This window comes from Myxine glutinosa, chromosome 4, assembly GCF_964187855.1.
Source record: "Myxine glutinosa chromosome 4, kmMyxGlut1.1, whole genome shotgun sequence".
In the NCBI taxonomy this organism is placed as follows: Eukaryota; Metazoa; Chordata; class Myxini; order Myxiniformes; family Myxinidae; genus Myxine; species Myxine glutinosa.
This window is the reverse complement of record NC_136264.1, coordinates 140057057-140129145: the sequence shown is the minus strand read 5'-3', so window position 1 is coordinate 140129145 and position 72089 is coordinate 140057057.

Genomic DNA, 72089 nt, shown 5'->3' with positions numbered 1-72089 from the left:
CTAAACCGTCACCCCAAACTAGCTTTACTCGGGGGGCAGGGTGACTGTGATACGCTGCCAGGAGTAAAAAGAACACCTGGCAAAGGGCGGATGAGCTCCCTTTGGGAGCCATCGGCCATCAACCACGGAGATGGTGTCCCCGAAAAAAACCACCCAATTGCAGTGGGAAAATTTATTTTGGTTCAACGTGGGTGAAACATCCTCAAAACATCCTTATCCTCTTTTTGGTTACCCGCGTTGTTGCTTATCTTCTTGGCAAACAGGTCGTGCGCACAGCACCGCACTTCAACACATTTAAAGCACCCTTGGAGACAATTCATCACATAAATTATAAAACGCATCAATATACGGAATGGAAAGAATAAAATAAACAAAAGCAACAATTCACGCGAGATGAAGCGGGATTCCAGTGACCCGTTACTGCGAGAGAGACGATTACCCCGTTTTTGGCAGCATGGACACGGAGAGAGTGAAATTTCCTCCATATTGAATCTGTGGAGAAAATCATTCCCTTCAGATTTCACAATTCATTCCCTCCCACATTTCACTCACCTTACCGTTTCATTCCTTACATATTTCAATCCCACCTACAGTATTTCAAACACGGAGGTATATAATAAACTGGAGAGCCAATGACGGCTGTCGGCTGAAGCTAGCGGAAGTTGCTTGGCGGCCATATTGGGAAGCCGATTGTGTCTGAACGCTCGAGAGATGAATACGATCCAGTCATCAAAGCTTTCGCACTCACTCTTCAATTTTATTCTGCTAAAGGATACGACTATGTTCGAGAGACATTCGACTTGGCACTGCCAAGTCCATCCACAATCCGGAAATGGTACAGCGCAATTGATGGTTCACCTGGTTTTAGTGCAGTTGTATTCCAAGCACTAGAGAGCCGGTTTAAAGCAGAGAAGGAGACTGGCAAGAGAACACTGTGTAGCCTGATGTTAGACGAGATGGCCATCATGAAGGCAATTGACTTTTTAGGGTACAAGGTATTGGGGTACGTCGACATCGGAAACGGAGTCCAAGATGACAGTGCTCCCCAGGCCAGCAACGCACTGGTTTTCATGCTGGTTGCACTGAATGACAGTTGGAAAGTGCCTGTAGCATACTTTATGATAAATGGATTGTCGGGGAAGGAACAGGCGAATTTGGTGACACAATGTCTACTAAAATTGCATGATATCGGTGCAGAGGTGGTTTCCTTAACTTGCGATGGACCGTCCGCTCATTTGACAATGTTACGTGAGCTAGGTGCCGACATCACGCCGCAGAATGTGAAACCAACATTTCCCCACCCAGCAAATCCCGAAAAGAAAATTTGTGTTGTACTCGATGCATGTCACATGCTTAAACTTGCAAGAAACTGTCTTGGATCCATGAAAATGATGGAGGATGGCAACAAAAAAGTCATCGCGTGGAAATACATCCAGGCACTCTTTGATCTGCAGAAGAGGGAAGGCTTGCGTCTGGGAAATAAGCTCTCCCGGAAACACATCGAGTGGAAGAGCAATGTCATGAAGGTGGACACAGCTGCTCAGACATTGAGCACTAGTGTGGCAGATGCAATTCGGTTTTGCAGGGACACTTTGCAACTATCAGAATTTCAGGGCAGTGAGGCTACCTGCCAATACATTGAAGCATTGGACAAACTGTTTGACATTCTAAATTCTCGCAATCCATTGGCACGAAACTACAAGGCACCACTCATGACATCACGAGAAGGACTTTTCCTGCCATTCCTGGATACTGCCTACAGTTACTTGTCCAACATCAAAAACATGAATGGTCAAGTTATGACCAATACGCGTTTGAAAACCCCCTTCATTGGTTTCATGATCTGCATAGAGAGTGTCAAAATTTTGTATTTCACATATGTCAAACCTGCCTCATCTCCCCTGCGATACCTGCTCACGTACAAAATGAGCCAAGACCACATTGAACTTTTCTTTGGAGCGGTCCGCATTGCATGTGGAAGTGGGAATAACCCAACGGCCCGGCAGTTTGTTGCCGCATATAAGCGCCTCTTGATGCGACATGACATCAAGTCTGCAAGTGGGAACTGTTCTGCACAGGACTCAACCAGAATCCTGAATGCGGCTTCCTTCAAGTGCGTTGCAAAGCAGGCTGTGCCTGACGAGAGTCACGACATGTTGGTGGCCAGACGATACGACCTGGAGTTGAGATCGCCGGCAAAAGAGGACCACGACTATGCGGATATTCCAAATTTTGAGCAACTTTCCATCTTTACAGAGTCATGTGTTGGCTATATTGCCGGCTATGTGGTGAGGATGGTGAGGAAGACTCTGAAGTGTAGCCAATGTCTTTCTGCATTGACCAGTAACAATGAAGAATGGCAAACCACACCAATGTACAGCCTGATTGTTACCAAGAACAGGGGTGGCCTCATAGTTCCCTCGCACAGTGTTGTTCGTGTCTGTGAGGCGACTGAAGCTGTGTCAAGAGGCTCCTGGCTGTAAGCAATGGCAAAATGCCTCGTGAAAGTGGGATAAGAGTGGCAATTTCCACTTCTGTCCTTTCTGAGGTCGGTCGGTCTACATTTGCTTCCTTGGATCGGCACATGTTTGACTGTGAGGCAGACAGCAACCATGTGTTTGCTTTAATACATTCTGTATCACAATCATACAGCAAGATACGTTTCCATCATGTTGTGAGAACACTCGATGATGACATGAAGGAAGAGCGCATCAGGAAAAAATATTGCAAACTGGTCCTGTTTGCTCACCAGTGAGGCAACACCAGAGCAAGCTGAAATATAAGAGCGACCTCATCTCTACATGGTGTGGGTGTGTTTTGTGGGTTAACTGTGAATTGTGTGGGTTAACTACATGACAGCGTTTCATGTCATTTATGTGACTGACTCACTGTTGATGTGTTGCTGACCCATGTCAGTGTAGAATAAACTCTGGTTATCATTATATCTGCGTGGTTTCTAACATCTCGGTAATAGAAACATACACATCTTAGTTACAATATAATGACTGAATTAAGTAACATCATATAACATGACAACAAATCAGATCTTTATATTGAGGAATATTATAGAACAAGCCAAAGAATGGCAAACGACGATGTACCTCAATTTTATAGATTTCTAGAAAGCTTTCGACTCCTTGCCCAGAGAAAGTCTGGGTCATCTATCTATAATTCCAGTAATCTCTGTACGTCTGTACGTTTGTACGTCTGTACGTTTGTTTGTCTGTGACCGCTGTTTCTCGACAACCACGGGTCCGATATACTTTTAACTTGCCAGGTATATTGCTGGGGACCCGAGGATGTGCCTTTTCAAGGTTTCATATTAATCGGACAATTACTTACCGAGCTATGTCCAAAAAACGATTCAACCAATCAGAGAGCAGCGAACGATCGCGTGTGCCGAACGTGGAGGACACACTCTGCCTCGGATGGCACATTTGAGAGCGTATTCATTTATTTCACGTTTGCAAACTATGTTGGCGTTAAACTATGTTTTAAAACTAATAAAAACGAATTTGCGATTCATTCGCTTTCCTGCGCGTTTGTGCACGCGATGGCGATTTCTTTACCAAACTCCGGAAGCCGTTCGCTTTGGACCAAACCATTGCATGTAAATAGAGGGGGGGGATTGTCACCGTACTCGCAAGCCGTTCGCTTTGGACCAAACCATTTCATGTAAATAGAGGGGGGGGGATATAATTTTAGATATAGATATAGTACGGGCAATGCCCTAGTCTATCTATAATTCCAGTAATCTCTGTGTGTTTGTTTGTTTGTACGTTTGTACGTTTGTCTGTGACCGCTGTTTCTCGACAACCACGGGTCCGATATACTTTAAACTTGCCAGGTATATTGCTGGGGACCCGAGGATGTGCCTTTTCAAGGTTTCATATTAATCGGACAATTACTTACCGAGCTATGTCCAAAAAACGATTCAACCAATCAGAGAGCAGCGAGCTATCGCGTGTGCCGAACGTGGCGGACACACTCTGCCTCGGATGGCACATTTGAGAGCGTATTCATTTATTTCACGTTTGCAAACTATGTTGGCGCTATGTTGGCGTTAAACTATGTTTTAAAACTAATAAAAACCCCGGGGGGATTGTCACTGTACTCGCAAGCCGTTCGCCGTTCGCTTTGGCGTTGCGAATGGACCAAAACATTTCATGCACCAAACCATTTCATGTAAAGCGTTCGCCGTTCGCTTTGGCGTTGCGAATGGACCAAAACATTTCATGGACCAAACCATTTCATGTAAATAGAGGGGGGGATATAATTTTAGATATAGATATAGTACGGGCATGCCCTAGTAATGAAGAAATACAGCATACCTGGAAAATTAGTGAACCTTGTAAAAGCCCTTTACCAAGACTTTCAATGTGCGGTCGTCGACCAAGGTGAAACAACAGAATGGTTCAAGGTGAAGACGGGAGTTAAACAGGGGTGTAACATGTCAGGATTCTTATTCCTACTAGTGGGTGATTGGGTCATGAGAAGAACGATAAAGAACACCGAGCGGTAATTTTGGGCACTTTTTTTTCAAACAAGCTCTAAACCATTGGATTCCCCAGGAAAAATGCGTCTAGAACCAACTTCAAACTTAATGAACACCATTTCCTTAAAGAACGGGATTCTGAGCCCGAATATCAGTTCAAATATTAGTATTCTATATTAATTAAATAGTCGGCGGTCCTAAAATTCGCTCCAGCTGCATCATCAGTGCGCCACGCCTTTGCTTTGACAGGCTTACGATCGGCTTCCCAATATGGCCGCCAGACTATTTCCGGTGGCTTCACGGCGGCTAATGCTGCGAGGTGGCCAATTGGCTCTCCATATTATATACCTCCGTGATTTCAAATGAGGAGAAAACCTCGCAGACCCCTCCCAATTCATTCCCTCCAGATTTCACAATTCATTCCCTCCCATGATTTCAATCACTTTTTCGCTTCATTCCTTACAGATTTCATTCCCACCTACAGTATTTCAAATGAGGAGAAAACCGCGCAGACCCCTCCCAATTCATTCCCTCCAGATTTCAATCACCTTCACATTGTATTCAATCCTTCCTTAATTCCTCCTATTTCATCCAATGGAGATAACGATGCGGAGTTCCTTCCAGATTTTATTCCCCAGAATAATTTCACCCCTCATATTTCATCTTCTGTGGAGAAAGCCGCGCAGTTCCCTCCCGATTTGATTACATTTGTAACATCTGCAATGCCTATGCCATCCGGAATTTATAACAACAACCGGATTTACTCCGAAAATACGTCACTTCCGGGTCGATGGCGGGTTTTGGGAATGTTTTTCCCTAAAAGTCTATTTCAATTGATCTAAATCGGCGTCCTCTTGAAGAACCAATACAACAATCACCTCCAAATTAGATTCCTCATTTCATTCTGCACTATTTAATCGAGAAAGCGACGCAGTTCCTTCTTCATTTCGTTCCCGACATATTTCGTTTCCTCTTTTCGTTTTGCATTTCCTTTAGATTAAGAGATGCGTCGTTATTAAGATCAGGGTCGGGTGTGTTCAGTTACCAAATGTCTTGTCGAGGGCTTGTCAAGTGGCTTAAGCACTAAAGCAAGCACTCCATTCGAAACCGTTGCTAAGGAACAGCTGGCTTGGCAAGCGCTTGCCCGTTGCTTAGTAACGGAACATCAACAAACCAGACAAACGGATCGTTCCCAAGAAAAATGAGCCGCGAGCTAATACTCTTTGACGTGGGGATAGAGAGCAGTCCTGACGTGGAACTCTGACACATGACGTCCATTTCCATCAAGTGACAACAAAATCCTTCACGTGATCTACTCTGGTGGTTTGGACATTCGTTGCGAACGACGCACTGGTGTTACAGAAGACTCAACATCCACTGTAAGTGTTACATTTCCTTACAATCGTTATTGGCTGTACGCTGTACCAGACCAACAGACTCTGTCCTCCTCGTGTCTTGTCAATCAGATTCCCGAGTCCGCATTTGATCAACATGAAATCGAAGTGTTTGGCCTGACTCATTTAGAATATGATATGATGTTGGATCTGTTTGTTTCGAAACAACTCCTGATATCCATGGTATCCCTTACCCCATGTTATTGGCATATTTGACATATCCATTCATGGTCCTCAAATTTCCTTGATGTTTCACCTCGATGTCTCTGCTTGTCCTGATACTTTCCCACCTGCACACATAACCTGGGTTTGATCAAAACAAGATGCAATGTTGCATTTCTTTGAAATAACAACTGTGCCTGAGAAACTCCGGTGACTGCATGAGGTGTGGCGTTATATCTTAGCTGGAACTGAGTGACATTGTTGGACAACTCATCATTGTCCGCTGCCATCTTTTACATGGAATATTTAAATGTTTCTACCAAACGTTCTGCTAACCTGTTACTGACTGGATGTACTTGATCTGACGTGGAGTGATCGATCTCCACCAAGGTTTGGCAAGCAATTCCCAAGGATGTAACATAGCAATAGGAGGATTCTTCACATTCATCTGACAAGCATTACACAGATGTACAACACTCTCGATGTCCTTACACAAATTCGGCCACCACAAATAACTATGTGCTAACCCTTCCATGCTCACTCCAGGATGAGCCTCATGTAATTCCTCCAAGAACCGAGCCCGGCCTGGGATGGGAACAATCACCCTATACAATACACTCCCCATTCATGTCGATGCTTAGTTCTGTTTGTCTTCGGAAAATGGTAACAGCTCCTCGGACAGTGATTTATCTGGCCAAATCGTCTTTAAATAATGACACTGTTGCAAGAAATCAAGATCTACGACATTGTCCCAATCGTAGGTTTAATTCAGTTTCGATCTCTGGCAACACCTTTAAGAAATCATCAAGCTTTGTATCAGTATTCTGGAATCATGGAAGTTGCAATCAATTAGCAATTAGTGCAAGCAAGCCTGGAACATCTAGATATACGCACCATTCGAGTATACACTATCACACCGAATAAATGTCACAGGAATGTATCGGAGCGATGTTCGTCCACGTTCTTATAGAAGCCTCTCAGTGGTTGGAGACAGCATAACACCTGGGTTCAACTTAGACACAATTTCATTACATTCTCCCCGCCGTTAAAACTACACTTCCGCTAGCAGCACATAGTAGCAGAGTAATATCAGTGAGCAGCAGTTGCCAGTCCATGTCAGTCAGTCCCAACCATAGCGGTCGGGGCGGCGAATCTCTCTCACATGTTACCTCTGGCAGTCCCTTAAGACCTGGCAAAGGGCGGGTGTGACCTGACTCATGAAAGAAAAGCACGAAGGAAAATAAAGCATCCACAACAATGCCCACCAAAGGGAAAAGTTGACGGGCCCCAACCCCGCCCGTCAAAGTGATGGACATCCATTGTGATTTCCATCTCCACTTCACCAACGAAGGAAATTGTTGAGGATGTTTCACCCACCCTGAACCAAAATAAATTTTCCCACTGCAATTGGGTGTTTTTTTTCAGAGACACCATCTCCGTGGTAGATGGTCGATGGCTCCCAAAGGGAGCTCATCCGCCCTTTGCCAGGTGTTATTTTTACTCCTGGCAGTGTGTCACAGTCACCCTGCTCCCCCCGAGTAAAGCTCGTTTGGGGTGACGGTTTAGTCGCCAATAACCCAACCATGTGGCAGGTAGCAGTGGGTTACATGTTACCTCTGGCAGTCCCTTAAGAGCTGGCAAAGGGCAGGTGTGACCTGACTCATGAATGAAAAGCACGAAGGAAAATAAAGCATCCACAACAATTCCCACCAAAGGGAAAAGTTGACGGGCCCCAACCTCGCCCGTCAAAGTGATGGACATCCATTGCGATTTCCATCTCCACTTCACCGATGAAGGAAATTTTTGAGGATGTTTCATTGTTTCACCCACGTTGAACCAAAATAAATTTTCTCACTGCAATTGGGTGTTTTATTTCGGAGACACCATCTCCGTGGTAGATGTCCGATGGCTCCCAAAGGGAGCTCATCCGCCCTTTGCCAGGTGTTCTTTTTATTCCTGGCAGGGTATCACAGTCACCCTGCCCCCCGAGTAAAGCTAGTTTGGGGTGACGGTTTAGTCGCCAACAACCCAACCATGTGGCAGGCCGCAGTGGGTCACATGTTACCTCTGGCAGTCCCTTTAGAGCTGGCAAAGGGCGGGTGTGACCTGACTAATGAATGAAAAACAAGAAGGAAAATAAAGCATCCACAACAATTCCCACCAAAGGGAAAGTTGACGGGCCCCAACCCTGCCCGTCAAAGTGATGGTCATCCATTGTGATTTCCGTCTCCACTTCACCGATGAAGGAAATTGTTGAGGATATTTCACCCACCTTGAACCAAAATAAATTTTACCACTGCAATTGGGTGTTTTTTTTCAGAGACACCATCTCCGTGGTAGATGGCCGATGGCTCCCAAAGGGAGCTCATTCGCCCTTTGCAAGGTGTTCTTTTTACTCCTGGCAGGGTATCACAGTCACCCTGCCCCGCGAGTAAAGCTAGTTTGGGGTGACGGTTTATTCGCCAACAACCCAACCATGTGGCAGGTAGCAGTGGGTTACATGTTGCCACTGGCAGTCCCTTCATACCTGGCAAAGGGTGGATGTGACCTGACTCATGAATGAAAAGCACGAAGGAAAATAAAGCATCCACAACAATGCCCACCAAAGGGAAAAGTTGACGGGCCCCAACCCCGCCCGTCAAAGTGATGGACATCCATTGTGATTCAATCTTCACTTCAACGACGAAGGAAATTGTTGAGGATGTTTCACCCACCTTGAACCAAAATTAATTTTCCCACTGCAATTGGGTGTTTTTTTTCGGAGACACCATCTCTGTGGTATATGGCCGATGGCTCCCAAAGGGAGCTCATCCGCCCTTTGCCAGGTGTTCTTTTTACTCCTGGCAGGGTATCACAGTCACCCTGCCCCCCGAGTAAAGGTCAATTGGGGTGACGGTTTAGTCGCCAACAACCCAACCATGTGGCAGGCAGCAGTGGGTTACATGTTGCCACTGGCAGTCCCTTCATACCTGGCAAAGGGTGGATGTGACCTGACTCATGAATGAAAAACAAGAAGGAAAATAAAGCATCCACAACAATGCCCACCAAAGGGAAAGTTGACGGGCCCCAACCCCGCCCGTCAAAGTGATGGACATCCATTGTGATTTCCACCTCCACTTCACCGATGAAGGAAATGTTTGAGGATGTTTCACCCACGTTGAACCAAAATAAATTTTCCCTCTACAATTGGGTGTTTTTTTTCGGAGACACCATCTCCATGGTAGATGGCCGATGGCTCCCAAAGGGAGCTCATCCGCCCTTTGCCAGGTGTTCTTTTTACTCCTGGCAGGGTATATCAGTCACCCTGCCCCCCGAGTAAAGCTAGTTTGGGGTGACGGTTTTGTCGCCAACAACGCAACCATGTGGCAGGCCGCAGTGGGTTACATGTTACCTCTCGCAGTCCCGTAAGACCTGGCAAAGTGCGGGTGTGACCTGACGAATGAATGAAAAACATGAAGGAAAATAAAGCATCCACAACAATTCCCACCAAAGGGAATGTTGACGGGCCCCAACCCCGCCCGTCAAAGTGATGGACATCCATTGTGATTTCCATCTCCACTTCACAGATGAAGGAAATTGTTGAGGATGTTTCACCCACCTTGAACCAAATAAATTTTCCCACTGCAATTGGGTGTTTTTTTTCGGAGACACCATCTCCGTGGTAGATGGCAGATGGCTCCCAAAGGGAGCTCATCCGCCCTTTGCCAGGTGTTATTTTTACTCCTGGCAGGGTATCACAGTCACCCTGCCTCACGAGTAAAGCTCGATTGGGGTGACGGTTTAGTCGCCAACAACCCAACCATGTGGCAGGTAGCAGATGTTGCCACTGGCAGTCCCTTCATACCTGGCAAAGGGTGGATGTGACCTGACTCATGAATGAAAAGCACGAAGGAAAATAGAGCATCCACAACAATGCCCACCAAAGGGAAAAGTTAACGGGCCCCAACCCCGCCCGTCAAAGTGATGGACATCCATTGTGATTTCCATCTCCACTTCAACGACGAAGGAAATTGTTGAGGACGTTTCACCCACCTTAAATCAAAATAAATTTTCCCACTGCAATTTGGTGTTTTTTTTCGGAGACACCATCTCCGTGGTAGATGGCCGATGGCTCCCAAAGGGAGCTCATCCGCCCTTTGTCAGGTGTTATTTTTACTTTTGTCAGGATATCACAGTCACCCTGCCCCCTGAGTAAAGCTAGTTTGGGGTGACGGTTTAGTCACCAACAACCCATCCATGTGGCAGGCAGCAGTGGGTTACATGTTGCCACTGGCAGTCCCTTCATACCTGGCAAAGGGTGGATGTGACCTGACTCATGAATGAAAAGCACGAAGGAAAATAAAGCATCCACAACAATGCCCACCAAAGGGAAAGGTTGACGGGCCCCAACCACGCCCATCAAAGTGATGGACATCCATTGTGATTTCCATCTCCACTTCACCGATGAAGGAAATTGTTGAGGATGTTTCACCCATCCGCCCTTTGACTAAACCGTCACCCCAAACTAGCTTTACTCGGGGGGCAGGGTGACTGTGATATCCCGCCAGAAGTAAAAATAACACCTGACAAAGGGCGGATGAGCTCCCTTTGGGAGCCATCGGCCATCTACCACGGAGATGGTGTCTCCGAAAAAAAACACCAAATTGCAGTGGGAAAATTCATTTTGGTTCAAGGTGGGTGAAACATCCTCAACAATTTCCTTCATCGGTGAAGTGGAGATGGAAATCACAATGGATGTCCATCACTTTGACGGGCGGGGTTGGGGCCCGTCAACTTTTCCCTTTGCTGGGCATTGTTGTGGATGGTTTATTTTCCTTCGTGCTTTTCATTCATGAGTCAGGTCACATCCACCCTTTGCCAGGTTTTAAGGGACTCCGAGAGGTAACATGTAACCCACTGCGGCCTGCCACATGGTTGGGTTGTTGGCGACTAAACCGTCACCCCAAACGAGCTTTACTCGGGGGGCAGGGTGACTGTGATATCCTGCCAGAAGAAAAATAACACCCGACAAAGGGCGGATGAGCTCCCTTTGGGAGCCATCGGCCATCTTCCACGGAGATGGTGTCTCCGAAAAAAAACACCAAATTGCAGTGGGAAAATTTATTTTGGTTCAAGGTGGGTGAAACATCCTCAACAATTTCCTTCATCGGTTAAGTGGAGATGGAAATCACAATGGATGTCCATCACTTTGACGGGCGTGGTTGGGGCCCGTCAACTTTTCCCTTTGCTGGGTATTGTTGTGGATGGTTTATTTTCCTTCGTGCTTTTCATTCATGAGTCAGGTCACATCCACCCTTTGCCAGGTCTTAAGGGACTCCGAGAGGTAACATGTAACCCACTGCGGCCTGCCACATGGTTGGGTTGTTGGCGACTAAACAGTCACCCCAAACGAGCTTTACTCGGGGGGCAGGGTGACTGTGATATCCTGCCAGAAGAAAAATAACACCTGACAAAGGGCGGATGAGCTCCCTTTGGGAGCCATCGGCCATCTTCCACGGAGATGGTGTCTCCGAAAAAAAACACCAAATTGCAGTGGGAAAATTTATTTTGGTTCAAGGTGGGTGAAACATCCTCAACAATTTCCTTCATCGGTGAAGTGGAGATGGAAATCACAATGGATGTCCATCACTTTGACGGGCGTGGTTGGGGCCCGTCAACTTTTCCCTTTGGTGGGCATTATTGTGGATGGTTTATTTTCCTTCGTGCTTTTCATTCATGAGTCAGGTCACATCCACCCTTTGCCAGGTCTTAAGGGACTCCGAGAGGTAACATGTAACCCACTGTGGCCTGCCACATGGTTGGGTTGTTGGCGACTAAACCGTCACCCCAAACGAGCTTTACTCGGGGGGCAGGGTGACTGTGATATCCTGCCAGAAGAAAAATAACACCTGACAAAGGGCGGATGAGCTCCCTTTGGGAGCCATCGGCCATCTTCCACGGAGATGGTGTCTCCGAAAAAAAACACCAAATTGCAGTGGGAAAATTTATTTTGGTTCAAGGTGGGTGAAACATCCTGAAAAATTTCCTTCATCGGTGAAGTGGAGATGGAAATCACAATGGATGTCCATCACTTTGACGGGCGGGGTTGGGGCCCGTCAACTTTCCCTTTGGTGGGCATTGTTGTGGATGCTTTATTTTCCTTCTTGTTTTTCATTCATGAGTCAGGTCACATCCACCCTTTGCCAGGTATGAAGGGACTGCCAGTGGCAAGACGTAACCCAATGCTGCCTGCCACATGGTTGGGTTGTTGGCGACTAAACCGTCACCCCAAACTAGCTTTACTCGGGGGGCAGGGTGACTGTGATATCCTGCCAGGAGTAAAAATAACACCTGACAAAGGGCGGATGAGCTCCCTTTGGGAGCCATCGGCCATCTACCATGGAGATGGTGTCTCCGAAAAAAAACACCAAATTGCAGTGGGAAAATTTATTTTGGTTCAAGGTGGGTGAAACATCCTCAACAATTTCCTTCGTCGGTGAAGTGGAGATGGAAATCACAATGGATGTCCATCACTTTGACGGGCGGGGTTGGGGCCCGTCAACTTTCCCTTTGGTGGGCATTGTTGTGGATGCTTTATTTTCCTTCTTGTTTTTCATTAATTAGTCAGGTCACACCCACCCTTTGCCAGGTCTTAAGGGACTGCCAGTGGTAACATGTAACCCACTGCGGCCTGCCACATGGTTGGGTTGTTGGCGACTAAACCGTCACCCCAAACTAGCTTTACTCGGGGGGCAGGGTGACTGTGATACCCTGCCAGGAGTAAAAAGAACACCTTGCAAAGGGCGAATGAGCTCCCTTTGGGAGCCATCGGTCATCTACCACGGAGATGGTGTCTCCGAAAAAAAACACCCAATTGCAGTGGGAAAATTTATTTTGGTTCAACGTGGGTGAAGCATCCTCAACAATTTCCTTCATCGGTGAAGTGGAGATGGAAATCACAATGGATGTCCATCACTTTGACGGGCGTGGTTGGGGCCCGTCAACTTTTTCCCTTTGGTGGGCATTTTTGTGGATGCTTTATTTTCCTTCTTGTTTTTCATTCATGAGTCAGGTCACGTCCACCCTTTGCCAGGTATGAAGGGACTGCCAGTGGCGACATGTAACCCACTGCTGCCTGCCACATGGTTGGGTTGTTGGCGACTAAACCGTCTCCCCAAACGAGCTTTACTCGGGGGGCAGGGTGACTGTGATATCCTGCCAGAAGAAAAATAACACCTGACAAAGGGCGGATGAGCTCCCTTTGGGAGCCATCGGCCATCTTCCACGGAGATGGTGTCTCCGAAAAAAAACACCAAATTGCAGTGGGAAAATTTATTTTGGTTCAAGGTGGGTGAAACATCCTCAACAATTTCCTTCATCGGTGAAGTGGAGATGGAAATCACAATGGATGTCCATCACTTTGACGGGCGTGGTTGGGGCCCGTCAACTTTTCCCTTTGGTGGGCATTGTTGTGGATGGTTTATTTTCCTTCGTGCTTTTCATTCATGAGTCAGGTCACATCCACCCTTTGCCAGGTCTTAAGGGACTCCGAGAGGTAACATGTAACCCACTGCGGCCTGCCACATGGTTGGGTTGTTGGCGACTAAACCGTCACCCCAAACGAGCTTTACTCGGGGGGCAGGGTGACTGTGATATCCTGCCAGAAAAAAATAACACCTGACAAAGGGCGGATGAGCTCCCTTTGGGAGCCATCGGCCATCTTCCACGGAGATGGTGTCTCCGAAAAAAACCACCAAATTGCAGTGGGAAAATTTATTTTGGTTCAAGGTGGGTGAAACATCCTCAACAATTTCCTTCATCGGTGAAGTGGAGATGGAAATCACAATGGATGTCCATCACTTTGACGGGCGTGGTTGGGGCCCGTCAACCTTTCCCTTTGGTGGGCATTGTTGTGGATGGTTTATTTTCCTTCGTGCTTTTCATTCATGAGTCAGGTCACATCCACCCTTTGCCAGGTCTTAAGGGACTCCGAGAGGTAACATGTAACCCACTGCGGCCTGCCACATGGTTGGGTTGTTGGCGACTAAACCGTCACCCCAAACGAGCTTTACTCGGGGGGGCAGGGTGACTGTGATATCCTGCCAGAAGAAAAATAACACCTGACAAAGGGCGGATGAGCTCCCTTTGGGAGCCATCGGCCATCTTCCACGGAGATGGTGTCTCCGAAAAAAAACACCAAATTGCAGTGGGAAAATTTATTTTGGTTCAAGGTGGGTGAAACATCCTCAACAATTTCCTTCATCGGTGAAGTGGAGATGGAAATCACAATGGATGTCCATCACTTTGACGGGCGTGGTTGGGGCCCGTCAACTTTTCCCTTTGGTGGGCATTGTTGTGGATGGTTTATTTTCCTTCGTGCTTTTCATTCATGAGTCAGGTCACATCCACCCTTTGCCAGGTCTTAAGGGACTCCGAGAGGTAACATGTAACCCACTGCGGCGTGCCACATGGTTGGGTTGTTGGCGACTAAACCGTCACCCCAAACGAGCTTTACTCGGGGGGCAGGGTGACTGTGATATCCTGCCAGAAGAAAAATAACACCTGACAAAGGGCGGATGAGCTCCCTTTGGGAGCCATCGGCCATCTTCCACGGAGATGGTGTCTCCGAAAAAAAACACCAAATTGCAGTGGGAAAATTTATTTTGGTTCAAGGTGGGTGAAACATCCTCAACAATTTCCTTCATCGGTGAAGTGGAGATGGAAATCACAATGGATGTCCATCACTTTGACGGGCGTGGTTGGGGCCCGTCAACTTTTCCCTTTGGTGGGCATTATTGTGGATGGTTTATTTTCCTTCGTGCTTTTCATTCATGAGTCAGGTCACATCCACCCTTTGCCAGGTCTTAGGGGACTCCGAGAGGTAACATGTAACCCACTGCGGCCTGCCACATGGTTGGGTTGTTGGCGACTAAACCGTCTCCCCAAACGAGCTTTACTCGGGGGGCAGGGTGACTGTGATATCCTGCCAGAAGAAAAATAACACCTGACAAAGGGCGGATGAGCTCCATTTGGGAGCCATCGGCCATCTTCCACGGAGATGGTGTCTCCGAAAAAAAACACCAAATTGCAGTGGGAAAATTTATTTTGGTTCAAGGTGGGTGAAACATCCTCAACAATTTCCTTCATCGGTGAAGTGGAGATGGAAATCACAATGGATGTCCATCACTTTGACGGGCGTGGTTGGGGCCCGTCAACTTTTCCCTTTGGTGGGCATTGTTGTGGATGGTTTATTTTCCTTCGTGCTTTTCATTCATGAGTCAGGTCACATCCACCCTTTGCCAGGTCTTAAGGGACTCCGAGAGGTAACATGTAACCCACTGCGGCCTGCCACATGGTTGGGTTGTTGGCGACTAAACCGTCACCCCAAACGAGCTTTACTCGGGGGGCAGGGTGACTGTGATATCCTGCCAGAAGAAAAATAACACCTGACAAAGGGCGGATGAGCTCCCTTTGGGAGCCATCGGCCATCTTCCACGGAGATGGTGTCTCCGAAAAAAAACACCAAATTGCAGTGGGAAAATTTATTTTGGTTCAAGGTGGGTGAAACATCCTCAACAATTTCCTTCATCGGTGAAGTGGAGATGGAAATCACAATGGATGTCCATCACTTTGACGGGCGTGGTTGGGGCCCGTCAACTTTTCCCTTTGGTGGGCATTGTTGTGGATGGTTTATTTTCCTTCGTGCTTTTCATTCATGAGTCAGGTCACATCCACCCTTTGCCAGGTCTTAAGGGACTCCGAGAGGTAACATGTAACCCACTGCGGCCTGCCACATGGTTGGGTTGTTGGCGACTAAACCGTCACCCCAAACGAGCTTTACTCGGGGGGCAGGGTGACTGTGATATCCTGCCAGAAGAAAAATAACACCTGACAAAGGGCGGATGAGCTCCCTTTGGGAGCCATCGGCCATCTTCCACGGAGATGGTGCCTCCGAAAAAAAACACCGAATTGCAGTGGGAAAATTTATTTTGGTTCAAGGTGGGTGAAACATCCTCAACAATTTCCTTCATCGGTGAAGTGGAGATGGAAATCACAATGGATGTCCATCACTTTGACGGGCGTGGTTGGGGCCCGTCAACTTTTCCCTTTGGTGGGCATTGTTGTGGATGGTTTATTTTCCTTCGTGCTTTTCATTCATGAGTCAGGTCACATCCACCCTTTGCCAGGTCTTAAGGGACTCCGAGAGGTAACATGTAACCCACTGCGGCCTGCCACATGGTTGGGTTGTTGGCGACTAAACCGTCACCCCAAACGAGCTTTACTCGGGGGGCAGGGTGACTGTGATATCCTGCCAGAAGAAAAATAACACCTGAAAAAGGGCGGATGAGCTCCCTTTGGGAGCCATCGGCCATCTTCCACGGAGATGGTGTCTCCGAAAAAAAACACCAAATTGCAGTGGGAAAATTTATTTTGGTTCAAGGTGGGTGAAACATCCTCAACAATTTCCTTCATCGGTGAAGTGGAGATGGAAATCACAATGGATGTCCATCACTTTGACGGGCGTGGTTGGGGCCCGTCAACTTTTCCCTTTGGTGGGCATTGTTGTGGATGGTTTATTTTCCTTCGTGCTTTTCATTCATGGGTCAGGTCACATCCACCCTTTGCCAGGTCTTAAGGGACTCCGAGAGGTAACATGTAACCCACTGCGGCCTGCCACATGGTTGGGTTGTTGGCGACTAAACCGTCACCCCAAACGAGCTTTACTCGGGGGGCAGGGTGACTGTGATATCCTGCCAGAAGAAAAAGAACACCTGGCAAAGGGCGGATGAGCTCCCTTTGGGAGCCATCGGCCATCTTCCACGGAGATGGTGTCCCCGAAAAAAACCACCCAATTGCAGTGGGAAAATTTATTTTGGTTCAACGTGGGTGAAACATCCTCAAAACATCCTCATCCTCTTTTTGGTTACCCGCGTTGTTGCTTATCTTCTTGGCAAACAGGTCGTGCGCACAGCACCGCACTTCAACACATTTAAAGCACCCTTGGAGACAATTCATCACATAAATTATAAAACGCATCAATATACGGAATGGAAAGAATAAAATAAACAAAAGCAACAATTCACGCGAGATGCAGCGGTATTCCAGTGACCCGTTACTGCGAGAGAGACGATTACCCCGTTTTTGGCAGCATGGGCACGGAGAGAGTGAAATTTCCTCCATATTGAATCTGTGGAGAAAATCATTCCCTTCAGATTTCACAATTCATTCCCTCCCACATTTCAATCACCTTACCGTTTCATTCCTTACATATTTCAATCCCACCTACAGTATTTCAAATGAGGAGAAAACCTCGCAGACCCCTCCCAATTCATTCCCTCCAGATTTCACAATTCATTCCCTCCCATGATTTCAATCACTTTTTCGCTTCATTCCTTACAGATTTCATTCCCACCTACAGTATTTCAAATGAGGAGAAAACCGCGCAGACCCCTCCCAATTCATTCCCTCCAGATTTCAATCACCTTCACATTGTATTCAATCCTTCCTTAATTCCTCCTATTTCATCCAATGGAGATAACGATGCGGAGTTCCTTCCAGATTTTATTCCCCACAATAATTTCACCCCTCATATTTCATCTTCTGTGGAGAAAGCCGCGCAGTTCCCTCCCGATTTGATTACATTTGTAACATCTGCAATGCCTATGCCATCCGGAATTTATAACAACAACCGGATTTACTCCGAAAATACGTCACTTCCGGGTCGATGGCGGGTTTTGGGAATGTTTTTCCCTAAAAGTCTATTTCAATTGATCTAAATCGGCGTCCTCTTGAAGAACCAATACAACAATCACCTCCAAATTAGATTCCTCATTTCATTCTGCACTATTTAATCGAGAAAGCGACGCAGTTCCTTCTTCATTTCGTTCCCGACATATTTCGTTTCCTCTTTTCGTTTTGCATTTCCTTTAGATTAAGAGACGCGTCGTTATTAAGATCAGGGTCGGGTGTGTTCAGTTACCAAATGTCTTGTCGAGGGCTTGTCAAGCGGCTTAAGCACTAAAGCAAGCACTCCATTCGAAACCGTTGCTAAGGAACAGCTGGCTTGGCAAGCGCTTGCCCGTTGCTTAGTAACGGAACATCAACAAACCAGACAAACGGATCGTTCCCAAGAAAAATGAGCCGCGAGCTAATACTCTTTGACGTGGGGATAGAGAGCAGTCCTGACGTGGAACTCTGACACATGACGTCCATTTCCATCAAGTGACAACAAAATCCTTCACGTGATCTACTCTGGTGGTTTGGACATTCGTTGCGAACGACGCACTGGTGTTACAGAAGACTCAACATCCACTGTAAGTGTTACATTTCCTTACAATCGTTATTGGCTGTACGCTGTACCAGACCAACAGACTCTGTCCTCCTCGTGTCTTGTCAATCAGATTCCCGAGTCCGCATTTGATCAACATGAAATCGAAGTGTTTGGCCTGACTCATTTAGAATATGATATGATGTTGGATCTGTTTGTTTCGAAACAACTCCTGGTATCCATGGTATCCCTTACCCCATGTTATTGGCATATTTGACATATCCATTCATGGTCCTCAAATTTCCTTGATGTTTCACCTCGATGTCTCTGCTTGTCCTGATACTTTCCCACCTGCACACATAACCTGGGTTTGATCAAAACAAGATGCAATGTTGCATTTCTTTGAAATAACAACTGTGCCTGAGAAACTCCGGTGACTGCATGAGGTGTGGCGTTATATCTTAGCTGGAACTGAGTGACATTGTTGGACAACTCATCATTGTCCGCTGCCATCTTTTACATGGAATATTTAAATGTTTCTACCAAACGTTCTGCTAACCTGTTACTGACTGGATGTACTTGATCTGACGTGGAGTGATCGATCTCCACCAAGGTTTGGCAAGCAATTCCCAAGGATGTAACATAGCAATAGGAGGATTCTTCACATTCATCTGACAAGCATTACACAGATGTACAACACTCTCGATGTCCTTACACAAATTCGGCCACCACAAATAACTATGTGCTAACCCTTCCATGCTCACTCCAGGATGAGCCTCATGTAATTCCTCCAAGAACCGAGCCCGGCCTGGGATGGGAACAATCACCCTATACAATACACTCCCCATTCATGTCGATGCTTAGTTCTGTTTGTCTTCGGAAAATGGTAACAGCTCCTCGGACAGTGATTTATCTGGCCAAATCGTCTTTAAATAATGACACTGTTGCAAGAAATCAAGATCTACGACATTGTCCCAATCGTAGGTTTAATTCAGTTTCGATCTCTGGCAACACCTTTAAGAAATCATCAAGCTTTGTATCAGTATTCTGGAATCATGGAAGTTGCAATCAATTAGCAATTAGTGCAAGCAAGCCTGGAACATCTAGATATACGCACCATTCGAGTATACACTATCACACCGAATAAATGTCACAGGAATGTATCGGAGCGATGTTCGTCCACGTTCTTATAGAAGCCTCTCAGTGGTTGGAGACAGCATAACACCTGGGTTCAACTTAGACACAATTTCATTACATTCTCCCCGCCGTTAAAACTACACTTCCGCTAGCAGCACATAGTAGCAGAGTAATATCAGTGAGCAGCAGTTGCCAGTCCATGTCAGTCAGTCCCAACCATAGCGGTCGGGGCGGCGAATCTCTCTCACATGTTACCTCTGGCAGTCCCTTAAGACCTGGCAAAGGGCGGGTGTGACCTGACTCATGAAAGAAAAGCACGAAGGAAAATAAAGCATCCACAACAATGCCCACCAAAGGGAAAAGTTGACGGGCCCCAACCCCGCCCGTCAAAGTGATGGACATCCATTGTGATTTCCATCTCCACTTCACCAACGAAGGAAATTGTTGAGGATGTTTCACCCACCCTGAACCAAAATAAATTTTCCCACTGCAATTGGGTGTTTTTTTTCAGAGACACCATCTCCGTGGTAGATGGTCGATGGCTCCCAAAGGGAGCTCATCCGCCCTTTGCCAGGTGTTATTTTTACTCCTGGCAGTGTGTCACAGTCACCCTGCTCCCCCCGAGTAAAGCTCGTTTGGGGTGACGGTTTAGTCGCCAATAACCCAACCATGTGGCAGGTAGCAGTGGGTTACATGTTACCTCTGGCAGTCCCTTAAGAGCTGGCAAAGGGCAGGTGTGACCTGACTCATGAATGAAAAGCACGAAGGAAAATAAAGCATCCACAACAATTCCCACCAAAGGGAAAAGTTGACGGGCCCCAACCTCGCCCGTCAAAGTGATGGACATCCATTGTGATTTCCATCTCCACTTCACCGATGAAGGAAATTTTTGAGGATGTTTCATTGTTTCACCCACCTTGAACCAAAATAAATCTTACCACTGCAATTGGGTGTTTTTTTTCAGAGACACCATCTCCGTGGTAGATGGCCGATGGCTCCCAAAGGGAGCTCATTCGCCCTTTGCAAGGTGTTCTTTTTACTCCTGGCAGGGTATCACAGTCACCCTGCCCCGCGAGTAAAGCTAGTTTGGGGTGACGGTTTATTCGCCAACAACCCAACCATGTGGCAGGTAGCAGTGGGTTACATGTTGCCACTGGCAGTCCCTTCATACCTGGCAAAGGGTGGATGTGACCTGACTCATGAATGAAAAGCACGAAGGAAAATAAAGCATCCACAACAATGCCCACCAAAGGGAAAAGTTGACGAGCCCCAACCCCGCCCGTCAAAGTGATGGACATCCATTGTGATTTCCATCTCCACTTCACCAACGAAGGAAATTGTTGAGGATGTTTCACCCACCTTGAACCAAAATAAATTTTCCCACTGCAATTTGGTGTTTTTTTTCGGAGACACCATCTCCGTGGTAGATGGCCGATGGCTCCCAACGGGAGCTCATCCGCCCTTTGCCAGGTGTTCCTTTTACTCCTGGCAGGGTATCACAGTCACCCTGGCCCCCGAGTAAAGCTCGTTTGGGGTGACGGTTTAGTCACCAACAACCCAACCATGTGGCAGGCAGCAGTGGGTTACATGTTGCCACTAAAACATCCACAACAATGCCCACCAAAGGGAAAAGTTGACGGGCCCCAACCCCGCCCGTCAAAGTGATGGACATCCATTGTGATTCAATCTTCACTTCAACGACGAAGGAAATTGTTGAGGATGTTTCACCCACCTTGAACCAAAATTAATTTTCCCACTGCAATTGGGTGTTTTTTTTCGGAGACACCATCTCTGTGGTATATGGCCGATGGCTCCCAAAGGGAGCTCATCCGCCCTTTGCCAGGTGTTCTTTTTACTCCTGGCAGGGTATCACAGTCACCCTGCCCCCCGAGTAAAGGTCAATTGGGGTGACGGTTTAGTCGCCAACAACCCAACCATGTGGCAGGCAGCAGTGGGTTACATGTTGCCACTGGCAGTCCCTTCATACCTGGCAAAGGGTGGATGTGACCTGACTCATGAATGAAAAACAAGAAGGAAAATAAAGCATCCACAACAATTCCCACCAAAGGGAATGTTGACGGGCCCCAACCCCGCCCGTCAAAGTGATGGACATCCATTGTGATTTCCATCTCCACTTCACAGATGAAGGAAATTGTTGAGGATGTTTCACCCACCTTGAACCAAATAAATTTTCCCACTGCAATTGGGTGTTTTTTTTCGGAGACACCATCTCCGTGGTAGATGGCAGATGGCTCCCAAAGGGAGCTCATCCGCCCTTTGCCAGGTGTTATTTTTACTCCTGGCAGGGTATCACAGTCACCCTGCCTCACGAGTAAAGCTCGATTGGGGTGACGGTTTAGTCGCCAACAACCCAACCATGTGGCAGGTAGCAGATGTTGCCACTGGCAGTCCCTTCATACCTGGCAAAGGGTGGATGTGACCTGACTCATGAATGAAAAGCACGAAGGAAAATAGAGCATCCACAACAATGCCCACCAAAGGGAAAAGTTGACGGGCCCCAACCCCGCCCGTCAAAGTGATGGACATCCATTGTGATTTCCATCTCCACTTCAACGACGAAGGAAATTGTTGAGGACGTTTCACCCACCTTAAATCAAAATAAATTTTCCCACTGCAATTTGGTGTTTTTTTTCGGAGACACCATCTCCGTGGTAGATGGCCGATGGCTCCCAAAGGGAGCTCATCCGCCCTTTGTCAGGTGTTATTTTTACTTTTGTCAGGATATCACAGTCACCCTGCCCCCTGAGTAAAGCTAGTTTGGGGTGACGGTTTAGTCACCAACAACCCATCCATGTGGCAGGCAGCAGTGGGTTACATGTTGCCACTGGCAGTCCCTTCATACCTGGCAAAGGGTGGATGTGACCTGACTCATGAATGAAAAGCACGAAGGAAAATAAAGCATCCACAACAATGCCCACCAAAGGGAAAGGTTGACGGGCCCCAACCACGCCCATCAAAGTGATGGACATCCATTGTGATTTCCATCTCCACTTCACCGATGAAGGAAATTGTTGAGGATGTTTCACCCATCCGCCCTTTGACTAAACCGTCACCCCAAACTAGCTTTACTCGGGGGGCAGGGTGACTGTGATATCCCGCCAGAAGTAAACATAACACCTGACAAAGGGCGGATGAGCTCCCTTTGGGAGCCATCGGCCATCTACCACGGAGATGGTGTCTCCGAAAAAAAACACCAAATTGCAGTGGGAAAATTCATTTTGGTTCAAGGTGGGTGAAACATCCTCAACAATTTCCTTCATCGGTGAAGTGGAGATGGAAATCACAATGGATGTCCATCACTTTGACGGGCGGGGTTGGGGCCCGTCAACTTTTCCCTTTGCTGGGCATTGTTGTGGATGGTTTATTTTCCTTCGTGCTTTTCATTCATGAGTCAGGTCACATCCACCCTTTGCCAGGTTTTAAGGGACTCCGAGAGGTAACATGTAACCCACTGCGGCCTGCCACATGGTTGGGTTGTTGGCGACTAAACCGTCACCCCAAACGAGCTTTACTCGGGGGGCAGGGTGACTGTGATATCCTGCCAGAAGAAAAATAACACCCGACAAAGGGCGGATGAGCTCCCTTTGGGAGCCATCGGCCATCTTCCACGGAGATGGTGTCTCCGAAAAAAAACACCAAATTGCAGTGGGAAAATTTATTTTGGTTCAAGGTGGGTGAAACATCCTCAACAATTTCCTTCATCGGTTAAGTGGAGATGGAAATCACAATGGATGTCCATCACTTTGACGGGTGTGGTTGGGGCCCGTCAACTTTTCCCTTTGGTGGGCATTGTTGTGGATGGTTTATTTTCCTTCGTGCTTTTCATTCATGAGTCAGGTCACATCCACCCTTTGCCAGGTCTTAAGGGACTCCGAGAGGTAACATGTAACCCACTGCGGCCTGCCACATGGTTGGGTTGTTGGCGACTAAACAGTCACCCCAAACGAGCTTTACTCGGGGGGCAGGGTGACTGTGATATCCTGCCAGAAGAAAAATAACACCTGACAAAGGGCGGATGAGCTCCCTTTGGGAGCCATCGGCCATCTTCCACGGAGATGGTGTCTCCGAAAAAAAACACCAAATTGCAGTGGGAAAATTTATTTTGGTTCAAGGTGGGTGAAACATCCTCAACAATTTCCTTCATCGGTGAAGTGGAGATGGAAATCACAATGGATGTCCATCACTTTGACGGGCGTGGTTGGGGCCCGTCAACTTTTCCCTTTGGTGGGCATTATTGTGGATGGTTTATTTTCCTTCGTGCTTTTCATTCATGAGTCAGGTCACATCCACCCTTTGCCAGGTCTTAAGGGACTCCGAGAGGTAACATGTAACCCACTGCGGCCTGCCACATGGTTGGGTTGTTGGCGACTAAACCGTCACCCCAAACGAGCTTTACTCGGGGGGCAGGGTGACTGTGATATCCTGCCAGAAGAAAAATAACACCTGACAAAGGGCGAATGAGCTCCCTTTGGGAGCCATCGGCCATCTTCCACGGAGATGGTGTCTCCGAAAAAAAACACCAAATTGCAGTGGGAAAATTTATTTTGGTTCAAGGTGGGTGAAACATCCTGAAAAATTTCCTTCATCGGTGAAGTGGAGATGGAAATCACAATGGATGTCCATCACTTTGACGGGCGGGGTTGGGGCCCGTCAACTTTCCTTTTGGTGGGCATTGTTGTGGATGCTTTATTTTCCTTCTTGTTTTTCATTCATGAGTCAGGTCACATCCACCCTTTGCCAGGTATGAAGGGACTGCCAGTGGTAACATGTAACCCACTGCGGCCTGCCACATGGTTGGGTTGTTGGCGACTAAACCGTCACCCCAAACTAGCTTTACTCGGGGGGCAGGGTGACTGTGATACCCTGCCAGGAGTAAAAAGAACACCTTGCAAAGGGCGAATGAGCTCCCTTTGGGAGCCATCGGTCATCTACCACGGAGATGGTGTCTCCGAAAAAAAACACCCAATTGCAGTGGGAAAATTAATTTTGGTTCAAGGTGGGTGAAACATCCTCAACAATTTCCTTCATCGGTGAAGTGGAGATGGAAATCACAATGGATGTCCATCACTTTGACGGGCGTGGTTGGGGCCCGTCAACTTTCCCTTTGGTGGGAACTGTTGTGGATGCTTTATTTTCCTTCTTGTTTTTCATTCATTAGTCAGGTCACACCCGCCCTTTGCCAGGTCTTAAGGGACTGCGATAGGTAACATGTAACCCAATGCGGCCTGCCACATGGTTGGCTTGTTGGCGACTAAACCGTCACCCCAAACGAGCTTTACTTGTGAGGCAGGGTGACTGTGATACCCTGCCAGGAGTAAAAAGAACACCTGGCAAAGGGCGGATGAGCTCCCTTTGGGAGCCATTGGCCATCTACCACGGAGATGGTGTCTCCGAAAAAAAACACCCAATTGCAGTGGGAAAATTCATTTTTTGGTTCAGCGTGGGTGAAACATCCTCAAAAATTTCCTTCATCGGTGAAGTGGAGATGGAAATCACAATGGATGTCCATCACTTTGACGGGCGTGCTTGGGGCCCATCAACTTTTCCCTTTGGTGGGCATTTTTGTGGATGCTTTATTTTCCTTCTTGTTTTTCATTCATTAGTCAGGTCACACCCGCCCTTTGCCAGGTCTTAAGGGACTGCCAGTGGCAACATGTAACCCACTGCTGCCTGCCACATGGTTGGGTTGTTGGTGACTAAACCATCACCCCAAACTAGCTTTATTCGGGGGGCAGGGTGACTGTGATATCCTGCCAGAAGTAAAAATAACACCTGACAAAGGGCGGATGAGCTCCCTTTGGGAGCCATCGGCCATCTACCACGGAGATGGTGTCTCCGAAAAAAAACACCAAATTGCAGTGGGAAAATTTATTTTGGTTCAAGGTGGGTGAAACATCCTCAACAATTTCCTTCGTCAGTGAAGTGGAGATGGAAATCACAATGGATGTCCATCACTTTGACGGGCGGGGTTGGGGCCCGTCAACTTTCCCTTTGGCTTTGGTGGGAATTGTTGTGGATGCTTTATTTTCCTTCTTGTTTTTCGTTCATTAGTCAGGTCACACCTGCCCTTTGCCAGGTCTGAAGGGACTGCGAGAGGTAACATGTAACCCACTGCGGCCTGCCACGTGGTTGGGTTGTTGGCGACTAAACCGTCACCCCAAACTAGCTTTACTCGGGGGGCAGGGTGACTGTGATACGCTGCCAGGAGTAAAAAGAACACCTGACAAAGGGCGGATGAGCTCCCTTTGGGAGCCATCGGCCATCTTCCACGGAGATGGTGTCTCCGAAAAAAAACACCAAATTGCAGTGGGAAAATTTATTTTGGTTCAAGGTGGGTGAAACATCCTCAACAATTTCCTTCATCGGTGAAGTGGAGATGGAAATCACAATGGATGTCCATCACTTTGACGGGCGTGGTTGGGGCCCGTCAACTTTTCCCTTTGGTGGGCATTGTTGTGGATGGTTTATTTTCCTTCGTGCTTTTCATTCATGAGTCAGGTCACATCCACCCCTTGCCAGGTCTTAAGGGACTCCGAGAGGTAACATGTAACCCACTGCGGCCTGCCACATGGTTGGGTTGTTGGCGACTAAACCGTCACCCCAAACGAGCTTTACTCGGGGGGCAGGGTGACTGTGATATCCTGCCAGAAGAAAAATAACACCTGACAAAGGGCGGATGAGCTCCCTTTGGGAGCCATCGGCCATCTTCCACGGAGATGGTGTCTCCGAAAAAAAACACCAAATTGCAGTGGGAAAATTTATTTTGGTTCAAGGTGGGTGAAACATCCTCAACAATTTCCTTCATCGGTGAAGTGGAGATGGAAATCACAATGGATGTCCATCACTTTGACGGGCGTGGTTGGGGCCCGTCAACTTTTCCCTTTGGTGGGCATTGTTGTGGATGCTTTATTTTCCTTCGTGCTTTTCATTCATGAGTCAGGTCACATCCACCCTTTGCCAGGTCTTAAGGGACTCCGAGAGGTAACATGTAACCCACTGCGGCCTGCCACATGGTTGGGTTGTTGGCGACTAAACCGTCACCCCAAACGAGCTTTACTCGGGGGGCAGGGTGACTGTGATATCCTGCCAGAAGAAAAATAACACCTGACAAAGGGCGGATGAGCTCCCTTTGGGAGCCATCGGCCATCTTCCACGGAGATGGTGTCTCCGAAAAAAAACACCAAATTGCAGTGGGAAAATTTATTTTGGTTCAAGGTGGGTGAAACATCCTCAACAATTTCCTTCATCGGTGAAGTGGAGATGGAAATCACAATGGATGTCCATCACTTTGACGGGCGTGGTTGGGGCCCGTCAACTTTTCCCTTTGGTGGGCATTGTTGTGGATGGTTTATTTTCCTTCGTGCTTTTCATTCATGAGTCAGGTCACATCCACCCCTTGCCAGGTCTTAAGGGACTCCGAGAGGTAACATGTAACCCACTGCGGCCTGCCACATGGTTGGGTTGTTGGCGACTAAACCGTCACCCCAAACGAGCTTTACTCGGGGGGCAGGGCGACTGTGATATCCTGCCAGAAGAAAAATAACACCTGACAAAGGGCGGATGAGCTCCCTTTGGGAGCCATCGGCCATCTTCCACGGAGATGGTGTCTCCGAAAAAAAACACCAAATTGCAGTGGGAAAATTTATTTTGGTTCAAGGTGGGTGAAACATCCTCAACAATTTCCTTCATCGGTGAAGTGGAGATGGAAATCACAATGGATGTCCATCACTTTGACGGGCGTGGTTGGGGCCCGTCAACTTTTCCCTTTGGTGGGCATTGTTGTGGATGGTTTATTTTCCTTCGTGCTTTTCATTCATGAGTCAGGTCACATCCACCCTTTGCCAGGTCTTAAGGGACTCCGAGAGGTAACATGTAACCCACTGCGGCCTGCCACATGGTTGGGTTGTTGGCGACTAAACCGTCACCCCAAACTAGCTTTACTCGGGGGGCAGGGTGACTGTGATATCCTGCCAGAAGAAAAATAACACCTGACAAAGGGCGGATGAGCTCCCTTTGGGAGCCATCGGCCATCTTCCACGGAGATGGTGCCTCCGAAAAAAAACACCAAATTGCAGTGGGAAAATTTATTTTGGTTCAAGGTGGGTGAAACATCCTCAACAATTTCCTTCATCGGTGAAGTGGAGATGGAAATCACAATGGATGTCCATCACTTTGACGGGCGTGGTTGGGGCCCGTCAACTTTTCCCTTTGGTGGGCATTGTTGTGGATGGTTTATTTTCCTTCGTGCTTTTCATTCATGAGTCAGGTCACATCCACCCTTTGCCAGGTCTTAAGGGACTCCGAGAGGTAACATGTAACCCACTGCGGCCTGCCACATGGTTGGGTTGTTGGCGACTAAACCGTCACCCCAAACGAGCTTTACTCGGGGGGCAGGGTGACTGTGATATCCTGCCAGAAGAAAAATAACACCTGAAAAAGGGCGGATGAGCTCCCTTTGGGAGCCATCGGCCATCTTCCACGGAGATGGTGTCTCCGAAAAAAAACACCAAATTGCAGTGGGAAAATTTATTTTGGTTCAAGGTGGGTGAAACATCCTCAACAATTTCTTTCATCGGTGAAGTGGAGATGGAAATCACAATGGATGTCCATCACTTTGACGGGCGTGGTTGGGGCCCGTCAACTTTTCCCTTTGGTGGGCATTGTTGTGGATGGTTTATTTTCCTTCGTGCTTTTCATTCATGAGTCAGGTCACATCCACCCTTTGCCAGGTCTTAAGGGACTCCGAGAGGTAACATGTAACCCACTGCGGCCTGCCACGTGGTTGGGTTGTTGGCGACGAAACCGTCACCCCAAACTAGCTTTACTCGGGGGGCAGGGTGACTGTGATACGCTGCCAGGAGTAAAAAGAACACCTGGCAAAGGGCGGATGAGCTCCCTTTGGGAGCCATCGGCCATCTTCCACGGAGATGGTGTCCCCGAAAAAAACCACCCAATTGCAGTGGGAAAATTTATTTTGGTTCAACGTGGGTGAAACATCCTCAAAACATCCTCATCCTCTTTTTGGTTACCCGCGTTGTTGCTTATCTTCTTGGCAAACAGGTCGTGCGCACAGCACCGCACTTCAACACATTTAAAGCACCCTTGGAGACAATTCATCACATAAATTATAAAACGCATCAATATACGGAATGGAAAGAATAAAATAAACAAAAGCAACAATTCACGCGAGATGAAGCGGTATTCCAGTGACCCGTTACTGCGAGAGAGACGATTACCCCGTTTTTGGCAGCATGGGCACGGAGAGAGTGAAATTTCCTCCATATTGAATCTGTGGAGAAAATCATTCCCTTCAGATTTCACAATTCATTCCCTCCCACATTTCAATCACCTTACCGTTTCATTCCTTACATATTTCAATCCCACCTACAGTATTTCAAATGAGGAGAAAACCTCGCAGACCCCTCCCAATTCATTCCCTCCAGATTTCACAATTCATTCCCTCCCATGATTTCAATCACTTTTTCGCTTCATTCCTTACAGATTTCATTCCCACCTACAGTATTTCAAATGAGGAGAAAACCGCGCAGACCCCTCCCAATTCATTCCCTCCAGATTTCAATCACCTTCACATTGTATTCAATCCTTCCTTAATTCCTCCTATTTCATCCAATGGAGATAACGATGCGGAGTTCCTTCCAGATTTTATTCCCCACACTAATTTCACCCCTCATATTTCATCTTCTGTGGAGAAAGCCGCGCAGTTCCCTCCCGATTTGATTACATTTGTAACATCTGCAATGCCTATGCCATCCGGAATTTATAACAACAACCGGATTTACTCCGAAAATACGTCACTTCCGGGTCGATGGCGGGTTTTGGGAATGTTTTTCCCTAAAAGTCTATTTCAATTGATCTAAATCGGCGTCCTCTTGAAGAACCAATACAACAATCACCTCCAAATTAGATTCCTCATTTCATTCTGCACTATTTAATCGAGAAAGCGACGCAGTTCCTTCTTCATTTCGTTCCCGACATATTTCGTTTCCTCTTTTCGTTTTGCATTTCCTTTAGATTAAGAGATGCGTCGTTATTAAGATCAGGGTCGGGTGTGTTCAGTTACCAAATGTCTTGTCGAGGGCTTGTCAAGCGGCTTAAGCACTAAAGCAAGCACTCCATTCGAAACCGTTGCTAAGGAACAGCTGGCTTGGCAAGCGCTTGCCCGTTGCTTAGTAACGGAACATCAACAAACCAGACAAACGGATCGTTCCCAAGAAAAATGAGCCGCGAGCTAATACTCTTTGACGTGGGGATAGAGAGCAGTCCTGACGTGGAACTCTGACACATGACGTCCATTTCCATCAAGTGACAACAAAATCCTTCACGTGATCTACTCTGGTGGTTTGGACATTCGTTGCGAACGACGCACTGGTGTTACAGAAGACTCAACATCCACTGTAAGTGTTACATTTCCTTACAATCGTTATTGGCTGTACGCTGTACCAGACCAACAGACTCTGTCCTCCTCGTGTCTTGTCAATCAGATTCCCGAGTCCGCATTTGATCAACATGAAATCGAAGTGTTTGGCCTGACTCATTTAGAATATGATATGATGTTGGATCTGTTTGTTTCGAAACAACTCCTGGTATCCATGGTATCCCTTACCCCATGTTATTGGCATATTTGACATATCCATTCATGGTCCTCAAATTTCCTTGATGTTTCACCTCGATGTCTCTGCTTGTCCTGATACTTTCCCACCTGCACACATAACCTGGGTTTGATCAAAACAAGATGCAATGTTGCATTTCTTTGAAATAACAACTGTGCCTGAGAAACTCCGGTGACTGCATGAGGTGTGGCGTTATATCTTAGCTGGAACTGAGTGACATTGTTGGACAACTCATCATTGTCCGCTGCCATCTTTTACATGGAATATTTAAATGTTTCTACCAAACGTTCTGCTAACCTGTTACTGACTGGATGTACTTGATCTGACGTGGAGTGATCGATCTCCACCAAGGTTTGGCAAGCAATTCCCAAGGACGTAACATAGCAATAGGAGGATTCTTCACATTCATCTGACAAGCATTACACAGATGTACAACACTCTCGATGTCCTTACACAAATTCGGCCACCACAAATAACTATGTGCTAACCCTTCCATGCTCACTCCAGGATGAGCCTCATGTAATTCCTCCAAGAACCGAGCCCGGCCTGGGATGGGAACAATCACCCTATACAATACACTCCCCATTCATGTCGATGCTTAGTTCTGTTTGTCTTCGGAAAATGGTAACAGCTCCTCGGACAGTGATTTATCTGGCCAAATCGTCTTTAAATAATGACACTGTTGCAAGAAATCAAGATCTACGACATTGTCCCAATCGTAGGTTTAATTCAGTTTCGATCTCTGGCAACACCTTTAAGAAATCATCAAGCTTTGTATCAGTATTCTGGAATCATGGAAGTTGCAATCAATTAGCAATTAGTGCAAGCAAGCCTGGAACATCTAGATATACGCACCATTCGAGTATACACTATCACACCGAATAAATGTCACAGGAATGTATCGGAGCGATGTTCGTCCACGTTCTTATAGAAGCCTCTCAGTGGTTGGAGACAGCATAACACCTGGGTTCAACTTAGACACAATTTCATTACATTCTCCCCGCCGTTAAAACTACACTTCCGCTAGCAGCACATAGTAGCAGAGTAATATCAGTGAGCAGCAGTTGCCAGTCCATGTCAGTCAGTCCCAACCATAGCGGTCGGGGCGGCGAATCTCTCTCACATGTTACCTCTGGCAGTCCCTTAAGACCTGGCAAAGGGCGGGTGTGACCTGACTCATGAAAGAAAAGCACGAAGGAAAATAAAGCATCCACAACAATGCCCACCAAAGGGAAAAGTTGACGGGCCCCAACCCCGCCCGTCAAAGTGATGGACATCCATTGTGATTTCCATCTCCACTTCACCAACGAAGGAAATTGTTGAGGATGTTTCACCCACCCTGAACCAAAATAAATTTTCCCACTGCAATTGGGTGTTTTTTTTCAGAGACACCATCTCCGTGGTAGATGGTCGATGGCTCCCAAAGGGAGCTCATCCGCCCTTTGCCAGGTGTTATTTTTACTCCTGGCAGTGTGTCACAGTCACCCTGCTCCCCCCGAGTAAAGCTCGTTTGGGGTGACGGTTTAGTCGCCAATAACCCAACCATGTGGCAGGTAGCAGTGGGTTACATGTTACCTCTGGCAGTCCCTTAAGAGCTGGCAAAGGGCAGGTGTGACCTGACTCATGAATGAAAAGCACGAAGGAAAATAAAGCATCCACAACAATTCCCACCAAAGGGAAAAGTTGACGGGCCCCAACCTCGCCCGTCAAAGTGATGGACATCCATTGTGATTTCCATCTCCACTTCACCGATGAAGGAAATTTTTGAGGATGTTTCATTGTTTCACCCACCTTGAACCAAAATAAATTTTACCACTGCAATTGGGTGTTTTTTTTCAGAGACACCATCTCCGTGGTAGATGGCCGATGGCTCCCAAAGGGAGCTCATTCGCCCTTTGCAAGGTGTTCTTTTTACTCCTGGCAGGGTATCACAGTCACCCTGCCCCGCGAGTAAAGCTAGTTTGGGGTGACGGTTTATTCGCCAACAACCCAACCATGTGGCAGGTAGCAGTGGGTTACATGTTGCCACTGGCAGTCCCTTCATACCTGGCAAAGGGTGGATGTGACCTGACTCATGAATGAAAAGCACGAAGGAAAATAAAGCATCCACAACAATGCCCACCAAAGGGAAAAGTTGACGAGCCCCAACCCCGCCCGTCAAAGTGATGGACATCCATTGTGATTTCCATCTCCACTTCACCAACGAAGGAAATTGTTGAGGATGTTTCACCCACCTTGAACCAAAATAAATTTTCCCACTGCAATTTGGTGTTTTTTTTCGGAGACACCATCTCCGTGGTAGATGGCCGATGGCTCCCAACGGGAGCTCATCCGCCCTTTGCCAGGTGTTCCTTTTACTCCTGGCAGGGTATCACAGTCACCCTGGCCCCCGAGTAAAGCTCGTTTGGGGTGACGGTTTAGTCACCAACAACCCAACCATGTGGCAGGCAGCAGTGGGTTACATGTTGCCACTAAAACATCCACAACAATGCCCACCAAAGGGAAAAGTTGACGGGCCCCAACCCCGCCCGTCAAAGTGATGGACATCCATTGTGATTCAATCTTCACTTCAACGACGAAGGAAATTGTTGAGGATGTTTCACCCACCTTGAACCAAAATTAATTTTCCCACTGCAATTGGGTGTTTTTTTTCGGAGACACCATCTCTGTGGTATATGGCCGATGGCTCCCAAAGGGAGCTCATCCGCCCTTTGCCAGGTGTTCTTTTTACTCCTGGCAGGGTATCACAGTCACCCTGCCCCCCGAGTAAAGGTCAATTGGGGTGACGGTTTAGTCGCCAACAACCCAACCATGTGGCAGGCAGCAGTGGGTTACATGTTGCCACTGGCAGTCCCTTCATACCTGGCAAAGGGTGGATGTGACCTGACTCATGAATGAAAAACAAGAAGGAAAATAAAGCATCCACAACAATGCCCACCAAAGGGAAAGTTGACGGGCCCCAACCCCGCCCGTCAAAGTGATGGACATCCATTGTGATTTCCACCTCCACTTCACCGATGAAGGAAATGTTTGAGGATGTTTCACCCACGTTGAACCAAAATAAATTTTCCCTCTACAATTGGGTGTTTTTTTTCGGAGACACCATCTCCATGGTAGATGGCCGATGGCTCCCAAAGGGAGCTCATCCGCCCTTTGTCAGGTGTTATTTTTACTTTTGTCAGGATATCACAGTCACCCTGCCCCCTGAGTAAAGCTAGTTTGGGGTGACGGTTTAGTCACCAACAACCCATCCATGTGGCAGGCAGCAGTGGGTTACATGTTGCCACTGGCAGTCCCTTCATACCTGGCAAAGGGTGGATGTGACCTGACTCATGAATGAAAAGCACGAAGGAAAATAAAGCATCCACAACAATGCCCACCAAAGGGAAAGGTTGACGGGCCCCAACCACGCCCATCAAAGTGATGGACATCCATTGTGATTTCCATCTCCACTTCACCGATGAAGGAAATTGTTGAGGATGTTTCACCCATCCGCCCTTTGACTAAACCGTCACCCCAAACTAGCTTTACTCGGGGGGCAGGGTGACTGTGATATCCCGCCAGAAGTAAAAATAACACCTGACAAAGGGCGGATGAGCTCCCTTTGGGAGCCATCGGCCATCTACCACGGAGATGGTGTCTCCGAAAAAAAACACCAAATTGCAGTGGGAAAATTCATTTTGGTTCAAGGTGGGTGAAACATCCTCAACAATTTCCTTCATCGGTGAAGTGGAGATGGAAATCACAATGGATGTCCATCACTTTGACGGGCGGGGTTGGGGCCCGTCAACTTTTCCCTTTGCTGGGCATTGTTGTGGATGGTTTATTTTCCTTCGTGCTTTTCATTCATGAGTCAGGTCACATCCACCCTTTGCCAGGTTTTAAGGGACTCCGAGAGGTAACATGTAACCCACTGCGGCCTGCCACATGGTTGGGTTGTTGGCGACTAAACCGTCACCCCAAACGAGCTTTACTCGGGGGGCAGGGTGACTGTGATATCCTGCCAGAAGAAAAATAACACCCGACAAAGGGCGGATGAGCTCCCTTTGGGAGCCATCGGCCATCTTCCACGGAGATGGTGTCTCCGAAAAAAAACACCAAATTGCAGTGGGAAAATTTATTTTGGTTCAAGGTGGGTGAAACATCCTCAACAATTTCCTTCATCGGTGAAGTGGAGATGGAAATCACAATGGATGTCCATCACTTTGACGGGCGTGGTTGGGGCCCGTCAACTTTTCCCTTTGGTGGGCATTGTTGTGGATGGTTTATTTTCCTTCGTGCTTTTCATTCATGAGTCAGGTCACACCCACCCTTTGCCAGGTCTTAAGGGACTCCGAGAGGTAACATGTAACCCACTGCGGCTTGCCACATGGTTGGGTTGTTGGCGACTAAACCGTCACCCCAAACGAGCATTACTCGGGGGGCAGGGTGACTGTGATATCCTGCCAGAAGAAAAATAACACCTGACAAAGGGCGGATGAGCTCCCTTTGGGAGCCATCGGCCATCTTCCACGGAGATGGTGTCTCCGAAAAAAAACACCAAATTGCAGTGGGAAAATTTATTTTGGTTCAAGGTGGGTGAAACATCCTCAACAATTTCCTTCATCGGTTAAGTGGAGATGGAAATCACAATGGATGTCCATCACTTTGACGGGTGTGGTTGGGGCCCGTCAACTTTTCCCTTTGGTGGGCATTGTTGTGGATGGTTTATTTTCCTTCGTGCTTTTCATTCATGAGTCAGGTCACATCCACCCTTTGCCAGGTCTTAAGGGACTCCGAGAGGTAACATGTAACCCACTGCGGCCTGCCACATGGTTGGGTTGTTGGCGACTAAACAGTCACCCCAAACGAGCTTTACTCGGGGGGCAGGGTGACTGTGATATCCTGCCAGAAGAAAAATAACACCTGACAAAGGGCGGATGAGCTCCCTTTGGGAGCCATCGGCCATCTTCCACGGAGATGGTGTCTCCGAAAAAAAACACCAAATTGCAGTGGGAAAATTTATTTTGGTTCAAGGTGGGTGAAACATCCTCAACAATTTCCTTCATCGGTGAAGTGGAGATGGAAATCACAATGGATGTCCATCACTTTGACGGGCGTGGTTGGGGCCCGTCAACTTTTCCCTTTGGTGGGCATTATTGTGGATGGTTTATTTTCCTTCGTGCTTTTCATTCATGAGTCAGGTCACATCCACCCTTTGCCAGGTCTTAAGGGACTCCGAGAGGTAACATGTAACCCACTGTGGCCTGCCACATGGTTGGGTTGTTGGCGACTAAACCGTCACCCCAAACGAGCTTTACTCGGGGGGCAGGGTGACTGTGATATCCTGCCAGAAGAAAAATAACACCTGACAAAGGGCGGATGAGCTCCCTTTGGGAGCCATCGGCCATCTTCCACGGAGATGGTGTCTCCGAAAAAAAACACCAAATTGCAGTGGGAAAATTTATTTTGGTTCAAGGTGGGTGAAACATCCTGAAAAATTTCCTTCATCGGTGAAGTGGAGATGGAAATCACAATGGATGTCCATCACTTTGACGGGCGGGGTTGGGGCCCGTCAACTTTCCCTTTGGTGGGCATTGTTGTGGATGCTTTATTTTCCTTCTTGTTTTTCATTCATGAGTCAGGTCACATCCACCCTTTGCCAGGTATGAAGGGACTGCCAGTGGCAAGACGTAACCCAATGCTGCCTGCCACATGGTTGGGTTGTTGGCGACTAAACCGTCACCCCAAACTAGCTTTACTCGGGGGGCAGGGTGACTGTGATATCCTGCCAGGAGTAAAAATAACACCTGACAAAGGGCGGATGAGCTCCCTTTGGGAGCCATCGGCCATCTACCATGGAGATGGTGTCTCCGAAAAAAAACACCCAATTGCAGTGGGAAAATTTATTTTGGTTCAAGGTGGGTGAAACATCCTGAAAAATTTCCTTCATCGGTGAAGTGGAGATGGAAATCACAATGGATGTCCATCACTTTGACGGGCGGGGTTGGGGCCCGTCAACTTTCCCTTTGGTGGGCATTGTTGTGGATGCTTTATTTTCCTTCTTGTTTTTCATTCATGAGTCAGGTCACATCCACCCTTTGCCAGGTATGAAGGGACTGCCAGTGGCAAGACGTAACCCAATGCTGCCTGCCACATGGTTGGGTTGTTGGCGACTAAACCGTCACCCCAAACTAGCTTTACTCGGGGGGCAGGGTGACTGTGATATCCTGCCAGAAGTAAAAATAACACCTGACAAAGGGCGGATGAGCTCCCTTTGGGAGCCATCGGCCATCTACCACGGAGATGGTGTCTCCGAAAAAAAACACCAAATTGCAGTGGGAAAATTTATTTTGGTTCAAGGTGGGTGAAACATCCTCAACAATTTCCTTCGTCAGTGAAGTGGAGATGGAAATCACAATGGATGTCCATCACTTTGACGGGCGGGGTTGGGGCCCGTCAACTTTCCCTTTGGTGGGAATTGTTGTGGATGCTTTATTTTCCTTCTTGTTTTTCATTCATGAGTCAGGTCACATCCACCCTTTGCCAGGTATGAAGGGACTGCCAGTGGCAACATGTAACCCACTGCTGCCTGCCACATGGTTGGGTTGTTGGCGACTAAACCGTCACCCCAAACGAGCTTCACTTGTGAGGCAGGGTGACTGTAATACCCTGCCAGGAGTAAAAATAACACCTGGCAAAGGGCAGATGAGCTCCCTTTGGGAGCCATCGGCCATCTACCACGGAGATGGTGTCTCCGAAAAAAAACACCCAATTGCAGTGGGAAAATTAATTTTGGTTCAAGGTGGGTGAAACATCCTCAACAATTTCCTTCATCGGTGAAGTGGAGATGGAAATCACAATGGATGTCCATCACTTTGACGGGCGTGGTTGGGGCCCGTCAACTTTCCCTTTGGTGGGAACTGTTGTGGATGCTTTATTTTCCTTCTTGTTTTTCATTCATTAGTCAGGTCACACCCGCCCTTTGCCAGGTCTTAAGGGACTGCGATAGGTAACATGTAACCCAATGCGGCCTGCCACATGGTTGGCTTGTTGGCGACTAAACCGTCACCCCAAACGAGCTTTACTTGTGAGGCAGGGTGACTGTGATACCCTGCCAGGAGTAAAAAGAACACCTGGCAAAGGGCGGATGAGCTCCCTTTGGGAGCCATTGGCCATCTACCACGGAGATGGTGTCTCCGAAAAAAAACACCCAATTGCAGTGGGAAAATTCATTTTTTGGTTCAGCGTGGGTGAAACATCCTCAAAAATTTCCTTCATCGGTGAAGTGGAGATGGAAATCACAATGGATGTCCATCACTTTGACGGGCGTGCTTGGGGCCCATCAACTTTTCCCTTTGGTGGGCATTTTTGTGGATGCTTTATTTTCCTTCTTGTTTTTCATTCATTAGTCAGGTCACACCCGCCCTTTGCCAGGTCTTAAGGGACTGCCAGTGGCAACATGTAACCCACTGCTGCCTGCCACATGGTTGGGTTGTTGGTGACTAAACCATCACCCCAAACTAGCTTTATTCGGGGGGCAGGGTGACTGTGATATCCTGCCAGAAGTAAAAATAACACCTGACAAAGGGCGGATGAGCTCCCTTTGGGAGCCATCGGCCATCTACCACGGAGATGGTGTCTCCGAAAAAAAACACCAAATTGCAGTGGGAAAATTTATTTTGGTTCAAGGTGGGTGAAACATCCTCAACAATTTCCTTCGTCAGTGAAGTGGAGATGGAAATCACAATGGATGTCCATCACTTTGACGGGCGGGGTTGGGGCCCGTCAACTTTCCCTTTGGTGGGAATTGTTGTGGATGCTTTATTTTCCTTCTTGTTTTTCGTTCATTAGTCAGGTCACACCTGCCCTTTGCCAGGTCTGAAGGGACTGCGAGAGGTAACATGTAACCCACTGCGGCCTGCCACGTGGTTGGGTTGTTGGCGACTAAACCGTCACCCCAAACTAGCTTTACTCGGGGGGCAGGGTGACTGTGATACGCTGCCAGGAGTAAAAAGAACACCTGGCAAAGGGCGGATGAGCTCCCTTTGGGAGCCATCGTCCATCTACCACGGAGATGGTGTCCCCGAAAAAAACCACCCAATTGCAGTGGGAAAATTTATTTTGGTTCAACGTGGGTGAAACATCCTCAAAACATCCTCATCCTCTTTTTGGTTACCCGCGTTGTTGCTTATCTTCTTGGCAAACAGGTCGTGAGCACAGCACCGCACTTCAACACATTTAAAGCACCCTTGGAGACAATTCATCACATAAATTATAAAACGCATCAATATACGGAATGGAAAGAATAAAATAAACAAAAGCAACAATTCACGCGAGATGCAGCGGTATTCCAGTGACCCGTTACTGCGAGAGAGACGATTACCCCGTTTTTGGCAGCATGGGCACGGAGAGAGTGAAATTTCCTCCATATTGAATCTGTGGAGAAAATCATTCCCTTCAGATTTCACAATTCATTCCCTCCCACATTTCAATCACCTTACCGTTTCATTCCTTACATATTTCAATCCCACCTACAGTATTTCAAATGAGGAGAAAACCTCGCAGACCCCTCCCAATTCATTCCCTCCAGATTTCACAATTCATTCCCTCCCATGATTTCAATCACTTTTTCGCTTCATTCCTTACAGATTTCATTCCCACCTACAGTATTTCAAATGAGGAGAAAACCGCGCAGACCCCTCCCAATTCATTCCCTCCAGATTTCAATCACCTTCACATTGTATTCAATCCTTCCTTAATTCCTCCTATTTCATCCAATGGAGATAACGATGCGGAGTTCCTTCCAGATTTTATTCCCCACAATAATTTCACCCCTCATATTTCATCTTCTGTGGAGAAAGCCGCGCAGTTCCCTCCCGATTTGATTACATTTGTAACATCTGCAATGCCTATGCCATCCGGAATTTATAACAACAACCGGATTTACTCCGAAAATACGTCACTTCCGGGTCGATGGCGGGTTTTGGGAATGTTTTTCCCTAAAAGTCTATTTCAATTGATCTAAATCGGCGTCCTCTTGAAGAACCAATACAACAATCACCTCCAAATTAGATTCCTCATTTCATTCTGCACTATTTAATCGAGAAAGCGACGCAGTTCCTTCTTCATTTCGTTCCCGACATATTTCGTTTCCTCTTTTCGTTTTGCATTTCCTTTAGATTAAGAGATGCGTCGTTATTAAGATCAGGGTCGGGTGTGTTCAGTTACCAAATGTCTTGTCGAGGGCTTGTCAAGCGGCTTAAGCACTAAAGCAAGCACTCCATTCGAAACCGTTGCTAAGGAACAGCTGGCTTGGCAAGCGCTTGCCCGTTGCTTAGTAACGGAACATCAACAAACCAGACAAACGGATCGTTCCCAAGAAAAATGAGCCGCGAGCTAATACTCTTTGACGTGGGGATAGAGAGCAGTCCTGACGTGGAACTCTGACACATGACGTCCATTTCCATCAAGTGACAACAAAATCCTTCACGTGATCTACTCTGGTGGTTTGGACATTCGTTGCGAACGACGCACTGGTGTTACAGAAGACTCAACATCCACTGTAAGTGTTACATTTCCTTACAATCGTTATTGGCTGTACGCTGTACCAGACCAACAGACTCTGTCCTCCTCGTGTCTTGTCAATCAGATTCCCGAGTCCGCATTTGATCAACATGAAATCGAAGTGTTTGGCCTGACTCATTTAGAATATGATATGATGTTGGATCTGTTTGTTTCGAAACAACTCCTGGTATCCATGGTATCCCTTACCCCATGTTATTGGCATATTTGACATATCCATTCATGGTCCTCAAATTTCCTTGATGTTTCACCTCGATGTCTCTGCTTGTCCTGATACTTTCCCACCTGCACACATAACCTGGGTTTGATCAAAACAAGATGCAATATTGCATTTCTTTGAAATAACAACTGTGCCTGAGAAACTCCGGTGACTGCATGAGGTGTGGCGTTATATCTTAGCTGGAACTGAGTGACATTGTTGGACAACTCATCATTGTCCGCTGCCATCTTTTACATGGAATATTTAAATGTTTCTACCAAACGTTCTGGTAACCTGTTACTGACTGGATGTACTTGATCTGACGTGGAGTGATCGATCTCCACCAAGGTTTGGCAAGCAATTCCCAAGGATGTAACATAGCAATAGGAGGATTCTTCACATTCATCTGACAAGCATTACACAGATGTACAACACTCTCGATGTCCTTACACAAATTCGGCCACCACAAATAACTATGTGCTAACCCTTCCATGCTCACTCCAGGATGAGCCTCATGTAATTCCTCCAAGAACCGAGCCCGGCCTGGGATGGGAACAATCACCCTATACAATACACTCCCCGTTCATGTCGATGCTTAGTTCTGTTTGTCTTCGGAAAATGGTAACAGCTCCTCGGACAGTGATTTATCTGGCCAACTCGTCTTTAAATAATGACACTGTTGCAAGAAATCAAGATCTACGACATTGTCCCAATCGTAGGTTTAATTCAGTTTCGATCTCTGGCAACACCTGTAAGAAATCATCAAGCTTTGTATCAGTATTCTGGAATCATGGAAGTTGCAATCAATTAGCAATTAGTGCAAGCAAGCCTGGAACATCTAGATATACGCACCATTCGAGTATACACTATCACACCGAATAAATGTCACAGGAATGTATCGGAGCGATGTTCGTCCACGTTCTTATAGAAGCCTCTCAGTGGTTGGAGACAGCATAACACCTGGGTTCAACTTAGACACAATTTCATTACATTCTCCCCGCCGTTAAAACTACACTTCTGCTAGCAGCACATAGTAGCAGAGTAATATCAGTGAGCAGCAGTTGCCAGTCCATGTCAGTCAGTCCCAACCATAGCGGTCGGGGCGGCGAATCTCTCTCACATGTTACCTCTGGCAGTCCCTTAAGACCTGGCAAAGGGCGGGTGTGACCTGACTCATGAAAGAAAAGCACGAAGGAAAATAAAGCATCCACAACAATGCCCACCAAAGGGAAAAGTTGACGGGCCCCAACCCCGCCCGTCAAAGTGATGGACATCCATTGTGATTTCCATCTCCACTTCACCAACGAAGGAAATTGTTGAGGATGTTTCACCCACCTTGAACCAAAATAAATTTTCCCACTGCAATTGGGTGTTTTTTTTCAGAGACACCATCTCCGTGGTAGATGGTCGATGGCTCCCAAAGGGAGCTCATCCGCCCTTTGCCAGGTGTTATTTTTACTCCTGGCAGTGTGTCACAGTCACCCTGCTCCCCCCGAGTAAAGCTCGTTTGGGGTGACGGTTTAGTCGCCAACAACCCAACCATGTGGCAGGCAGCATTGGGTTACATGTTGCCACTGGCAGTCCCTTCATACCTGGCAAAGGGTGGATGTGACCTGACTCATGAATGAAAAGCACGAAGGAAAATAAAGCATCCACAACAATTCCCACCAAAGGGAAAGTTGACGGGCCCCAACCCTGCCCGTCAAAGTGATGGACATCCATTGTGATTTCCATCTCCACTTCACCGATGAAGGAAATTTTTGAGGATGTTTCATTGTTTCACCCACGTTGAACCAAAATATATTTTCTCACTGCAATTGGGTGTTTTTTTTCGGAGACACCATCTCCGTGGTAGATGGCCGATGGCTCCCAAAGGGAGCTCATCCGCCCTTTGCCAGGTGTTCTTTTTACTCCTGGCAGGGTATCACAGTCACCCTGCCCCCCGAGTAAAGCTCGTTTGGGGTGACGGTTTAGTCGCTGTGGGAGAATTTCGTGTATGACTCACAGGACTCCAATGACCGGACTCAGGTTTACAAAAGGTCTGGTTTATTATTCACTTCATTCCATTTACCAAATAATACCGCATTATTCAATGGCTGAGATTAACTCTTTTCCATGGTCCTTTTCGTTCGGCTGATATTCTTCCGCAGCGCCGTACTCGTTCATTCCATCGTTCCGTCGGGCAGGGCTTCTGAGGACAAGTCTACTTTTACTCAACGTTTGCTCTCGTTTATATCGCCCAAACTGGACTTAATCTCCTCTCCGCTAATGTCCCGAGGTCATGCATCGCACCGAGTCCTGGCATCAGCTCGCTCCCCTCCTGCTGTGATTTCCATTTACACAGCAGGGGGGGGGGGGGTGCTCTAGCCTGGGGCCTTGACCAGGTGTTTCAAGAGATTACATTGTTCATACACATTCTGACACTCATTTACAAACTCGTCTTTAACAGAGTTTGCATGTAAAATGTATCTGCTTTGTTACCAGGTTAATTAATAAGTTACCAGGGCCAATCAATATGTTACACTGAGTTACACTTCCACAATTCCCTCATCTTTTTGTTTTTGTTTATATTAACCATTAATCTAAACATCAATATAAGTAAACAATCAATCACTACTAGTAAACATCATTACAAGTATAAGTAAATAATCAATCACTTTGGTAATCAAATTCCCTTAGGCATACACCGTCATCCTGCAAGAATCACAAAACATTTCGTTGGTCATTGACTTCTTCCATATCGTTCAATCTATTGCATTTGCATCACAAATATATTTTCAAAACAACACTTCACCATCACCAAGATACAACAATTTCACTTCATTTTCAAGTTTTGTAAAGCATCTGCACCATCTGGCAAAAAACGTTTGCCTCCACACAAATGTTGACTTTGTTTGAAAGGAAGGGCTGATCACTTGTGTTTGAATCCAGGTATGAAACATTTTCTCCTAATGTCTTCATAGCTCCTGCACTACTTCGTGTAGGATTTAGCTGTTGTGGTAACACTGCGGAGTCATAGACTGACCCTTCTCTCCATGTAGCATTCTTGCCACTTTTTGCTGTGAACCATAATGATTCCTTGAACAAGGCCTTCACCCAGTTGTAGTCGACTTGCCTCCTCCCTCATTGTGAGTGGGCAGCAAGTATTGGTGTGACGTTGATTGGCCAGCAAGATGTGGAACAGGGATGCCGGATGCATCCACACTGATGTTGGGACCATGGTGTTCAGGTCATTCATGGTCCTTACCAGGAGCAACCAGCAGAATCGTGCACAGCTGTTGTGACAAGGGCACAGCCGTTTTTGCAGCTCCATGCTGGTTCCCCGGACGTTGGTGAAGTAATAACATATGTCCCCGCATTTCACAGAGGTTGCAGGTAAAATGTCGTTGTCCTGCAACTTCTGATGTGGTGAATGTTCGAAGTCTTCGAACAAGAGTAAGTGATCGCCTTTCTTTCATATGTTGCAGTGTGATCCAGGCAAATGGTCACATAAATTTCCTTGGTGAAGGTAAGCATTCATCTCCAAGTTACACGGGAGAATGTCTTCATCATTCTTTGAGAAAGAGGGTGTATGCCACGATTAACTTCATTTTTTAGCCACAAATTTTCTTTCTCGAACTTCTTCCCAATTCCGTTAGCAATCCCTCCAAAATGTGATCTCGTCTTATCTTTATGCTCAGTCATATCTGAATCTGCTTTCCGCACACACTGAATCAGATAGGGTACATCTTACCATGAAATCAGCATAATCATGTATATCTTCCGACAGTTTCACATTCAACAATTTGTTGTTTTTCCTTAACTCAAAAAGTTATATTCATTTATATGCGTCACACAAATAATATTCAATCAGGTATGTATTTTATTACTAAACTAAGAATAGCATTGTATATGATTACAATCACAAACGGGAATACCTAATTCCCAACAACAATTTTCCCAAACCAACAAATTAAGCATAATGTATTATTACCATAATTCCTCTCCACTTTTTCTTTTCCCTCTTTTTTTTTTTTTAACAGTGTGTCACTCGTGGTGATATGAGTTCATTGATATTGTAATTGACACAACTCATAACATTGTCGTTATGCCATTATCTTAATTCTACTGTTTATGTTGCCATAAAAGTCTTCCTTTTCTGGTTCCACATTTCTTTCCTCATTTGTCACTTCATGCGTTATCATCGTGTTGTTGGTTACCTTATTCAAACACACCGTCACTAAGGCTTTCAAGCAAGCCACCACTAAAACAATTGCCAATATAACTACTAAACCAACAAACAAGTCTGCTACTCCTTGTATATGTTCATACCTATGACATAGTTATATGTCGATGACATTTAACATTATATACCAAACTAACAAGCTTCCTAAAAGGTAAATAAAGAAAATCCCTTAATATGTAACATAATCAGATTATTTGTCTTACCCTGATCCCCCTATCTCCCGGGGTTGAACTCAATCCCCTGATCATGAGTGTAGTTGTGATACATTTTTTTCACTCATGCTGTATTAATATCAGTAGATAATTGTATGTCATGTAGGCAAATAAATGTCACTATTCCAAGTAGGAATATCACATGTTGAAAATGTAATGTTTATCAATGCAAGGGGTGTTAAAATGTAATTCAAATGACTGTAAATCACGACTATCATTTTTCTACCACTGAATGTTCTGCTGGGCTGCTAGGTGCAGCCTCATTTTCTGTGGGATCGTCCACCTTAGCCCCATGTGCTTGTTTGCAATGAGGGGCATGAATCCAACTTTCTATTTTGGGTCCATATTTGTTTCTATTCTTATCAATCTCCTATGGTTTATCAATTCGTTCCAAGATACCGCAACCAAAGGTTTTAACCAAAGCTCTACCAAACTATTTCCAATTTGAACAAAAATGCCAGTGAAACAATGATTCGAAGGATTAACTTCAAGGGGTCAATAAATTTATTCTATAACCAGATCTAATTTTCCCATCCAATAGTTTGCCTTGCCACATGTCATATTATAACACCTTAATAAACCTTCGAAAAAATGTTTCCCATCTCAACAAATTTCCTTTTTTACAAATAGCCATGTGTAACTTACGTATTTAACTACAATTTCCTCTCAATTTGTTTGGCCTAACTGGCCGCAAAAGTGGCTGCCAGCATGCAGTACCGTTTTTTATCTACCAAGGAAGTGTTCCACACAAGACCTCTACCAAAATGTTGTTTGTAAAAACAAATCTGGGATTTCTGATTACATGGATGCACACTCTCAGGACATTTTCAGGCTGCTGTTAACAATCCACTACGATGACTTAATTCCTTTACCCACAATCAAATAATTAGTACAAATTGAGGATATTATCCCTATCACATTCTTTTATAGATTCATTATGTTGGATCTAATTTTTTCCAATAATTTTCCACTGCTGTAAGGCGGAACAATAGCTCTCATAAGTCTTAGTAATATCGTACTTAATTTGCCCAGCAGAGAATAATTTATTTACTATCCTTTCTCATCTGTTAACCAGTGACTTTGTTTAAACTTACTTACTATGTCTTACTATGTCTCTCCGAAAAGATCGACTGGACAACCCTCCCATCTACTTTCTCAACAATCCTCTCCAAGAAGTTCTGTCGCTCAAGATTTTGGGTCTCACTATCTGCCATGATCTTTCTTGGGAAAACCACATTTCCAAGCTGGCCTCCAAAGCCAGTCGCCGACTGGGCATCCTCCGTCGTGCGAAGTCCTTCCTCGGCACACCTGAGCTCCTCACCACATACAAGGCTTTCATCCGCAGCTCAATGGAATACTGTTCTCCCCTATGGGCCGGTGCTCCTGCCTCACACCTAGCTCGGCTTCACGCTGTTGAAACCAAAGCTTTCAGAATTATTGGAATCTCCCGCGATGAAGCTATCTCTGAGGGCCTTTCACTCACTCACCGCAGGCAGGTAGGTGGTCTTTCTGTCTTCTACCGACTCCTCTCCGGCCTTGCACCCCCAGCTCTCTCTGTGCTCTGTCCCCCAAATATTCCTACAGGTCGCACAAGATCTGCCAGCAACCCTCTGATGGTTAAACTGCCGAAATCTCGGCTCTCCGCTCACCTTCACTCTTTCATTCCTCTTTTCTCCCGCCTCTGGAACAAACTCCCTCACTCCCTTCAATCCCACTCCTCCCTCCAGGTCTTTAAAACAGCTGTTCACCACCATCTCTTATCTTCCCCCATCCAAAACCTTGATCTTTTCTACCCCCGCTAATTCACCCCAGATCCACCTTGTTTGAAATTCCAACTTCTTTCCTGGAAGTCCTGGCAGTGTCCATATGTTTTATACCTCTCCCACTGCCCCCTTCCCACGCCCCCCCCCCCAAAGCCCTCGCCCTCTCTCAGATCTCTCGATGTCTCCATGTCTCTCGGTCCCTGCTCTCAAATGTTGTGTTTGTGTCCTTCCCCCTCTCTCCCCATCTTGTCTACCGCTCCCTATGTTATATGTTTTATGTGTCGGTTTGTCTTTCTGTGTGATTAATGTTCGCTCTTTCACGAGCCTCGATATTGTATACAAAAAAAAAAAAAAAAACCAAAAAAAAAAAAAAACTCCAGAACTGAAAACCCACAATAGTTCAAACCAGCAAAATTTTCTTTACTCTTTTCCCATATCATCTATGCCTAAAACACATCCATACATACAGCACAATTTATATGCTGATAAAATTCAAGTTTATATATATAAAATCCATGAGCAGAGTATTCTGGGAAGTCAGTGTAAGACCTCTCCCAAATTTGGATGATTTTGTACTTCCTCATTTCGTTTTATGAAGCTCATATCCATAAATAGATGTTATTCTCATATACATTCTATCAAAAATGGAATCCCAAAATTACTCACAATTTTACTATTAATTAATGGCTGCTCATAACCCAGCACATCAAATTTTTTATATTCCATTTCCCTTGACAAAAGAGATAATGTTCATAATCAAATTATATTTCTATTTTATTTTACGGATTCTCTGGATATTCAATCCCATCCACATATCCCAATCCCATCCACATATAACTATCCATTTCCAGACAGGCACACTGTCGGTGTCAACAATCTTGTAAGATTGATACACAAAAACACACACACACATGCATTATGCATATTTGTTTGCGTTGGAACCATTATTTACAGATCAGATGGGTGTCAATTTTATTTCAATTTCATAAAATTTGTCAATCAAATTCAAAATGCTTATAGACAAATGAACCAAAAGTCCATTCTTAGAAAACCTTTATGATGTCAAATTGAAATTACCCTTTCTGCCTTCACAATAATCTATCCAAATTTTGACTACACACCCATTTGCATGTCAGTCGACCATTGACCTATCAATTGTGCGGAACAATAGTCCGAAATTCCCACCTGATCATCATGTGACTCTTGTTACTTGGTTTGCCAACAATTGCAACGCAATTGTTCCAAACTTTGTAAATTTAAAATTGCTGTGCCCAAAATAGAAGATCCAATTTTGGCATTTGATCAATTAATTATTAATTTTTTAACAAGCAAAAAGAAAAATGAATCATTCTTGCTCTGAAAGCTTTTCAGACACAAGAATCATCGACAGTTATTCATGTTTGTCCAGTAATCTAATTTGTTGAGGCCAATCGTCATTTGGGATTTGTCGCAATGAAGGCCTAATCATTGTCTGAGGTATCGGTCAGCACTGGTACCCTTGATCTTGGTTTCTTTGTCCTTGGTTTCTTTGTCCTTGGTTTCCCTGTCGAAATTGTCTTCTGCTCAGATATGGGCATCTCCTTATCCAGTGTCCCATCTCTCCACAGTTGAAGCACCGGCTTCTGTCGTTACCTGGGCTGTGCACCTGTGCACTTGTATTGCTGGGCTGCATCTCTACATCCCTGAGTTGCCACTGCAATCTCTCGTTATCTCCTGAAACACGAAAAAATTCTCTGTACCGTCCTTTTTGGGGAGACAACTGGAAATCAGATGGGACAACTGTCACTTTCATTCCTAATTTCGAGGGCAGTTGTGCATTTGTCTCCTCCACTGTATCCTGTATCCTTTTTATTTTAAATTCTACATCCGTTATCTGTTCTTGCTGTTCCCGTTGTCTGGATTCACCATCCCAAAGATGGAATGCAAGCCAGTCTACCGTTAGATTCTGTCTCTTTCTGGCTTTCAATCTTTGTTCTAATCTTTCCAATCGACTTCGCTCAACTGTACCATCTCTTGGAAACTCCTCATCATGTCCCTTTGTCCACAAATACCAATTCTCGACCTGCCTTATAGCTTCGGCACCATAACGGTCGTACATATGATGTGTACAAGTACCTTTTTGTGGAATCTCTGGTTGTCCTTGTGTATTCTTGTAGGCTCCATTTCCCATTCTGCCTTTTATCAAAGTAGCGTTGGATGTGTTGTAGTTTGTTCCTCTAAAGCTTCACTCGTACCTCCAGGAAGGGTCTCTCCACCTGTTCACACGGTGATTTCCAGAGAATCTCCCTCAGCTGTGGCTTTTGCACAATCCAATCTCACAGATCAGTATTTGCAGATGAGCCGGAGGGTCAGTATGAAATGGGTGAATCCTCAGGTGTCCGCTCTGTTTGACGGGGAAATCACACAATGGTAACCGCACATATATATCTGTATATAAACTCACCACCTTGCTCAATTTTCCCAGGTTGTCTCCACATTGATAATATCTCGCAAAGATATCAAAGCTTCTTTCTTGAGACCGCATTTTCATTAATCAAACAATCAATATATTCAATTCAATTTATTCAGTTCAATTTATTCAGTTAAATTTATTCAATTAAATTCAATCAATTAGATTCAATCAATTAACAATTCAATCAATTATTCAATTTCAATTAATTCATCAATATTCATCAATAAATCAAATTAATCATTTTGGATGACTCCTTGCATAAGCCCTTTCCCCAATGATGTCAGGACAGGTCCATCCATTGACTGAGATCGAATCTCATCGGTCGTCACCTCTGGTTCGTACCTCATGTTAATTGATGAATCACCGTCCTGTCCTAGGGTCATATCTGACATATTTCCCCATTTTGCCTGGTCTCCACAAATTTTCTTTGCAACCACTAAAGGCAACTCATCCTTCATTCGTGAGACAGCCAAAATGGATGGCAGATATTAAAGTTCATTGGGAAAAACATCTCATCATTTTTCTTTTAATAGTATCCAAAATCTCTTGGCAATATAAATTTCGTAAAACTCCTGAAATAAGACTGTAAAATTTCTTCAATCATGCTAAATTTTGAAACTCCATCGCTTGTAATACCCAATTTATCCCATAGGGCTTGAAAGTTCTTTCCCAAGTTCATGCAGCATTCTGCATTTGAACCCTATGATATCATTCATAATAATCATCATGATTTTATAGTCATGGTCCTATCATAATCATCTATTTAAAACGAACATTTCCTTTATCACCACAGCTATGTGGTATAATCAACAATAGAATAAAACTGTACATAGCAACAGGCTACCTCATGGCCACTTAGTATACCTATTGACAATAAGTCATAACAATATCGAATAATCACTGAACAATTCAAAAATCGCTTCCCCTGCTCCAGCCGCAGCATCCGTGATATTTGTTTGCTCATTCACTATTCCTGATTCGTCATCAAGGATCTCCATCATCACACAGCGTACTTAATTCCGCATTCTAATGAGAATTCAACAGGATTTTACGACTCAAAGGAAAAGAACGAGCAGACCTTTTGCAGGATGATCGTTACAAAAATCGTTACATATATTAAAGTATTTATGATGTCGACAAATCATATCTTAATTCTTCCAAGATTTTGGTTCTTTGAATAAATCACAGCACCGGGAGAACCAGCTCCAAAAATGGATCTTTGTGTTTATTCAGCACCCTAGTAATTGGTTCTTTGTGTACTAATTACACAGCACCCAGGCCCCGCTCATATGGATCTTTGTGCAGCGCTACACAGCACCTGAGCAAAAGGGGTTTCATCTACATTTTCCCTATCTGGTGTACCATCCGTGATATTTGTCTGCTCATTCACTATTCCTGATTCGTCATCAAGGATCTCCATCATCACACAGCGTACTTAATTCCGCTTTTTAATGAGAGTTCAACAGGAATTTACGACTCAAAGGAAAAGAACGAGCAGACCTTTTGCAGGACGATAACTGGAATTAGTCGTGAAAATATATCCAAAATACTCAAAAATAGACACCCACAAAAATAAACAACAAACCCAAACAAACCCAAGGTCGACCATATTACACAATAAATTACATCATTTCAGCATCGTATTGATTGCTGAAATATTCCAGGGTTTATACACACCTCAAAAGAGGTATGCGTGGTGTTGCCCCCTCCCACGTTTATTCCAGGGTTTATACACACCTTAAAAGAGGTATGCGTGGTGTTGCCCCCTCCCACTTTTAATTCCTCATTAAATCGTTTCCATTTAAAAAACATCGCCTTTACTGCTCCAGTCGCAGCATTTGTCACTTTGTTTGCTCATCCGCATGACCAAAACGAAATAAAGGGAGCTCAACCATTACACAGCGCTTTTAATGGCGCATGCCATAGAAACTCAACGCAATTTCGACTCGGCCAGCAAACGAGCAAATTGTGCAGGATGTTAACTGGAATTAGTCGTGAAAAATATATCCAAATACACAAAAATACACACCCACACAAATAAACAACATTTATTCCGTTTAACAGAACAAACATTTCCTCTATCATGACATGCATGTCTTCAAAATTATATGCCCAAGAGAAAAAGTAAAATTAATTAAAACTGCGGGCAGTGATGATCCGGGGACCATACCGCTCCATCCTGATTGGACGAGTGCGTGCTAGAGTCGTTAACAACGACAGTCCAGATCCGATTGTTCAAAATTTCAACTCAATCGATCGAAAAATGAACGCAGGGATGCATTTTAAAGGTGCAGTGGCACTAACTGAGTTGCCACGAATATGGCCATGAAATTGCCAATATGGCCATCACAAAATATTTTCCTTAATCAATTGGCTCATAGCATAACCAATCTGCAAGTATTTCATCCGAAGATGTGTCTCTGAGGACTTTTAATTAAATAAGTCATTTATAAATCAACGAGTTAATTTATTAAATGATTAATCAATAAATCAAATTTTTCCTTGACAGCCATATCACTCGGTCAGTGTCATGTCCAAATATCAGCTTCCTTACTCAAAAGGTGCCTGAGTTAATGTAATGTAATTACTGTAATAAGATTACTGCAATTACTGTAATGATTACTGTAATTACTGTAATTACCGGAACTGTAATTACTGTAATTACCTCAGGTAATTACTGTAATGTAATTACTGTAATGTAATAAGAAATGTAATTAATTAAATAAGTACTTCATTAATCGTTAATAATGAAATAATTCCTGAATTCTCATTCGATTCACTTGACATTCGAATGTCCCCAAAACGTTGGAGCAAAACGTTGCAACAACGAAAGTGAAACGTTGTAGCGACGTTGTGGAAACATTAGCAAAACACAACATTTGAATGTTCCCAAAACGTTGGAGCAAAACGTTGCAACAACGAAAGTGAAACGTTGTAGCGACGTTGTGGAAACGTTAGCACAACCCAACCTTTGAATGGTCCCAAACGTTTCGACAACAAATGGTCACAAGTCATTATCACATTGCAATGACCTCTAAACATTCCTAAACCAATATCCCATTAAAAAATCCCATTAAAATCCCATATTTTGTCACCCTTTGCATTGTTGAAAGCAATTAATTCCATAACTTAATATTACCTCAATTTATATATACTAGGGCGTGCCCGCACGTACGTGCTCGCCCGTACGTGCTTGCAAAAAACATGCGTGCAAACAACAACAACAAAACTTTGAAACCACGTGGCAGTAACGACCACAGAACCCCCCCTTCTATTTACATGCAATGGTTTGGTCCATTCGCAAAGCCAAAGCGAACGACCACAGAACCCCCCTTCTATTTACATGCAATGGTTCGGTCCATCCGCAGAGCCAAAGCGAACGACCACAGAACCCCCCTTCTATTTACATGCAATGGTTCGGTCCATCCGCAGAGCCAAAGCGAACGACCACAGAACCCCCCTTCTATTTACATGCAATGGTTCGGTCCATCCGCAGAGCCAAAGCGAACGACCACAGAACCCCCCTTCTATTTACATGCAATGGTTCGGTCCATCCGCAGAGCCAAAGCGAACGGCCCGCGAGCACGGCGACCACACCCTGGGACCCACCCGTCCGATTAATTTCAAACCTTGAAAAGGCACATCCTCGGGTCCCCACCAATATACCTGGCAAGTTTCAAGTATATCGGACCGGTAGTTGTTGAGAAACAGCGGTCGCATACAGACAGACCGACACACACACCGAGATTACTGGAATTATAGATAGATAAAAATCCGATCTCATTAAAACCTTCAGACAAACCACTAGCATATATTATTCCTAGGACTAAAATCACCAGGACCATTATCAAACATTTATCAAAATATTAGGACCATCATCAAACCAATGAATGACTCAATCCTTTAATGACTCCATCCAAACCCAGACATTTTGAGTTCCGTAACTTTAATACTTCAAATTTTCCATTCCTTCCCTTCCTGATCCTTCGATGTAGGGATGGGTTCTTTTTAGGATCATGTTGCATCGAGCATTATTTTCCAAACAGTGTGACTATTAAGCCCACGCCAAAACCTCTGACATCCCACCATTAACACCTATTTTAAGCGTGCCGAATCAGTAAGCATCACCCCTTCTATGAGCCTCGACCAGAGGGTGGTTGTTACCCACAAATTTAGGTTGAGGTTGTTGACGAGTCGTTGACAACAGCCCGGATCCGATTGTTCAAAGTTTGAACTGAATCGGTCAGGATAAATTTTGCTAGCTGAACAGCTAGCAACGAAACGTCACCCGGTGACCTGGGTCTTCACCAAAATCCAATCATTTCGTCGTGCCACTCATGCTATTTATCTGGCAAATTTCGTCAAAAAAAAAACAACAACACTGGTTCCGTGTCAGAATGGACATGAGGGACAATGAGGGACAGTGAGGGAGTGTTTTTTTTTTTTTTTTTTTTTTATCCAATCTCCATCTTTCACAGTAATTCTGGACCGGCATGAGGTGGGATTGTCTGTCATGAATTTATTTGTTGATCGAACGAGTTTTAATTTGTCTAAATCCGACCAGTCGTTCCCAAGATATAAGCCTTTTTGTCGCAATACCATAATCAGGATAAATTTGGAACAGCCCTTAAACTAACACCAAGCAGATCAATTTTTATATTTAGGTTGAGGTTTCACACAAACTGGTTAACTAAATAATACAGAATTATTATTATTATTATATCTCCGCCTTGGTGACCAGTTTATGTTTTGTATCCCACTGATAGGCCGGATCTGGATTCGGACCTGAACCAAAATCCAATCATTTCGTCGTGTAGTGATGGACCTGGACAAAATTTGATGCAATTTTTTTTTCCATCGCCATCTTTCATCATAATTCTGGACCGGCATGAGGGGGGGTTGTCTGTCATGAATTTATAGGCATGGCGGGAAAACTGAAAAAAAATTATTTATTTAAAACGGGTGTACACGATTGTACACGTGTACGGACGGACCTTACCGAACCGGCAAACAAGTCGCTTCATGCACATCAGTGGTGCGTTTCTTCGTGGCGCGTGTCAGAAGAATTACACAGCGCAGGAAAAATACGTATTTACAGAAATCGTTAAAAAAAAACTCGGATAATCGCTAAAATCGTTGTGGCCGGTGTACCATATTGGAAATATATATATATATAAATATAATTCCGTTTCCCGGTTCCCTGTCGCTCGCCGAGCGCCGAGCAAGTCAAGTGCTTCGAACAAGTGCAAAAAAAAGTAGTACTTTATACGTGTGCGGATGGGTAAACGAGTGTACCGGCCTTACACGTCCTGGAAGCAAGCGGTCGCAAGGTGCACACTTGCTCCGTTTGCTTCCAGGTCACAGTAAGGCCCTTTAATAACCAGCGCAAAAATACGTATTTACAGAAATCATTTAGAAAAAAACGAATAAATTGCTACAGTCGTTTATCGAAATCCCATTCGTGATGGCTCACGCCACCTATATCGCGGCATCGGTGCGCAAAGAAGCCCCAGACCACCTGCTCCCCCATGTATGTACACATAACTTCCAAGTTCGTAAATCATATTGGACTAAACAAGACACACTCACCTTTTACTTGCTTGTACAATTGATTTCAGCGGTGCCTCCATATTGTGGGAGAATTTCGTGTATGACTCACAGGACTCCAATGACCGGACTCAGGTTTACAAAAGGTCTGGTTTATTATTCACTTCATTCCATTTACCAAATAATACCGCATTATTCAATGGCTGAGATTAACTCTTTTCCATGGTCCTTTTCGTTCGGCTGATATTCTTCCGCAGCGCCGTACTCGTTCATTCCATCGTTCCGTCGGGCAGGGCTTCTGAGGACAAGTCTACTTTTACTCAACGTTTGCTCTCGTTTATATCGCCCAAACTGGACTTAATCTCCTCTCCGCTAATGTCCCGAGGTCATGCATCGCACCGAGTCCTGGCATCAGCTTGCTCCCCTCCTGCTGTGATTTCCATTTACACAGCAGGGGGGGGGGGGTGCTCTAGCCTGGGGCCTTGACCAGGTGTTTCAAGAGATTACATTGTTCATACACATTCTGACACTCATTTACAAACTCGTCTTTAACAGAGTTTGCATGTAAAATGTATCTGCTTTGTTACCAGGTTAATTAATAAGTTACCAGGGCCAATCAATATGTTACACTGAGTTACACTTCCACATCGCCAACAACCCAACCATGTGGCAGGACGCAGTGGGTCACATGTTACCTCTGGCAGTCCCTTAAGAGCTGGCACAGGGCAGGTGTGACCTGACTCATGAATGAAAAGCACGAAGGAAAATAAAGCATCCACAACAATTCCCACCAAAGGGAAAAGTTGACGGGCCCCAACCTCGCCCGTCAAAGTGATGGACATCCATTGTGATTTCCATCTCCACTTCACCGATGAAGGAAATTTTTGAGGATGTTTCATTGTTTCACCCACGTTGAATCAAAATAAATTTTCTCACTGCAATTGGGTGTTTTTTTTCGGAGACACCATCTCCGTGGTAGATGGCAGATGGCTCCCAAAGGGAGCTCATCCGCCCTTTGCCAGGTGTTATTTTTACTCCTGGCAGGGTATCACAGTCACCCTGCCTCACGAGTAAAGCTCGATTGGGGTGACGGTTTAGTCGCCAACAACCCAACCATGTGGCAGGTAGCAGATGTTGCCACTGGCAGTCCCTTCATACCTGGCAAAGGGTGGTTGTGACCTGACTCATGAATGAAAAGCACGAAGGAAAATAAAGCATCCACAACAATGCCCACCAAAGGGAAAAGTTGACGGGCCCCAACCCCGCCCGTCAAAGTGATGGACATGCATTGTGATTTCCATCTCCACTTCAACGACGAAGGAAATTGTTGAGGACGTTTCACCCACCTTGAACCAAAATAAATTTTCCCACTGCAATTTGGTGTTTTTTTTCGGAGACACCATCTCCGTGGTAGATGGCAGATGGCTCCCAAAGGGAGCTCATCCGCCCTTTGTCAGGTGTTATTTTTACTTCTGTCAGGATATCACAGTCACCCTGCCCCCTGAGTAAAGCTAGTTTGGGGTGACGGTTTAGTCACCAACAACCCATCCATGTGGCAGGCAGCAGTGGGTTACATGTTGCCACTGGCAGTCCCTTCATACCTGGCAAAGGGTGGATGTGACCTGACTCATGAATGAAAAGCACGAAGGAAAATAAAGCATCCACAACAATGCCCACCAAAGGGAAAGGTTGACGGGCCCCAACCACGCCCGTCAAAGTGATGGACATCCATTGTGATTTCCATCTCCACTTCACCGATGAAGGAAATTGTTGAGGACGTTTCACCCATCCGCCCTTTGACTAAACCGTCACCCCAAACTAGCTTTACTCGGGGGGCAGGGTGACTGTGATATCCCGCCAGAAGTAAAAATAACACCTGACAAAGGGCGGATGAGCTCCCTTTGGGAGCCATCGGCCATCTACCACGGAGTTGGTGTCTCCGAAAAAAAACACCAAATTGCAGTGGGAAAATCTATTTTGGTTCAAGGTGGGTGAAACATCCTCAACAATTTCCTTCATCGGTGAAGTGGAGATGGAAATCACAATGGATGTCCATCACTTTGACGGGCGGGGTTGGGGCCCGTCAACTTTTCCCTTTGGTGGGCATTGTTGTGGATGGTTTATTTTCCTTCGTGCTTTTCATTCATGAGTCAGGTCACATCCACCCTTTGCCAGGTCTTAAGGGACTCCGAGAGGTAACATGTAACCCATTGCGGCCTGCCACATGGTTGGGTTGTTGGCGACTAAACCGTCACCCCAAACGAGCTTTACTCGGGGGGCAGGGTGACTGTGATATCCTGCCAGAAGAAAAATAACACCTGACAAAGGGCGGATGAGCTCCCTTTGGGAGCCATCGGCCATCTTCCACGGAGATGGTGTCTCCGAAAAAAAACACCAAATTGCAGTCGGAAAATTTATTTTGGTTCAAGGTGGGTGAAACATCCTCAACAATTTCCTTCATCGGTGAAGTGGAGATGGAAATCACAATGGATGTCCATCACTTTGACGGGCGTGGTTGGGGCCCGTCAACTTTTCCCTTTGGTGGGCATTGTTGTGGATGGTTTATTTTCCTTCGTGCTTTTCATTCATGAGTCAGGTCACATCCACCCTTTGCCAGGTCTTAAGGGACTCCGAGAGGTAACATGTAACCCACTGCGGCCTGCCACATGGTTGGGTTGTTGGCGACTAAACCGTCACCCCAAACGAGCTTTACTCGGGGGGCAGGGTGACTGTGATATCCTGCCAGAAGAAAAATAACACCTGACAAAGGGCGGATGAGCTCCCTTTGGGAGCCATCGGCCATCTTCCACGGAGATGGTGTCTCCGAAAAAAACCACCAAATTGCAGTGGGAAAATTTATTTTGGTTCAAGGTGGGTGAAACATCCTCAACAATTTCCTTCATCGGTGAAGTGGAGATGGAAATCACAATGGATGTCCATCACTTTGACGGGCGTGGTTGGGGCCCGTCAACCTTTCCCTTTGGTGGGCATTGTTGTGGATGGTTTATTTTCCTTCGTGCTTTTCATTCATGAGTCAGGTCACATCCACCCTTTGCCAGGTCTTAAGGGACTCCGAGAGGTAACATGTAACCCACTGCGGCCTGCCACATGGTTGGGTTGTTGGCGACTAAACCGTCACCCCAAACGAGCTTTACTCGGGGGGCAGGGTGACTGTGATATCCTGCCAGAAGAAAAATAACACCTGACAAAGGGCGGATGAGCTCCCTTTGGGAGCCATCGGCCATCTTCCACGGAGATGGTGTCTCCGAAAAAAAACACCAAATTGCAGTGGGAAAATTTATTTTGGTTCAAGGTGGGTGAAACATCCTCAACAATTTCCTTCATCGGTGAAGTGGAGATGGAAATCACAATGGATGTCCATCACTTTGACGGGCGTGGTTGGGGCCCGTCAACTTTTCCCTTTGGTGGGCATTGTTGTGGATGGTTTATTTTCCTTCGTGCTTTTCATTCATGAGTCAGGTCACATCCACCCTTTGCCAGGTCTTAAGGGACTCCGAGAGGTAACATGTAACCCACTGCGGCCTGCCACATGGTTGGGTTGTTGGCGACTAAACCGTCACCCCAAACGAGCTTTACTCGGGGGGCAGGGTGACTGTGATATCCTGCCAGAAGAAAAATAACACCTGACAAAGGGCGGATGAGCTCCCTTTGGGAGCCATCGGCCATCTTCCACGGAGATGGTGTCTCCGAAAAAAAACACCAAATTGCAGTGGGAAAATTTATTTTGGTTCAAGGTGGGTGAAACATCCTCAACAATTTCCTTCATCGGTGAAGTGGAGATGGAAATCACAATGGATGTCCATCACTTTGATGGGCGTGGTTGGGGCCCGTCAACTTTTCCCTTTGGTGGGCATTGTTGTGGATGGTTTATTTTCCTTCGTGCTTTTCATTCATGAGTCAGGTCACATCCACCCTTTGCCAGGTCTTAAGGGACTCCGAGAGGTAACATGTAACCCACTGCGGCCTGCCACATGGTTGGGTTGTTGGCGACTAAACCGTCACCCCAAACGAGCTTTACTCGGGGGGCAGGGTGACTGTGATATCCTGCCAGAAGAAAAATAACACCTGACAAAGGGCGGATGAGCTCCCTTTGGGAGCCATCGGCCATCTTCCACGGAGATGGTGTCTCCGAAAAAAAACACCAAATTGCAGTGGGAAAATTTATTTTGGTTCAAGGTGGGTGAAACATCCTCAACAATTTCCTTCATCGGTGAAGTGGAGATGGAAATCACAATGGATGTCCATCACTTTGACGGGCGTGGTTGGGGCCCGTCAACTTTTCCCTTTGGTGGGCATTATTGTGGATGGTTTATTTTCCTTCGTGCTTTTCATTCATGAGTCAGGTCACATCCACCCTTTGCCAGGTCTTAGGGGACTCCGAGAGGTAACATGTAACCCACTGCGGCCTGCCACATGGTTGGGTTGTTGGCGACTAAACCGTCTCCCCAAACGAGCTTTACTCGGGGGGCAGGGTGACTGTGATATCCTGCCAGAAGAAAAATAACACCTGACAAAGGGCGGATGAGCTCCATTTGGGAGCCATCGGCCATCTTCCACGGAGATGGTGTCTCCGAAAAAAAACACCAAATTGCAGTGGGAAAATTTATTTTGGTTCAAGGTGGGTGAAACATCCTCAACAATTTCCTTCATCGGTGAAGTGGAGATGGAAATCACAATGGATGTCCATCACTTTGACGGGTGTGGTTGGGGCCCGTCAACTTTTCCCTTTGGTGGGCATTGTTGTGGATGGTTTATTTTCCTTCGTGCTTTTCATTCATGAGTCAGGTCACATCCACCCTTTGCCAGGTCTTAAGGGACTCCGAGAGGTAACATGTAACCCACTGCGGCCTGCCACATGGTTGGGTTGTTGGCGACTAAACCGTCACCCCAAACGAGCTTTACTCGGGGGGTAGGGTGACTGTGATATCCTGCCAGAAGAAAAATAACACCTGACAAAGGGCGGATGAGCTCCCTTTGGGAGCCATCGGCCATCTTCCACGGAGATGGTGTCTCCGAAAAAAAACACCAAATTGCAGTGGGAAAATTTATTTTGGTTCAAGGTGGGTGAAACATCCTCAACAATTTCCTTCATCGGTGAAGTGGAGATGGAAATCACAATGGATGTCCATCACTTTGACGGGCGTGGTTGGGGCCCGTCAACTTTTCCCTTTGGTGGGCATTGTTGTGGATGGTTTATTTTCCTTCGTGCTTTTCATTCATGAGTCAGGTCACATCCACCCTTTGCCAGGTCTTAAGGGACTCCGATAGGTAACATGTAACCCACTGCGGCCTGCCACATGGTTGGGTTGTTGGCGACTAAACCGTCACCCCAAACGAGCTTTACTCGGGGGGCAGGGTGACTGTGATATCCTGCCAGAAGAAAAATAACACCTGACAAAGGGCGGATGAGCTCCCTTTGGGAGCCATCGGCCATCTTCCACGGAGATGGTGTCTCCGAAAAAAAACACCAAATTGCAGTGGGAAAATTTATTTTGGTTCAAGGTGGGTGAAACATCCTCAACAATTTCCTTCATCGGTGAAGTGGAGATGGAAATCACAATGGATGTCCATCACTTTGACGGGCGTGGTTGGGGCCCGTCAACTTTTCCCTTTGGTGGGCATTGTTGTGGATGGTTTATTTTCCTTCGTGCTTTTCATTCATGAGTCAGGTCACATCCACCCCTTGCCAGGTCTTAAGGGACTCCGAGAGGTAACATGTAACCCACTGCGGCCTGCCACATGGTTGGGTTGTTGGCGACTAAACCGTCACCCCAAACGAGCTTTACTCGGGGGGCAGGGCGACTGTGATATCCTGCCAGAAGAAAAATAACACCTGACAAAGGGCGGATGAGCTCCCTATGGGAGCCATCGGCCATCTTCCACGGAGATGGTGTCTCCGAAAAAAAACACCAAATTGCAGTGGGAAAATTTATTTTGGTTCAAGGTGGGTGAAACATCCTCAACAATTTCCTTCATCGGTGAAGTGGAGATGGAAATCACAATGGATGTCCATCACTTTGACGGGCGTGGTTGGGGCCCGTCAACTTTTCCCTTTGGTGGGCATTGTTGTGGATGGTTTATTTTCCTTCGTGCTTTTCATTCATGAGTCAGGTCACATCCACCCTTTGCCAGGTCTTAAGGGACTCCGAGAGGTAACATGTAACCCACTGCGGCCTGCCACATGGTTGGGTTGTTGGCGACTAAACCGTCACCCCAAACTAGCTTTACTCGGGGGGCAGGGTGACTGTGATATCCTGCCAGAAGAAAAATAACACCTGACAAAGGGCGGATGAGCTCCCTTTGGGAGCCATCGGCCATCTTCCACGGAGATGGTGCCTCCGAAAAAAAACACCAAATTGCAGTGGGAAAATTTATTTTGGTTCAAGGTGGGTGAAACATCCTCAACAATTTCCTTCATCGGTGAAGTGGAGATGGAAATCACAATGGATGTCCATCACTTTGACGGGCGTGGTTGGGGCCCGTCAACTTTTCCCTTTGGTGGGCATTGTTGTGGATGGTTTATTTTCCTTCGTGCTTTTCATTCATGAGTCAGGTCACATCCACCCTTTGCCAGGTCTTAAGGGACTCCGAGAGGTAACATGTAACCCACTGCGGCCTGCCACATGGTTGGGTTGTTGGCGACTAAACCGTCACCCCAAACGAGCTTTACTCGGGGGGCAGGGTGACTGTGATATCCTGCCAGAAGAAAAATAACACCTGAAAAAGGGCGGATGAGCTCCCTTTGGGAGCCATCGGCCATCTTCCACGGAGATGGTGTCTCCGAAAAAAAACACCAAATTGCAGTGGGAAAATTTATTTTGGTTCAAGGTGGGTGAAACATCCTCAACAATTTCTTTCATCGGTGAAGTGGAGATGGAAATCACAATGGATGTCCATCACTTTGACGGGCGTGGTTGGGGCCCGTCAACTTTTCCCTTTGGTGGGCATTGTTGTGGATGGTTTATTTTCCTTCGTGCTTTTCATTCATGAGTCAGGTCACATCCACCCTTTGCCAGGTCTTAAGGGACTCCGAGAGGTAACATGTAACCCACTGCGGCCTGCCACATGGTTGGGTTGTTGGCGACTAAACCGTCACCCCAAACGAGCTTTACTCGGGGGGCAGGGTGACTGTGATATCCTGCCAGAAGAAAAATAACACCTGACAAAGGGCGGATGAGCTCCCTTTGGGAGCCATCGGCCATCTTCCACGGAGATGGTGTCTCCGAAAAAAAACACCAAATTGCAGTGGGAAAATTTATTTTGGTTCAAGGTGGGTGAAACATCCTCAACAATTTCCTTCATCGGTGAAGTGGAGATGGAAATCACAATGGATGTCCATCACTTTGACGGGCGTGGTTGGGGCCCGTCAACTTTTCCCTTTGGTGGGCATTGTTGTGGATGGTTTATTTTCCTTCGTGCTTTTCATTCATGAGTCAGGTCACATCCACCCTTTGCCAGGTCTTAAGGGACTCCGAGAGGTAACATGTAACCCACTGCGGCCTGCCACATGGTTGGGTTGTTGGCGACTAAACCGTCACCCCAAACGAGCTTTACTCGGGGGGCAGGGTGACTGTGATATCCTGCCAGAAGAAAAATAACACCTGACAAAGGGCGGATGAGCTCCCTTTGGGAGCCATCGGCCATCTTCCACGGAGATGGTGTCTCCGGAAAAAAAACACCAAATTGCAGTGGGAAAATTTATTTTGGTTCAAGGTGGGTGAAACATCCTCAACAATTTCCTTCATCGGTGAAGTGGAGATGGAAATCACAATGGATGTCCATCACTTTGACGGGCGTGGTTGGGGCCCGTCAACTTTTCCCTTTGGTGGGCATTGTTGTGGATGGTTTATTTTCCTTCGTGCTTTTCATTCATGAGTCAGGTCACATCCACCCTTTGCCAGGTCTTAAGGGACTCCGAGAGGTAACATGTAACCCACTGCGGCCTGCCACATGGTTGGGTTGTTGGCGACTAAACCGTCACCCCAAACGAGCTTTACTCGGGGGGCAGGGTGACTGTGATATCCTGCCAGAAGAAAAATAACACCTGACAAAGGGCGGATGAGCTCCCTTTGGGAGCCATCGGCCATCTTCCACGGAGATGGTGTCTCCGAAAAAAAACACCAAATTGCAGTGGGAAAATTTATTTTGGTTCAAGGTGGGTGAAACATCCTCAACAATTTCCTTCATCGGTGAAGTGGAGATGGAAATCACAATGGATGTCCATCACTTTGACGGGCGTGGTTGGGGCCCGTCAACTTTTCCCTTTGGTGGGCATTGTTGTGGATGGTTTATTTTCCTTCGTGCTTTTCATTCATGAGTCAGGTCACATCCACCCTTTGCCAGGTCTTAAGGGACTCCGAGAGGTAACATGTAACCCACTGCGGCCTGCCACATGGTTGGGTTGTTGGCGACTAAACCGTCACCCCAAACGAGCTTTACTCGGGGGGCAGGGTGACTGTGATATCCTGCCAGAAGAAAAATAACACCTGACAAAGGGCGGATGAGCTCCCTTTGGGAGCCATCGGCCATCTTCCACGGAGATGGTGTCTCCGAAAAAAAACACCAAATTGCAGTGGGAAAATTTATTTTGGTTCAAGGTGGGTGAAACATCCTCAACAATTTCCTTCATCGGTGAAGTGGAGATGGAAATCACAATGGATGTCCATCACTTTGACGGGCGTGGTTGGGGCCCGTCAACTTTTCCCTTTGGTGGGCATTGTTGTGGATGGTTTATTTTCCTTCGTGCTTTTCATTCATGAGTCAGGCCACATCCACCCTTTGCCAGGTCTTAAGGGACTCCGAGAGGTAACATGTAACCCACTGCGGCCTGCCACATGGTTGGGTTGTTGGCGACTAAACCGTCACCCCAAACGAGCTTTACTCGGGGGGCAGGGTGACTGTGATATCCTGCCAGAAGAAAAATAACACCTGACAAAGGGCGGATGAGCTCCCTTTGGGAGCCATCGGCCATCTTCCACGGAGATGGTGTCTCCGAAAAAAAACACCAAATTGCAGTGGGAAAATTTATTTTGGTTCAAGGTGGGTGAAACATCCTCAACAATTTCCTTCATCGGTGAAGTGGAGATGGAAATCACAATGGATGTCCATCACTTTGACGGGCGTGGTTGGGGCCCGTCAACTTTTCCCTTTGGTGGGCATTGTTGTGGATGGTTTATTTTCCTTCGTGCTTTTCATTCATGAGTCAGGTCACATCCACCCTTTGCCAGGTCTTAAGGGACTCCGAGAGGTAACATGTAACCCACTGCGGCCTGCCACATGGTTGGGTTGTTGGCGACTAAACCGTCACCCCAAACGAGCTTTACTCGGGGGGCAGGGTGACTGTGATATCCTGCCAGAAGAAAAATAACACCTGACAAAGGGCGGATGAGCTCCCTTTGGGAGCCATCGGCCATCTTCCACGGAGATGGTGTCTCCGAAAAAAAACACCAAATTGCAGTGGGAAAATTTATTTTGGTTCAAGGTGGGTGAAACATCCTCAACAATTTCCTTCATCGGTGAAGTGGAGATGGAAATCACAATGGATGTCCATCACTTTGACGGGCGTGGTTGGGGCCCGTCAACTTTTCCCTTTGGTGGGCATTGTTGTGGATGGTTTATTTTCCTTCGTGCTTTTCATTCATGAGTCAGGTCACATCCACCCTTTGCCAGGTCTTAAGGGACTCCGAGAGGTAACATGTAACCCACTGCGGCCTGCCACATGGTTGGGTTGTTGGCGACTAAACCGTCACCCCAAACGAGCTTTACTCGGGGGGCAGTGTGACTGTGATATCCTGCCAGAAGAAAAATAACACCTGACAAAGGGCGGATGAGCTCCCTTTGGGAGCCATCGGCCATCTTCCACGGAGATGGTGTCTCCGAAAAAAAACACCAAATTGCAGTGGGAAAATTTATTTTGGTTCAAGGTGGGTGAAACATCCTCAACAATTTCCTTCATCGGTGAAGTGGAGATGGAAATCACAATGGATGTCCATCACTTTGACGGGCGTGGTTGGGGCCCGTCAACTTTTCCCTTTGGTGGGCATTGTTGTGGATGGTTTATTTTCCTTCGTGCTTTTCATTCATGAGTCAGGTCACATCCACCCTTTGCCAGGTCTTAAGGGACTCCGAGAGGTAACATGTAACCCACTGCGGCCTGCCACATGGTTGGGTTGTTGGCGACTAAACCGTCACCCCAAACGAGCTTTACTCGGGGGGCAGGGTGACTGTGATATCCTGCCAGAAGAAAAATAACACCTGACAAAGGGCGGATGAGCTCCCTTTGGGAGCCATCGGCCATCTTCCACGGAGATGGTGTCTCCGAAAAAAAACACCAAATTGCAGTGGGAAAATTTATTTTGGTTCAAGGTGGGTGAAACATCCTCAACAATTTCCTTCATCGGTGAAGTGGAGATGGAAATCACAATGGATGTCCATCACTTTGACGGGCGTGGTTGGGGCCCGTCAACTTTTCCCTTTGGTGGGCATTGTTGTGGATGGTTTATTTTCCTTCGTGCTTTTCATTCATGAGTCAGGTCACATCCACCCTTTGCCAGGTCTTAAGGGACTCCGAGAGGTAACATGTAAACCACTGCGGCCTGCCACATGGTTGGGTTGTTGGCGACTAAACCGTCACCCCAAACGAGCTTTACTCGGGGGGCAGGGTGACTGTGATATCCTGCCAGAAGAAAAATAACACCTGACAAAGGGCGGATGAGTCCCTTTGGGAGCCATCGGCCAACTTCCACGGAGATGGTGTCTCCGAAAAAAAACACCAAATTGCAGTGGGAAAATTTATTTTGGTTCAAGGTGGGTGAAACATCCTCAACAATTTCCTTCATCGGTGAAGTGGAGATGGAAATCACAATGGATGTCCATCACTTTGACGGGCGTGGTTGGGGCCCGTCAACTTTTCCCTTTGGTGGGCATTGTTGTGGATGGTTTATTTTCCTTCGTGCTTTTCATTCATGAGTCAGGTCACATCCACCCTTTGCCAGGTCTTAAGGGACTCCGAGAGGTAACATGTAACCCACTGCGGCCTGCCACATGGTTGGGTTGTTGGCGACTAAACCGTCACCCCAAACGAGCTTTACTCGGGGGGCAGGGTGACTGTGATATCCTGCCAGAAGAAAAATAACACCTGACAAAGGGCGGATGAGCTCCCTTTGGGAGCCATCGGCCATCTTCCACGGAGATGGTGTCTCCGAAAAAAAACCACCAAATTGCAGTGGGAAAATTTATTTTGGTTCAAGGTGGGTGAAACATCCTCAACAATTTCCTTCATCGGTGAAGTGGAGATGGAAATCACAATGGATGTCCATCACTTTGACGGGCGTGGTTGGGGCCCGTCAACTTTTCCCTTTGGTGGGCATTGTTGTGGATGGTTTATTTTCCTTCGTGCTTTTCATTCATGAGTCAGGTCACATCCACCCTTTGCCAGGTCTTAAGGGACTCCGAGAGGTAACATGTAACCCACTGCGGCCTGCCACATGGTTGGGTTGTTGGCGACTAAACCGTCACCCCAAACGAGCTTTACTCGGGGGGCAGGGTGACTGTGATATCCTGCCAGAAGAAAAATAACACCTGACAAAGGGCGGATGAGCTCCCTTTGGGAGCCATCGGCCATCTTCAACGGAGATGGTGTCTCCGAAAAAAAACACCAAATTGCAGTGGGAAAATTTATTTTGGTTCAAGGTGGGTGAAACATCCTCAACAATTTCCTTCATCGGTGAAGTGGAGATGGAAATCACAATGGATGTCCATCACTTTGACGGGCGTGGTTGGGGCCCGTCAACTTTTCCCTTTGGTGGGCATTGTTGTGGATGGTTTATTTTCCTTCGTGCTTTTCATTCATGAGTCAGGTCACATCCACCCTTTGCCAGGTCTTAAGGGACTCCGAGAGGTAACATGTAACCCACTGCGGCCTGCCACATGGTTGGGTTGTTGGCGACTAAACCGTCACCCCAAACGAGCTTTACTCGGGGGGCAGGGTGACTGTGATATCCTGCCAGAAGAAAAATAACACCTGACAAAGGGCGGATGAGCTCCCTTTGGGAGCCATCGGCCATCTTCCACGGAGATGGTGTCTCCGAAAAAAAACACCAAATTGCAGTGGGAAAATTTATTTTGGTTCAAGGTGGGTGAAACATCCTCAACAATTTCCTTCATCGGTGAAGTGGAGATGGAAATCACAATGGATGTCCATCACTTTGATGGGCGTGGTTGGGGCCCGTCAACTTTTCCCTTTGGTGGGCATTGTTGTGGATGGTTTATTTTCCTTCGTGCTTTTCATTCATGAGTCAGGTCACATCCACCCTTTGCCAGGTCTTAAGGGACTCCGAGAGGTAACATGTAACCCACTGCGGCCTGCCACATGGTTGGGTTGTTGGCGACTAAACCGTCACCCCAAACGAGCTTTACTCGGGGGGCAGGGTGACTGTGATATCCTGCCAGAAGAAAAATAACACCTGACAAAGGGCGGATGAGCTCCCTTTGGGAGCCATCGGCCAACTTCCACGGAGATGGTGTCTCCGAAAAAAAACACCAAATTGCAGTGGGAAAATTTATTTTGGTTCAAGGTGGGTGAAACATCCTCAACAATTTCCTTCATCGGTGAAGTGGAGATGGAAATCACAATGGATGTCCATCACTTTGACGGGCGTGGTTGGGGCCCGTCAACTTTTCCCTTTGGTGGGCATTGTTGTGGATGGTTTATTTTCCTTCGTGCTTTTCATTCATGAGTCAGGTCACATCCACCCTTTGCCAGGACTTAAGGGACTCCGAGAGGTAACATGTAACCCACTGCGGCCTGCCACATGGTTGGGTTGTTGGCGACTAAACCGTCACCCCAACCGAGCTTTACTCGGGGGGCAGGGTGACTGTGATATCCTGCCAGAAGAAAAATAACACCTGACAAAGGGCGGATGAGCTCCCTTTGGGAGCCATCGGCCATCTTCAACGGAGATGGTGTCTCCGAAAAAAAACACCAAATTGCAGTGGGAAAATTTATTTTGGTTCAAGGTGGGTGAAACATCCTCAACAATTTCCTTCATCGGTGAAGTGGAGATGGAAATCACAATGGATGTCCATCACTTTGACGGGCGTGGTTGGGGCCCGTCAACTTTTCCCTTTGGTGGGCATTGTTGGGGATGGTTTATTTTCCTTCGTGCTTTTCATTCATGAGTCAGGTCACATCCACCCTTTGCCAGGTCTTAAGGGACTCCGAGAGGTAACATGTAACCCACTGCGGCCTGCCACATGGTTGGGTTGTTGGCGACTAAACCGTCACCCCAAACGAGCTTTACTCGGGGGGCAGGGTGACTGTGATATCCTGCCAGAAGAAAAATAACACCTGACAAAGGGCGGATGAGCTCCCTTTGGGAGCCATCGGCCATCTTCCACGGAGATGGTGTCTCCGAAAAAAAACACCAAATTGCAGTGGGAAAATTTATTTTGGTTCAAGGTGGGTGAAACATCCTCAACAATTTCCTTCATCGGTGAAGTGGAGATGGAAATCACAATGGATGTCCATCACTTTGACGGGCGTGGTTGGGGCCCGTCAACTTTTCCCTTTGGTGGGCATTGTTGTGGATGGTTTATTTTCCTTCGTGCTTTTCATTCATGAGTCAGGTCACATCCACCCTTTGCCAGGTCTTAAGGCACTCCGAGAGGTAACATGTAACCCACTGCGGCCTGCCACATGGTTGGGTTGTTGGCGACTAAACCGTCACCCCAAACGAGCTTTACTCGGGGGGCAGGGTGACTGTGATATCCTGCCAGAAGAAAAATAACACCTGACAAAGGGCGGATGAGCTCCCTTTGGGAGCCATCGGCCATCTTCCACGGAGATGGTGTCTCCGAAAAAAAACACCAAATTGCAGTGGGAAAATTTATTTTGGTTCAAGGTGGGTGAAACAACCTCAACAATTTCCTTCATCGGTGAAGTGGAGATGGAAATCACAATGGATGTCCATCACTTTGACGGGCGTGGTTGGGGCCCGTCAACTTTTCCCTTTGGTGGGCATTGTTGTGGATGGTTTATTTTCCTTCGTGCTTTTCATTCATGAGTTAGGTCACATCCACCCTTTGCCAGGTCTTAAGGGACTCCGAGAGGTAACATGTAACCCACTGCGGCCTGCCACATGGTTGGGTTGTTGGCGACTAAACCGTCACCCCAAACGAGCTTTACTCGGGGGGCAGGGTGACTGTGATATCCTGCCAGAAGAAAAATAACACCTGACAAAGGGCGGATGAGCTCCCTTTGGGAGCCATCGGCCATCTTCCACGGAGATGGTGTCTCCGAAAAAAAACACCAAATTGCAGTGGGAAAATTTATTTTGGTTCAAGGTGGGTGAAACATCCTCAACAATTTCCTTCATCGGTGAAGTGGAGATGGAAATCACAATGGATGTCCATCACTTTGACGGGCGTGGTTGGGGCCCGTCAACTTTTCCCTTTGGTGGGCATTGTTGTGGATGGTTTATTTTCCTTCGTGCTTTTCATTCATGAGTCAGGTCACATCCACCCTTTGCCAGGTCTTAAGGGACTCCGAGAGGTAACATGTAACCCACTGCGGCCTGCCACATGGTTGGGTTGTTGGCGACTAAACCGTCACCCCAAACGAGCTTTACTCGGGGGGCAGGGTGACTGTGATATCCTGCCAGAAGAAAAATAACACCTGCCAAAGGGCGGATGAGCTCCCTTTGGGAGCCATCGGCCATCTTCCACGGAGATGGTGTCTCCGAAAAAAAACACCAAATTGCAGTGGGAAAATTTATTTTGGTTCAAGGTGGGTGAAACATCCTCAACAATTTCCTTCATCGGTGAAGTGGAGATGGAAATCACAATGGATGTCCATCACTTTGACGGGCGTGGTTGGGGCCCGTCAACTTTTCCCTTTGGTGGGCATTGTTGTGGATGGTTTATTTTCCTTCGTGCTTTTCATTCATGAGTCAGGTCACATCCACCCTTTGCCAGGACTTAAGGGACTCCGAGAGGTAACATGTAACCCACTGCGGCCTGCCACATGGTTGGGTTGTTGGCGACTAAACCGTCACCCCAAACTAGCTTTACTCGGGGGGCAGGGTGACTGTGATATCCTGCCAGAAGAAAAATAACACCTGACAAAGGGCGGATGAGCTCCCTTTGGGAGCCATCGGCCATCTTCCACGGAGATGGTGTCTCCGAAAAAAAACACCAAATTGCAGTGGGAAAATTTATTTTGGTTCAAGGTGGGTGAAACATCCTCAACAATTTCCTTCATCGGTGAAGTGGAGATGGAAATCACAATGGATGTCCATCACTTTGACGGGCGTGGTTGGGGCCCGTCAACTTTTCCCTTTGGCGGGCATTGTTGTGGATGGTTTATTTTCCTTCGTGCTTTTCATTCATGAGTCAGGTCACATCCACCCTTTGCCAGGTCTTAAGGGACTCCGAGAGGTAACATGTAACCCACTGCGGCCTGCCACATGGTTGGGTTGTTGGCGACTAAACCGTCACCCCAAACGAGCTTTACTCGGGGGGCAGGGTGACTGTGATATCCTGCCAGAAGAAAAATAACACCTGACAAAGGGCGGATGAGCTCCCTTTGGGAGCCATCGGCCATCTTCCACGGAGATGGTGTCTCCGAAAAAAAACACCAAATTGCAGTGGGAAAATTTATTTTGGTTCAAGGTGGGTGAAACATCCTCAACAATTTCCTTCATCGGTGAAGTGGAGATGGAAATCACAATGGATGTCCATCACTTTGACGGGCGTGGTTGGGGCCCGTCAACTTTTCCCTTTGGTGGGCATTGTTGTGGATGGTTTATTTTCCTTCGTGCTTTTCATTCATGAGTCAGGTCACATCCACCCTTTGCCAGGTCTTAAGGGACTCCGAGAGGTAACATGTAACCCACTGCGGCCTGCCACATGGTTGGGTTGTTGGCGACTAAACCGTCACCCCAAACGAGCTTTACTCGGGGGGCAGGGTGACTGTGATATCCTGCCAGAAGAAAAATAACACCTGACAAAGGGCGGATGAGCTCCCTTTGGGAGCCATCGGCCATCTTCCACGGAGATGGTGTCTCCGAAAAAAAACACCAAATTGCAGTGGGAAAATTTATTTTGGTTCAAGGTGGGTGAAACATCCTCAACAATTTCCTTCATCGGTGAAGTGGAGATGGAAATCACAATGGATGTCCATCACTTTGACGGGCGTGGTTGGGGCCCGTCAACTTTTCCCTTTGGTGGGCATTGTTGTGGATGGTTTATTTTCCTTCGTGCTTTTCATTCATGAGTCAGGTCACATCCACCCTTTGCCAGGTCTTAAGGGACTCCGAGAGGTAACATGTAACCCACTGCGGCCTGCCACATGGTTGGGTTGTTGGCGACTAAACCGTCACCCCAAACGAGCTTTACTCGGGGGGCAGGGTGACTGTGATATCCTGCCAGAAGAAAAATAACACCTGACAAAGGGCGGATGAGCTCCCTTTGGGAGCCATCGGCCATCTTCCACGGAGATGGTGTCTCCGAAAAAAAACACCAAATTGCAGTGGGAAAATTTATTTTGGTTCAAGGTGGGTGAAACATCCTCAACAATTTCCTTCATCGGTGAAGTGGAGATGGAAATCACAATGGATGTCCATCACTTTGACGGGCGTGGTTGGGGCCCGTCAACTTTTCCCTTTGGTGGGCATTGTTGTGGATGGTTTATTTTCCTTCGTGCTTTTCATTCATGAGTCATGTCACATCCACCCTTTGCCAGGTCTTAAGGGACTCCGAGAGGTAACATGTAACCCACTGCGGCCTGCCACATGGTTTGGTTGTTGGCGACTAAACCGTCACCCCAAACGAGCTTTACTCGGGGGGCAGGGTGACTGTGATATCCTGCCAGAAGAAAAATAACACCTGACAAAGGGCGGATGAGCTCCCTTTGGGAGCCATCGGCCATCTTCCACGGAGATGGTGTCTCCGAAAAAAAACACCAAATTGCAGTGGGAAAATTTATTTTGGTTCTAGGTGGGTGAAACATCCTCAACAATTTCCTTCATCGGTGAAGTGGAGATGGAAATCACAATGGATGTCCATCACTTTGACGGGCGTGGTTGGGGCCCGTCAACTTTTCCCTTTGGTGGGCATTGTTTGGATGGTTTATTTTCCTTCGTGCTTTTCATTCATGAGTCAGGTCACATCCACCCTTTGCCAGGTCTTAAGGGACTCCGAGAGGTAACATGTAACCCACTGCGGCCTGCCACATGGTTGGGTTGTTGGCGACTAAACCGTCACCCCAAACGAGCTTTACTCGGGGGGGCAGGGTGACTGTGATATCCTGCCAGAAGAAAAATAACACCTGCCAAAGGGCGGATGAGCTCCCTTTGGGAGCCATCGGCCATCTTCCACGGAGATGGTGTCTCCGAAAAAAAACACCAAATTGCAGTGGGAAAATTTATTTTGGTTCAAGGTGGGTGAAACATCCTCAACAATTTCCTTCATCGGTGAAGTGGAGATGGAAATCACAATGGATGTCCATCACTTTGACGGGCGTGGTTGGGGCCCGTCAACTTTTCCCTTTGGCGGGCATTGTTGTGGATGGTTTATTTTCCTTCGTGCTTTTCATTCATGAGTCAGGTCACATCCACCCTTTGCCAGGTCTTAAGGGACTCCGAGAGGTAACATGTAACCCACTGCGGCCTGCCACATGGTTGGGTTGTTGGCGACTAAACCGTCACCCCAAACGAGCTTTACTCGGGGGGCAGGGTGACTGTGATATCCTGCCAGAAGAAAAATAGCACCTGACAAAGGGCGGATGAGCTCCCTTTGGGAGCCATCGGCCATCTTTCACGGAGATGGTGTCTCCGAAAAAAAACACCAAATTGCAGTGGGAAAATTTATTTTGGTTCAAGGTGGGTGAAACATCCTCAACAATTTCCTTCATCGGTGAAGTGGAGATGGAAATCACAATGGATGTCCATCACTTTGACGGGCGTGGTTGGGGCCCGTCAACTTTTCCCTTTGGTGGGCATTGTTGTGGATGGTTTATTTT